This window comes from Magnolia sinica, chromosome 6, assembly GCF_029962835.1.
Source record: "Magnolia sinica isolate HGM2019 chromosome 6, MsV1, whole genome shotgun sequence".
Taxonomy (NCBI): Eukaryota; Viridiplantae; Streptophyta; class Magnoliopsida; order Magnoliales; family Magnoliaceae; genus Magnolia; species Magnolia sinica.
In genome coordinates this window covers 14,738,679-14,810,767 of record NC_080578.1, presented here as the reverse complement: position 1 = coordinate 14,810,767, position 72,089 = coordinate 14,738,679, and the positions used below count along the sequence as shown (strand labels likewise).

Genomic DNA, 72,089 nt, shown 5'->3' with positions numbered 1-72,089 from the left:
TCTCAGCACCTTGAGCCACGAGTGAGAGGGTGGATTGGCTACTCCCCCTGCCACCAACCAATGGCTAGTGATCAATGCTCTGTGGACCCCACCATGATGTATTTATTTTATCCATGTCATTCATCTATATTTCTATATCATTTTATGGTATTAAACCAAAAATGAGGTATATCCCAATCTCAAGTGGATGACATTACAGGAAACAGTGTTGAATGAACATTGTACAGATCGGATCGAATCGGATCCTGGATCGGATCGGTCCGGATTGGCCACTGATCCGAACTTAACTCGATGTACGGTTGGATCTGAGTGGGCCTACTCAATCCGACCTGATCTTGGCCTTTGGTTCGGATCGGATCAGGTTGGATCCGTCGGATCGGGTCGGATTTTACCTGACTCTAGTTTTGGATTTACCTCATTTTTTATTTCTTTTTCTAAAATGAGCTTGTAAAACGAATAGACAAGGTGGATTTCCCGCAAACATCATGATGAGCCCCACTTAGCATCACAAGCACGAAGTTTATGCAAAAGGCTTTATCGAGAAATCCGCGTGGATTACGTGTAATGCTGCGGTAGTGGAAGCAGATTGCAAGGTGTACCACACACCACCAAACTAACGTCACCAATTTGTGTGAGGCCCACCATGACATATGTGTTATATCAAGATTGTCAATCCATTATGCGAGATCATTTAGTGGAGGAGACAAAAAAAAAAAAGAGGGAGATCCAAATCTCAAGTGGACCACACCACAAGAAAATAGTGGTGACTAAAGGCTCACCATTAAAAACTTCATACAACCCATTGTAATGTTTATTTACCATCCAACCTGTTGAGGAGGTCACACCGAGCTGAATGAAGGGAAAACACAAATATCAGCTTGATAATCCTACCTGTTGATTAGGTCACATAGACCAGATGAAGGGAAAACACAAATATCAACTTGATCTTAGCTTTCCATAGGGCCAAAAAGCTTTCAATGTAGGCGCCCAATTCCCACTTAGGGTGTGTTTGTTAACGCTGAATTTTTGCACTTAACGCAGAATGCTCTCCGTGAATTTTCATTAAACAAAATTTTTTGCTTCCAAAATTACCCCTTTTCAAATTATTACGTCAACTGAAACTTCTTTATGCCCCTCCATGATTTATATGTTTGATCCACACCGTCCATCAACTTTTCAGATCATTTAAGGTGTGAGCCAATAAAAGTAGGTCCAAGGATTAATTGGACCACAAGGTGGGGATTAAACGTCCACCGTTAAAAACTTCTTAGGAGCTGGAGAAGTTTCGGATCAAGCTAATATTTGTGTTTTCACTTCATCCATGTCTACATGACCTAATGACTAGGTTAGATGGTATAAAAAAAAAACATCACAGTGGCCCTTAAAAAGGTTTCGACGGTGGATGTCATTATCACTGCAGCATTCTTTGGTGTGGTTCACTGAAGCTGTGGACCTGCTTCATCTTTTGAATCATATATTAAAATAATGTGAGAAAAATGATAAACGGCTTAGATAAAACACTTACATCACAGTGGGCATGATAATCCGTACGGGCGGGGGTAGGACGCAATCCGCGTTCAAAGCGGATGGGCTGGGACGGATTGGGAAGCGAATTTGCTGGTGTATTTAAGTCAGCAAGTTTTGTGGGTCCCATTATAATGTATTTGTTATATCCAAACCGTCCATCTATTTTGTGAGCTCATCGTAAGGCTTGAGCCAAAAAATAAGACAGATATAAAGATAAACTGGTCTACACTGCAAAAACCAGTGGGGGATTGAACGTATACCATTGAAACCCTTTTGGGGGCACAGAAGTTTCCAATCAATATGAAACTTGTTTTTCCTCTTCATCCAGATATTTTTTACCTTATGAATAGATTAGATGGAAAATAAACATTATGGTGCGCCCTGCGAATTTCTTAATGGTGAAAATCCTTAGACTTCAAATTTAACAAACGGGGCCTATATTCTTGTTTTCCCTTCATCCATGTCCTTATGATATAATGAACAGGTTGGATGACAAATAAACATCACTGTGGGGCCTAGAAAGGTTTCAACGGCGGAAATCACTATCCCCACTATTTCCTGTGGTATGATCCACTTGATCTTTGGATACGCTTCAATTTTGGACTCAACCCCTTAATTTAGATAGAAAAACAGATGGACAGTATAGATAGACCACATACATTCAAGGTGGGCCCAATTGAATTTACTCAGTACGATAAGCAATCCAATTTCGTGTACCACACACTACCTATATAACTGGTGTTGGTACGTGTGTCATGCGAAGACGAGCGCTAACGCTCATTAAGCTCCGAGTTGTACGATGAAAATGTTCAGAGATGAATATCGAATCAGATAATGATATGCCTAAAGTGGAAGGAGTATGAGTATTTGGAAACTTTGAACAAACTATTATGTCCAATATGCGAGAAGAAATTACCGCCACACTTATACATGCAAATCATTAATTTTTTATCTGTTTTTATGAATAATGATATTTTAATTTTCTATTAAGTACTTTATAGTTTATTTGAATTAAATAGAATAATTTTATTTTCATTTAATAAAAAATAATTTCTTTATAATATAAAACATTTCCAAACAAAAGATAGGGGCAAATGTGTCAAATTAACATATCTCAGACATTTCAGATGTTTGTTAACAAACAGATTGTTTCAAATTCAGTACTTAATTTTCAGACTTCGGACATAATTACCAAACAAAATTTTTTACTTCAGATTTCAGATTCAGGCTTCAGATTTCAAATTCAAGCTTTAGACTTCAGATTTAACAAGCGGGGCCTTAGCGTGACCCACTTAAGCCTCACAGCCGCCTGTTTTTTGTTTTACGCCCTTAAAAGTATGAAAAAAAAAAAAATTGGATGGACGGTGTGGATAAAACATATAGGTCAGAATAACCCTCACAGATCCCATGACAAGATCATCCATCTCCAGCTATGTGCGGCACTGACTTCGGTAGATCCTAGATCCGTTCGCGAGTTAAAGGTGCTGCGGATTTGGATCTACTTCATTTTTGGGATCATATCCCAAATTGAGTTTTCAAAACAAATGGAAGGCATGGATATAAGGCATATACATCATGGCGGCCCCACACTCATAGTACCACCCACATATCTAAACAGGAAACAGAAGCAAATGTGTGAAATTAATAAATTTCAGTCATTTAAGATGTTTGTTAACAATCAAATTATTTAAATTTATATACTTCAAGACTTCTTTTAAACAACGTTTGGGATTTCAGATTCAACTGCGTTTGATGAACTGAATTTTTTTTAAAAAAGTCTGAAATTAATTTAAGTAATGGATCCATTGTGTAGTGAATTTTAGTACCAATAATCGTTTGAATGCCTGCTCGGTAAATTATTTGAAAAAATTCTTCAACACTGAAATTTAGTTCTGAATTCAAAATTTTCTATTTAGTAAAAATGTTTGAAATTTTGTAATTTTACCAAATTGTCCCTAAATTGAGCCCATACCCTCACATGTTCTAAAAAAGTGGATGGACGGAGTGGATTTCTCACAAACATTGCGATGGGCCCCGCCTAGTTGGCATCCTTCCAAAACTAGAGTGGATTAGGCATTACCTAGGTAACGTCAAACCATGGGGCCCACCTTAATGTATGTGTTGTATATACACACTGTCCATCCATTTTTCTGGATCATTTCACGGTATGGTCACAAAAATGAAGATCCTGATCTCAAGCAAGCCATACCTTAGGAATTGAAATCCCACCATTAAAAACTTGTTGGGGCAACAAAAGTTTTGGATTAAGCTAATATTTGTTTACCCCCTTCATCTAGGTCTATGTGACTTCAGAATTGGATCCGCTTCATTTTTTGGCTCACATCCTAAGACGATATGAAAAAAAAAAAAAAAAAAAAATGAATGAATGGTGTGAATGTAGTATACACACATCAAGGTGGGCACCATGTAAGGGCCCCACCATTTTGGGTGAGCCTGTGCCACACATAATCTGCTCCCCACAATCCTCCACGGATTTCGTACCAAAAGCCTTTCACAGGAAGTTCCCATGTAGGAATGCTAGGTACAGCCCACAATGATGTTTGTGAGAAATTCACTGTGTTCATCCCTTTTGAATTCATTTTAGGACATTTGACCAAAAATGAGGAGGGAACAGTGGGGATTCAATGACCATCATTGAAACATTTGTATGGCCACAAAAGTTTTTAACGATTTCACTTTTTCCCTGTAGGGATTTCCTTATAAACGGTTTGGATAGCATATAATGCGCAGGAACTTCCTATGAAAGCAGTTTGGCAGGACATAAGTCCACAAACTAGTAGCCACTGTTGACCTGGTAAAGTTCAATCAACCCCACCATCAACATCATTACTTAGAATGAATAAAGTCATCATTTAAATATTTAAAATAAAAATAAAAATAAAAATAAAAATAAACTAACGCACTCCATGCATTAAGGACTTTTTAAATGTGTCACCCAAAATAGTATGTTAAGTAGTTGAAATCTAATTTTCAAATTTCAGAGGCTAAGGGGTAAACAAACAGCTCCTCAAACCGAGTTTAACCCAAGTTTGGTTTAACTTGTTTGTGTAATACCATCCGCTCAAGCTCTACACAAGCCAAGCTTCAAGCCTATCCCTATTATTTTATCCCTATTATTATTTGAGCTTGATTTGGTCCAAATTTTATGAGCTTGAGCTTGTTTGGTCTAAATATCTAAAGACGAACTGAGCCAAACTAAGCCAAGCTAACTACAAGCATACAATCCATGAGCCAAATCTAGCCGAGCTAAATCAAGTCGGCTTAAAGCTCGAGCCTACATAACACTATGAGCATAGAATCTAGGTTTGAGCTGAGCTGAGCAGGTATTCCCATGGTTTGAATTTAGTTTGTTCTTTTAAACTGGCTTATTCCAAGGCTTAGTTTGATTTGAACTTCTGATCGAACCAATCCAAGCAGAGCCTTTTCAAATCAATCGGAACCACTTTGGAGCTGGGTTGGTTGGTTTGTGTCCAGCTCTAGACATCATGAATATCTCAAAATCAGTTTGATTGAATAATCCTAACCTCCAATCCATGATCCCTTATTCGTTGAAATCGGGCCATTGTATTTTTTTTCTTCATTTTTAACCATATAAATGTCCATCAACATAGTCATCTGAGCCTTCTCTAATAAATGTAGGGCTATCAGCAGGCCAGGCCTGGAGTTGGCCTCGGCCCAGATTTTGAACTGTTTCAGGCCAGGCTGTCGGGCCGGGCCTATTCAAAATTTGGCAGGGCAAAGCGCAGCCCATTGACAGCCCTGAATATTCCATCAAAAGCACAATTTTTAGGTCTCCAGACTGGAAATTATAGTTTGGACAGTTCAATTTGAATTACACGGTTCCACACATCTAATTTCTAAATATTTACCAAGTGCATCATTGGGTTGAAAAGGCACCTGCCCCATCACTACTTATACCTAAGAAATTCAATAACACAAATGCAGCAATCAAACCACAGCTTACGCTCACCTCTTCTTCTATCAAGAGTCCCCACAAATTAGAAGAGGAGATTAAGTTATGATGGAAAACCAAAATTTCCAAAATGAAATTAGTTCACCAATCCGTTAAATACATGTTGCGGAGCAAATGATTTGATGCCCGGCTCTTCACGTGCTCATCTGAGCTGGACAATCCCTGCACTGACCAGCTTCTGGATCTTGTGCATCACCTGAGGATTCTTGAGGTGATCCTGAGCAGCCTTGGGATTCTCCTGGAAGTCGATCAATACCTGCACAGGACAAATGTTCCCAGCCATTCAGTCAAAATGTATGGACCGAGCAAGAACCCAACCCAAACCCCATATGACCAAAATTACTGATAAGCTGTGATGATAATGGCACACAGAGCTATAAGTACAGTAGAATAGGAACCACAAGGCCACACCCATCTACAGAAAACCGAAACGGATGTCGTGACGAAAATTACTGATAAGCTGTGATGATAATGGCACATAGAGTTACAAGTACAGTAGAATAGGAACCACAAGGCCACACCCATCTACAGAAAACCGAAATGTATGTCATGTGAGTGGCCATTTGCAACCCACATACAACCAAAAACAGCTTGACATAATGCAGGTACCCTGTTGTACAGGAGCAATTCACGGCACCCTTAATTGCTTTCATACCTGTCTCTTGATGACTATACTAATCATCAATATCGCTAAAATCATACCTGTCTCATGATGGGGTCGGACAGAATATTCTGAATTTCTGGATCATGCATTGCCTTTGCCTGCAAAGTAACTCACGTTTGGAACCTTCCCTGATAAAAGTACTACAGAGATGAGGATATTGACAGAAAAGAAAGCAACTGACCTGTCTCTCTTTCAAATCCTCTGGACTAATATCCCCACGGTTGGTCTTATTGATCTGCTCAACGCATCTGAATATATGTTTGGGAGATAGAATCAGGATCTGGCTACCACTATCATATATGCAGAAGACAGCTGGTTGCTAGGAGCAGGTATGCATACCTTCGTACACCGTCCAACAACTCCTGGTTGTTGGGATCATGTTTTAGCCCCTCCTGGTAAGTCTCAAGCGCTTTGTCATATTCCTTCATGAAGAACTGAACTGCTCCTTTCCTTGTGTATCCCTTGGAAAATGCTGGATCGAGTTCAATACATTTCTCTGCATCCTTCAAACCCTCAGGCAATGCACCCAGTTTCGTGTAGCAAGCTGCCCTGTTACTATATACCTGCAAAAGAAACCAATGGCCAGGTTTAACGGTAATAGTAAAAGAATGAAAGGGAGACATGCTAGCTAAGCAGTTGCTTCAAAACACATCAAGGGCCCTTTTTGGATACCACCAAATAAGTTAGTTTTTCTACTCAGTAGATAAGTAACTTATTTGAGATAAGTTAGTTTGGTTTATGACCAATTATGAGTAGCTTTTTTATTTAAAGTTACTTGATCACTTCAATTTAGTAAGTAGAAATCAAGATAAACTACTTAAGGCATATGTAGCCTATCTTAAGTAACTTAAGATCCAAATGCCCTCTAAATGATGCTTTGCACAGCTATGATGGACACGATAGCAGATTACATACTGACACTGCAAGTTGCAACGTAGCTACTGGACAGTGCTCTGTGGAACCCACCATGATGTGAGTGTTTTATCCACGCCGTCCATCTATTTTGGATCATTATTTTAAAGCATAAGCCTGAAAAACGAGGCAAATAGAAATCTCAAGTGGACCACACAGCAGGAAAACAGTGATGATTGAACGCCCACTATTAAAAACTTCCTAGGACCCACGGTAATGTTTATTTGCCACCCAACCAATTGATTAGGTCACACAGACCTGGATGAAGGGAAAACACAAATATCAGCTTGATCCAAAACTTTTGTGACCCCCAAGTTTTTAATCGTGGCCATTCAATCACCAATGTTTCCTGTGGTGTGGTCCACGGGAGATTTGGATCTTCCTCATTTTTTGAATCATGCCCTAAGCTGAGCTGGGAAAATGGATGGACGGCGTGGATAAAATACATACATCATGATGGGGCCCACAGCACCATGATTCATGGTTCAATTCACTATGCAAACAACAAAATGAGATATGACAGGAAAAGGCAAAATGGCTCATCATCAAGATGGCCTTATCCCAGCCATTTCGAGCCTGCATTATGGACACTGGTCCCTCCAGTCTCTGAACATGAATTCTCACGATTGCCTAGCTGTTTGGCCATCCTGTGAAAATCAACTCCAATTGCCAAGTTTTTTCAGATATATATTGGTTACTTTGTAATGATACTAGTATGGGATTCTTTTGTCAACCTACTTGAAACAATGGAGTTCATTCTTCCGTGCGACCATGTTCTATTCATCATAGCACAGAAATATCTATCGGAAAAAAAAAAAAAAAAAACATAGGAGCAGAAATAGGAACGTTACCCTTGGATCCTGTGGGTTCCTTCTCAGGGCTTCTGTATAATGTCTCACTGCTTCTGGATATTTTTGCTGCTTGAAGAACTCATTGCCTGCACATAATCAGTAAATTATAGAATTATAGATCCAGATGCCCTGTCATCGTGAAATTTTTTCACTGAAACATTTTTTTTGCAAAAAAAAAAAAAAAAAGAAAGAAAGAAAAAAAGAAGAAGAAGAAGAAGAAGAAGAAGAAAAAAAGAAAAGAAAAAAGAAGAAGAAGAAAACTAATAACTGCATGCCAACAAAGACGATTGAAGCATCCAGGTCCCAATCTCCAATCTCAACAATCTGCCGCCAACAATCAGATTGGTGGGCCCCAGAGGCAGTCACAGCTCAGATTAGTGTGCCCCACAGGTGTCTGGTCAAACTGTGCATCCCACAAGCGTGCATCATTCATGTGTCCAGCTCACAAATACGCACTGTTAATCTTTAACACATGTTGATTGGATATTTAACGAGTTCGTCACTGGTTTTAGTTACTTTCTTATTTATTTCAACTTAAAGTTCTTTTTTCAATATCAAACTTGTTTAACAAGCCATAATTGCACTCTTTCTTCTTTTTTCTTTCTTTCCTTAATTTAAACATGGACGTCCATTTAATACCTGTAACTCCTTAATCTTTGAACTTCTCAAGGCACTCCTTGTTGCAAAAAAAAAAAAAGCGCCAAATAGGTCTAAAGATTTAAAAAGAAAAGGAAAAAATTATTATTACCATTTTCGGCAGCCAGGAACCAATTTTAGATCCTAACATTTCTCTTAATGGACTAATGCTAAAGTGACAATGAGTTGCAATTTTTTGGACATCCACTCCATTCTTGACAGATAAAAGTTCCTGTATTTGAAGTTTAATAAACAAATAAAAAAAAATTTATTACCATTTTGAGCAGCCAAGAACCGATTTTAGGTCCTAACATTTCTCGTAATGGGCTAATGCTAAAAGTTTCGGTGATATTGGCCAACATAAACAACACCTTGTGCACGCATCAGGAGCAAATACAAGAGTGTTACACCAGAGATCCGTAAGGATATCATAGTATATGGACAAGCATGCTCGAAAAAGACATGACACAGCAGCTATTCAAGAAGAATTTATGGAGAGAAAAGCTTATAAGGGTATCGATGTAGTAGATTTGGATGAATTTACACCACCTACATCCACAGGGCAATCTAAACCGGCCACCAAAAGAGCCCGTGGGCATGGGCCTATGGAATTTATGAAGAGAAAAGCTTATGAGGGTATCGATGTAGTAGCTTTGGATGAATCTACACCACCTACATCCACAAGACAATCTAGACCGGCCACCAAAAGAACCCGTGGGCATGGACCTATGGATAGGTGGTGTAGATCACATCTAGAAGATGTAATTGACCGAAGGTGTAAGGGCAAAGCACCTGCCCAAACCACTTTAGAAAACTGATATAAGAAGAATAATAGAAAAACTACGATTTAGTACATTACAAAGTGTTTGTATCAAGTTGGTGTAGCTTTTAACACAATGAAAGTGAAGAGTTTCAATGTAATATTTGAAGCTATAGGTCAATTTGGACTTTAGCTTGAAACCCTCTTCCTATAATGAAGTGAGGGAGAGTTGCCTAATAAAGAGGTGCAGTTTACTAGAAACTTTATCTCTAAATACAAAGAAAGTTGGAAAATTTATAGTTACTCGTTAATGGCTGATGGATGGACCGATAGATCCGGTCAAACATTGATAAACTTTTATGTAAATTATTCAACTGGGACAATGTTTTTAAAGTCCGTGAATGTATTGGCCCATTCCCAAACGGTCGATTATTTATTCAAATTGTTACATGGTGTAATTAAAGAGGTAGGAGAGGAATATGTTTTCCAAGTTATCATGGACAACACAACTAATTATACAATTGTTGGTCGCCATCTTATAGAGAAGAGGCAATGTTTATTTTGGACACCATGTGCGTCACATTGTGTTGATTTAATATTAGAAGATGTATGTAGGTTGTATCTTACAGTAATTGTTAGGGCTAGTAGATCACGTCCGAGTGACTAACCAATGATTTTTAACCATTGATTTACATGGACAATGTTTGGACGGTGCTGATCATCGTATTAAAGTATTTATAGTGATGCAATTGATAATCTAATTATTTTGGGATATCATTAGTGGGCCATGTGTCCAATAGATTAATAGTCTAATGACACATGTTACACATGCAACTCTTGGAAGGATTTTAGATGTAATCCAAGCTTTCACCATGGATTTCAAACCCCCTCTTTGAGGGGATTTGAAACCCCCAGTTACTTTACGATGCCAAACAACCAGGAGATTTGAAATCCCCCCAAATCCATGGTGCCAAACGACCCCTTAGACCAATACAATTGACCAGCATCTTATAAAAAATAAGCGCTACTTGTCAAAGTAGCTCGTGACAGCAGGCATGGTAGAATGCAGGAACACGACAGTCTTGGCTAACATTTAGTTGCAAAATACCACCGAAATGCTTCAGAACTAGAGGAGAGAATAGTACCTTTCTCACGCTCCTCATCTGCTATTTGTGGATCAAAATATTCCTGCTGCTCTAGATCTTTCTTTGCTTTCTGTGCATCATTGAGCTTTTTCAATGTGTCGGGATTGCGGTGCTCAGTTAGTGCTTTCTGGAAAGCCTCAATAGCAGGCTCATAGTCCTTGGAGCATTTTGCAAGCTTCACCAATGCAGTTCCCTTCCTAGTCAAGGCCTTTGCAATCATCTTAAAATCTGAACGAAGCTCTCTCCCCCTATCAACAGCTTTGTCACAATCCTTGATACAGTCCTCGTACTGGACACAAAAGAGTACATATACATATCTAGTCTCAAAATGAATGGTAATGAAAATAGAAAAATGGCCAGTGCCTATATGAAGATACCCCTGCTTAGTGTCATATCTCAGAAAGCTACAAGGAAAACGATAAAACTTCAGCATTAATTTCATATTACAATTAACCTTGTTCACTACAATACAGATAATTGATTATACTGTACGTTCACACATATCCACTAAAAGACTAGAAAACATGCCGTCAATAATACCCCATAATCATCTGATAAGTCCACAACAGTAAACCTTCCACATGGTTTATATGAAGATACTACTGCTCAGTGTCATATCTCAGAAAGCTACAAGGAAAATGATAAAACTTCAGCATGAATTTCATATTACAATTAACCTTGTTCACTGCAATACAGATGATTGAATATATTGCATGTTCACACATATCAACTAAAAGACTAGAAAACATGCCATCAATAATACCCCATAATCATCTGATAAGTCCACAACAGTAAACCGTCCACATGGATTATTGTTGCAACAGGGTTAATGGTCAAGTTTGTAATGAAGATCAAGAACCAATGTCACCATCTGAGGTAGCAAGCATGATCTTAAGGATAACTTCTACAAGCGCATGATCAGGGTCTCCATTCGACTTGCAGAATCCCATTGATTATTTTGAATCAAAACATAACTTGAACTTTTAACCCAACAATTCTTACTGAAATACAGCTCCTCTTACAGATGACTCTTTTGAAAGGCATTGTAATTCTAATGCAGCCTGATATGCGAAGTGTATCAAAGACCATGAAAGACAAAACCGTGGGAAAGAAGAAAAGGGAAGAGAATGCTTAATTAACAACACATGCAAGGATTGACCAAGCAACACATTTCACAAACAAATAAGTTCTCACTAAAAAAGGAAAAACTAAAAAATAACTCCAGAATGTCAACAATAAGCATTTGCAAATCCAAAGAGACCTTTAAACAGACTTCTACATAAAGAAAATCCTAATGCTATATGAATGACTAACATGTCCTCGGAAAAAAAAAAACCCTAACAGTTCTACATGAGTTACTTTTGACATTCCCCTAATTTTAAAGCACTGAAAATAAACGACAATCTTTACTCGTTCCATTATGTGGACATCATGTGGACACCATACATGGGCAGATGGGAGCAACACATGAGAAAGCTGATCCACATGTGGGCCCATCGATTTGTTTGCATCAAGTCCACTGCTAATGATGTTTTTTTCCCCTCAACGACAGGTATGATTGCCTCCAATGCAGTGATATTTTCTTGCTTTTCATTTTCAGCCTACATCAGGATACAACTTTCCTTTGAAAAAGCTCTGTAAGACAAATTCTAATTTTGTGTCGTCCATGAAAGAGAAGACCATAAAAAGGCTTAGGCTGCATTGGCAGTACACCAAACCAAATTTCCTGCAGAAAGATTATGAGAATGCCACTAATTGAAGTGCACAGAAAATCAATTCTATTTCTACATGAGTGACTACCCCCTTTCCCATCAAACTAACTCAAGTTTGCTAGTTTAATGTGGAGAAGAAATGAACAAGCTGTCAGTTTCAGTCAGAAACCAATTACTACCAACTACAGCTTCAGGACGCTGATTCATGGACTTTGGCATGTATGCTTTGCAATGATCAGTCAGGGTTCATGCACAGACCAAAAACCAAAAATCCTCCAACATCGTTATTTACATGAATGCCAAGCTTCCATTAAAATGAGATGAGATTTTACAAGGCTTCACAAACATCCACCAAACACTCTTAAACCTCACGCTGGATGACAAAGAAGTTTGAAGTATCACAAACAGTTCGGACTACGCAAACAAACATGATGCACTCTCATATAAGTTACCCAGTTTCAATGCTAATGCAGTTTCATCAACTGGGTCTGTGTTGAAACCATTCTGGCATGGTCAGTTTTATAAATTGTCCGAATTTTATAATGAAAATCAACAGTGTTTTAATGATCAGACAAATCCTTTGCTCTACATAAATATGTCCAGATTGTGCCTCAGTCTACATCTATCTCATTCAGAGGGGACATCCAAATAGACCTGAATTTGATTTATCAATGAAAACTAGATTCCTGACAGTGATTATATACATGCGTAATTCCAATTAGTTTATAAAAAAAATAGATATATCAACATCTCCAACTTCTAATATTCATCATCTTCATAGCCATTTCATTACTATACCCATGATCATGATTAGTTGATTACTATGCTACTATTCAAGGGTTCTTTATTCTAACATTTGTGCATGCATTTCTAGAAAATGAAGATATTCATGCATCACATACCTTATATAATTAAAAAGAAAAAATAAGAAGAAAAAGAATACAAAGAATGCATGCCTTCACATATCATCAGATATTTGATTTCTAAATGTAGCCAATTTGAAAGGGGAAAAAAGTGTACCTTTCCCATTTCCATGTAAACAGCCGCCCGGTTCGTTATGAAAGAGATATCTTCATCATCCAGCTCAATTGCCTTTGTATAATGCTGAATCGCAGTCTCAAAATCCTTCTTCTTATACGCCGCATTCCCTGCCTCCTTCTCTCTCTGTGCCTCCGCCTTCCTTTCCCTAACCTCCTTCTCCTCGTCTGGAATATCCATTGGCTCTGGCTCTGGCTCCGGCTCCTTCCTCGTCTTCTGCTCTGGCTCTGCCTGCCTCTTCAACTCCGAGTCCATCCCCGGCACATCTCTCTCCATTTCCTCCGGCGTCGTCGTCCTCAGTTTCACATTAAGCAAAACCCCAAGCACCTGCATCATCCGCGGGTCCGAGAAGTACTTATTAATGTTGTTCGGATTCCGCTGCACGTCCTGCAACATCTTCAAGAAATCCGGCTGCTGGAGATACCCCCGCGTCGCGGGGTCTGCAGTCAGCTTCGCCCACACATCCGGCCCTTGGAATATGTTCTCGAACGGCGAAGACGCCTGAGGACCGCCGCGGGATCGGGCGGCAGCCGCCTGCGCGTCGGCGAGGCCGGATTTCAGGGCGTCGTTGCTGGGATCAAGCTCAAGGCCTTTCTTGTAAGTGGTGATCGCGTCTTCGAAGTTGCCGAGGCCGAGGTGGGCCGCACCGAGGCGGCTGTAGCCTTTGGACCAGTCGGGCTTGAGATCGACGGTCTTCTTCGCATCGGCGAGGGCGTCGGAGTAGCGTTGAAGGGAGGCGTATGCAGCGGAGCGGTTGGAGTAGAGGACGTGGTTGGTGGGGGCCAGATCAATAGCTTCGGAGAAGAATCGGATGGCTTCCTCGAACCGGCCGGCAGAAAAGGCTGCGTTTCCTTTGGCTTTAGCTTCTTCGGCCATGAAAAGAGATTGATTGTTTGTTCTATCCAACGCGGCGGAGAGGGAGAAAGAGAGGCTTATCTGCTATCTGTCCTACGAGAGTAGAATACGAGCTTCTGCTTGAAGAAGTTTTCTGTTTCGGATGTTTCTGGTGAGAGGATTGGAGAAGTATGGAATGCGATGCGACGGTCTATTTTAAAAAGGGTTTGCCAGAGAGTTCTAGCTGCAGCATCGTAAGGCCGATGCGGTTCTCGAAGTTTCCGGAGTTGAGGATTGGAGGATTTGGCACGTACGAGACTTAGCGACTCGCACGTTTCGTGGGGGGTGAGAGAGATGAGATGCGGGAGCGCCTTTTAGCAAGCGGCTGTTTGTTTTGCTAATGTGCACCAGTTCTCAGCAAATAGGGCTCCAGGTTCGGACCAGCCTGCTCTCGCTCCGGGCGCTATAGTGTTTGAGCGGGCTGGTCTGAACCTTCAAACATACACGAGTCAAGCTTGGCACAGCTTGACATGGCCCAGTCCTCAAGCCTGACTGGCCAGCTTAGCTTAGCTTGGTCAACAACTCAGGCCAATTCAAACAAAGATCAAGCCTTCACAGCATTTTTTCAAACACATAAAGTGCACCTTGAATTTCTCACGAAATGTTAAACAACAGTATTAATTGTAACATAAAAATCAAGATATAAGGGTATTTGTTTCATATACATACCTTCCTCACCACCTGACACTTTGTTAAGTCATTTCATCAAACACTTGCTCAGCAACATCGATATCAAAGTAACCAAGTTATTGAACCTAGTTCGATTCAAGTTGGGGTTCAATCCGAGTTGAGTCGAGCTCGAGCAAGCTCGAACTCGGCTCAAAATTTTTTCAAGCTCAAAAATCAGCTCAGCTTGAACTCAGTTTCAAACCAATCTAAATTGAGCTTTTTCAACTCAAGTAGAGCGAGCTAACTTGGTTCATGTACAGCCCTACATGCATAAAGCCCAAGCCCAAGCCCAAGCCCAAGCCCAAGCCCAAGCCTTAAAAAATAAAAGTTTGGGTTGATCAAATCTAATTCAGAAGGCTAATCTTTCTAATTCATCCCTTGATCGGGCCCTACTTGTCAGGCCCAAGCCCAGTACAAACATTGGGTAGGGCAGGTGGGCTGTTGGCTATTGCAACCCCTATCGGCCAATGTACCAGATGAAGGAGGTGATGTACTAGGAGAAAATCCGCCTACTTTTCATGTGCCACCCTGAATGGACTACTGGGGAGAAAATCCGAACAGGACTACCTTAAAATTTCCATCTATGGTCTATGGATGGACGGTTTAAAAAGAGCAGCAGCATTGGACCACATTCAACTGAAAAATGTTGTTCTCTAGAATACATCCAGACATTGGTACAAGACACAACTACGTCTGGCCTGCAAAGAATGAAGTTTGCCTACAGGAATGCAGTTTGCCAGAATACATCATGACGTTGGTATACAACTATTAACCATTGGATTTGCAGTATCTTCCAGTGATCCAAACCGTTTATACCATGATCTCATTTTTTATATAATTTGCCTTCTTTTTCTTTTTCTTTTTTGAATTTGGACGTCATCATGACCTCAAAAAAACAGAACACTTCTCCGTAAGAATTATTTTGAGTATCCCACCCATAATTAGGCCCTTCATATGGAGGGCTTTGGTTATTTAAAAGAAAGATTCAAATCCAATGGCCGATATCTCACGACATTCCATCAGGTGTCGTACAATCTCCACACGCCTCCCTCCTGTCTTGGGACCGTTTGGATGCACTTCCTTGAATCCTAGATTTCCAAAAAGAGAGGTTTCAAGCTTACTTTCTCAGTCAACTAGTTAAAGACACAGGTCACAGAGCAAGTTGGGGAGTCCTGCCCCCAATCCGTATGGGTTTTATCTACACTGTCCATCCATTTTTCCAAATCATTTTAGGACATGTACCCAAAAAAACGAGGCGGATCCAAGGCTCAAGTGTGATTGAATTCCCACCATCCAAGTCTATATGACCTTAATGTGCAGATTGGATGGCAAGGTGGCCCCTAGGAAGGTTTCAACGCTGAGTTTCACTATCACCACTGCTTCCTCTGGTGAGGTCCACTTGATCATTGGACCTACCTAATTTTTAGACTCATACTCTAAAATGATTTTAAAAAATGGATGGACGGCACCTATAAAACCTATAGATCACAGTGGGCCCCTACAGAGTCCCTGCCTGGATATTTAAGACACATCCAAATATAATTAAGAAGATATTAATGACAAAAACAAAGCAAAAATACTCTAATATAATTAAAAAGAGTGCACCTAGTTCAATAAATGAGTGAATACATTATAGTGATGATATCAACAAATTCAGTGAAAGTGCAGATCCATGTCTCTTTACGAAGACTAGAATCGTTTCTGTATGTGACCAGCAGAAGCAGGATGCAATCAGCTCCCTCAAATTTGAGCCTATCTTGCCAAGTAAGTGTCTGTAAAGTACATCTAAACACATGAGATCAACTGCTGTCGTTTGGATCAAAAGGGACTTTTAAGCCTCAGACGGCCTTCAAGAGGATGCATCCAAACGACCCCCAAGTCCAAACGGGAGTACATGTTCTTGGCGTACAGAACACTTGGGAGCTGTGCTCCCACCTACTACACTCGTAATCCAGACCACTTAATCAGTGGCCTAAATCTGTCTATGGCCCATGTGACAAAATTCTCTTATCCATGATCTGGGTGCCCGCGGACAGACGGTCAGAAGTCTACAGCCCAAATTCAACTGCAAATAAATTTACTGAACAAATTGATTACCCGCTCATGACTGTCTGCATATCTAGGCATTTTTTTCCCAAGGAAGAACAGAACGGTAGCCGTTATATTTGAAAATATGGGTTTTTCGTGTATTTATCATGCGGAATTCTAACCATGGATAATGCATATGCTTATCATGTGAATCCAGAAAAATAGGATACTTGGCACAACTGTGCAATAATCCAAACCGCTTATCTAGCTGTCCCCAATGCATACGGGCCAAAATCCAAAAAGATAAAAGATAAAAGAAATGAATGGATGGGCATCGCTATATATTCAAAGGTGGACCTTGCCTTATTGAATTCAAAGCATCACCAATACTTCTTTACCATCCATTTGCAGGTCACCGATTGAACGATTAACATTGCCCAGTGAAAAATAAAAATAAAAAAATCTCCAGTGGCCCATTCAATACAGGCCCCGGCCCACGAGATGAATGGTACAAATAATGGACTTATTGTTCCATGTGCCTCATTTTCATGAAAGGACATTATAAGAGGAAATACAATTAACAGTTTAGTATGGTAAAGGGGCGTTGAAGTAGCACCACCGGTGATTTAGAGTATACTTCGAAAACCTAGAATCTCACTCAATCAACCCCTAAAGGACTCACTCAACATTTGATAATCAAATTTAAATACTGGGAATATACATAAATATTTATAGTATAGGTATAATATATAAAATGGCACAAAAAATTCATATTTGATCACCTGGTTTAATACAATGATCATCATAGGAGATGTCTGGTGTTCAAATCACTAACACCACCCTTCATATTTTATTCGAGTTACTTGGCTGAGTTAGTGTGAGTCAACAACGAGTCTCTCTAAAATTTCAGTCAAACTCAGAATCGATTTTCTCATAGTTGACTCAGCTAGGTTTCAAGTTGAGTCAGCAAGTTTTAGAACTATGACATGCAGTGCATCTAAAAGCACCCGAAGTTCCCTTTGTGATGTAATTTTGTTCCACCCATACTAACACAAAAATAAGTCAACTCAAATTAGCCGATCTCCAGCTTTCCTGGGTAAAAGTGAGCTACCTCACTTGACCAGTGGGTCGATGGATTGAGGTTGGCTAAAAATAAAAAAGTCACCTCAAATTCAAGTAAAAACTAAATCATATCAAAATATGATGTTAGGTTCCACCACCGAATCACATATTTCGAACCATGATTAAGATTACAGATAACAAGCCAGGCACAAGACTGAAGAAGAGTACAAGGGGTCCATCATGAAATTACTTATCAATACACAATTGCAAAATCAGCAAGGTTTACGCTATGAAACTAAAAGGCGGCGATCATCAATGTCTAAAATATCATCGATGTAGAAATAGGCCAACCAATGCATATTGGTGGGTCAATCAAGCAAATATCAAAATGGTAGGACCGCTAGATTCTATTAAAACATTATTAACGGATGTTAAGGCCCATTTGGGTCTGCCAAAGGATAAGCAGACCGAATCTATGTTGTTAGCTTTGGTGGTGGTGGTCATGGGTTTAACCAAGGGTATACATTCGGTGAAGTGGGTAGCCGTGCTGTCAGAACCTCAACCCCGGTCTCCGTAACCTACACAACAACATTAGCTTGTGTGTAAGACAATGCAAATGTTGGTGGCGAATGAAACGAAACAGCAACAAACAAATAATATGATCAAAACCTATTGCCATGCTGAATCACTCTTTTCTCACGAGAACAACTTGAACTATCCAAAAAATGTAAATTCAAATAAAATGATTAAGCATGCCCCGTTAAGTATAATATGCTGGCCTTGTGACATTGTAGTACAAATCTATGCAGAAAAGCAAAAGAGAAACCCCAAAATTCTCAATATTACAGCATTCATAAAAGGCAAAAGCATGTTCTTTTTTCTTTCTTTTCTTTTTTCTTTTTCTCAACAAAGTCAATTTACTCACAGAGCAAAAAGGATTATGACGAGGTCACTCCTGAAGGAGCAGCTCAAATTACAGCCCTTCGACTGACAACTGAAAGTTCCCACCCACCACTATTAACTGGAAATGATTTTGTGTTTGAAGATTTTTTATAACTAAAAAAATGACAATCGAAATCTCACAATGACTTCCTGACTCCTGAGTGAGAGAGACATGAAGCTGCCAACCCAGGAGCTATTGCTCGTACCCTCAACCACTGAAAATGGGTTGGGTGATCCAACAATAGCTCCCTTTGGAGAAAGAGACTCGATATAATCTAAAAACATATTGACTAAATTTGCTCGAATTTGGAAAATGATAAAGACTTGCTATAATCTAAAAACATTTCGACCAAAATTGCTCGAATTTGGAAAATGATAAAGGTTAATTTGTGATAAATGCCTGAAAATGTATCACTGAATCATGCACCCTAATCAGAATACACTAGTCCAATCCAGCAATTAAAAAATTATCTTTATTGAGTCCAATAAATAAAGAGACGTGCTTTTACAAGATGCACCAAACTAGCAGGTCAAATAAATAAATAGAAGCCCAAAATGAAGGCTCACCAGAAGAGTGTGCTCAAACTGAGCACTGCGCTTGCCATCAGCAGTAACAGCTGTCCATCCATCAGGCCATGAGCGATCTCGCCAAACACCTGCAAAAGACGTTCCTTTTAGTATGCAATTGCACTGCTATGAATGTGAAACTCTGAGACGCTTGGCAGTTGGTAAACTCCCAAAGGATTACCTGCATTGATCATTGGTTCAATAGTAAAGGTCTGCCCTGCTTTCATAACACCAACTGCTTTATTTCCTGCCAGTGGTTAAGGTAACAGCAACCCATGCAAATAGCACAATATCACAAGTGAAGAAGAGCTCAAGGAATTCTGCTACCCATATGAAACACAATGGCCACTCGCCAGAAGGATTTTGACTCCTTTCCTCACAAAAAACCAAGGAACATGTCTGTGCCAGATTGGGTTGTTCACTGCTGTGTTTGTGAAATTGCCTGAAAACCAGGCCAGTCTGTTCATTGGGTGGGACGCATGTAGAAAAATGGAAAGTTAAGAGTTGACGAATGGTACGGATTTGACTCACACGTGTCACCCACTGATGAGGCCATCCTGTTCTTTAGGCAATCAGACATGCACAGTGGGGCCCACCTGATGAACAACTTGGATCTTGAATTGGCGCACATGGCGAGACTAAATTGAAATCCTACTCCTAGGGCTAGCAATGGGCAGAAAATCAATCTGTTGAATAGGCCTGGCCAGACTAGTTCAAAATCCAGGCCCGAACTAAACCCAGGCCTGCCCGTTGCTAGCCTTACCTACTCGTCAGAGTAGCCACATGCCCACAGCAGGGGCTGGTTACTGAAATATGCGATACAGTGCTTGATTTCCTGAATTATTCCTACTAATTGTTCGATAACATGTCCATTGAAAACAACTTTCCATATCAGAAAACTTTTAAAAAAATTTGGTAAGGATACTTCCATAATGGGGAATATTTGGAGCACAGTGAAATAGCTCTCCGATACCGTGGCCGCAGTATGATTTGACCTGCTTTTACCAAAACCCAGATCATGATGCATTAAAAAATTTAGATCACTTGCATAACAAAGATACCTGTTTATGGATTACAAGAAGCAGGTTAGAGGTATCACAATTACCACAGAGAGCCCTGACATTGATGCATGCCGATTTATAACTTCCCCTACTTCACGAAATCGAACTCCAGGTTTAACTGAACTTGAGAAAATCAAAATACAAAAATCAATTTGGTTGGTCACCATATAATTAACAGTTTCCACTACAGAACAAGCAATTTGGCAGAGATCTTGTCCAAATTTCGAGAGCCATCATGACCAAATTAATCTTACCCCAAATCAAGTAACCATAAGTTACATGAACAATTCATGGTTTTAGAATCTAATGGACTTGCATTATAAATAAACTAAAAAAAAAAAAACTACCTATGGATATAGCTTTCGCCAAGCACTCATATGTGCATTGGACCAAATGTTTAGATGCTTCGTCAACGTTTCCCACAAAATATGTTTCATTAAGGTCACCTGGAAATTTGATCAATATAAAAGTCAATTGCAAACTTTCTAATTATAAAGTATAAACCAATAAACTGCTAGATTGAAATGTTGTGATGTTTCTCACCATGGACACCTTTATAGTAGACAGTCACATCTACATTAACAATGTCACCATCCTCTAATTTCCTGTAACAACCCCACACAGTTAGTGACTGCCATTGGATGAACCAGCTTTCAGAATTTCAATATATGCCCAAAAAATTTGGCCAAGTTACAGGATCAGCTTAAATTACCCACACACAAAAAATAAAATGTTCTTCAGAAAGGAGATGAGCCAATCCAATCATCAGGTGGGCAAAACATGTACTTTCAAGGCTTTTGGGCAGTTGTTTTCCATGGTGTGGCCCACCTGATCTATGGATTGGCCTGACTTTTGCAGCGCATGATCTTCATGGTGGCACAAACCGGTTGGATACATTGGATGTCATCAAGACATGAGCTGGGCTACGCAATAGCTTGAGACCACAACTAATAGTGGTGGTCTCGAGACCATGACAGCATTCCCCTATATACAATAAACACGTGTGCATGGGTGCATGTGTGTTTGTAGTGTAAGAAATCTCTTTGGTATGAACGTACCTACCCACGTACGTAGGAACATGCACATAAAGATGCACGCACACAAACACATGCAGACAGATGCACGCATGCGATACACACGCAAACATGCATGCATCTGCATGTACATGTCCGCATGCAGGCACACACACATGCACATGCATGCATGTGCGCACACACCCACACGCCACCCACCCGCATAACATAACATTGACTAGAAACATGAAAGTGACTGATGTAATGAACATCAAATGAGCTGATTCTAGTTGGGTCTGGCTCCATGGCTCAGTGGTAGACACTCTGTTTCAACACTGAGATCATGGGATCGAGTGCCCATGTGCTGTGGGTTTGGGTGTGTGGGTGTGTGGGTGTGTGTATGTGTGTGTGTGTGTGTGAGAGAGAGAGAGAGAGAGAGAGTTGTTTGGTTTCCATGGAAACAATCTTAAGAAGTCCCTGTAGGCCTCTTGTGTATATATTATATTTGTACGTATGCATTCCAGTTAAAAGAGAAAATAAACTTCCTTGCCCATACAGTTCATTTACATCAAGGGTGAAACAAAAAGATCCATTACAGTGGATTTTTCCTTCGTGGGTATTGCAGTTTGGGCATTTCTCACATAAGGCTAATATGAGGAAACATTTTACAATAAATACGCTAGTTTTAGCATAATCCCAGTAACATGTGGCCTAAACAGTCTGAATAGCAGAGCCTGGTCCACATTTAAAAAACATTGGTCAGTCCATGCAAGGCAAGGGTTAACCATGAACAGGGAAATCCCTATAGCAGTTGTATTGTATTATAAAAATAATAGAAAATAGTCATGTGTGTGTGTGTGCCTTGTGAATGTATATCTGTGCATATACCAAAGGCATCTGGATACTAACACCTAAGTTGTTTCGAGGTTTTCTAACCGAAAATTTACTTGGTCTTTGATAAATGCTGCACTGTAAGCTGGTTTTATTGCTTCACTAATTATTGTTGATAGGCATTATAGTAGCCCTTGATACCCACTCAGTGCTGCCAGGAAATGGAATGGATATTGTAACTAGTGAGGCAGAAGATTCTGTTCTTTCTTTATGAGATGGAAACCTGAAAATGGTAATTAACAACTGACTCAAAACAATACGTGCCTGGCATCAGGAATTCCGTGGCAGATAACCTCATTAACCGATCTGTAGACCCAAGGAAAAAGAAGAAAATACTTATTTCAGCAATAAAACCACATTTTCTTTCTTTAGTATGGAAGCCAAGTTAAATAATAAATATTGAAGAAGTACCTACGTGCAGCAAGACTTTGGGAAGAAATAATAATTTAGTGGAGATGGATACCCTCCTGCACAGTGATAAGGAGATCCAATAACTTAGTAAGTAATGGGCCACAGGTTAATAATAGTCAGCATTGGAAGTATCCATCTTCAACAATAACCATAATTATAGAACCCAGAAAATGTCTGTGAGCTTTCAAAGCATTCCGATGAGAGAGAGAGATGATGATGATGGTGGTGATGATGACGATGACGACGACGATGATGATGATGATGAAGAACAGACTAAGGTTCCCTGCAAATATGATATGCTAAGAGATTCTTTTGTTTTAATAGGAGCAGGATCTCTCTCTTTCTTTGTTTCTTTTTAACAGATGAAGGAGCTGGGCATGCAACAAAATCAAGCCAATGGAACTACATGATGAGAGAGAGAGAGAGGTGTTTTCAAGTTCAAATTATAAAGTCAAGTTGCAAATAAATGTCATGAGCTTGGCAGGTTGAGGCATGTATTCACGTTGTAATCTATGGTGTCTCAGCTTCTGAGAAAGAAATGCATACATGTCGCTCTCTCCCTCAAAAAATGCATACAAACTCAAGCAAACCAAAAGCCACAGTGGTTTTTACTAGAGGTTCACTCGTCAATAATGGAGAAAAATAGATTGCATTCAATCACTCAAAATAGCACATTGAATAAGAGTTTTGAGAAAACCAACAAGAGTGCTAAAAACCATTGTCTTCAGAAGTAATCATCACTACTACATGACAAAGACAACTCACCAGCTGCAATTGTGGCCTCATGGACAACATCATCAATTTCATCAGTTGTCACTCCAGGTTGAATTACACGAGCAGCTGCATCCAGAACCTCCCTAGCAATCTAAATACAATTTTAGTGAGAAAAATAAGTTATCCAACTGAAAAATAAATACAGGAGAAGGTCTTCCAGATAGTCAATAGATTGAAGGCCAATGCATGAACACAGGCAACAACCTTTGCCAAACACAAAAATAGGTCAGATGTTCACCTAAAAAAGAGGAAAAGAAGTACCAGCTTGACTGGGACTCATCAAGTACCAACCGCTAAGTGAAAAGAAGAAGATTCCAGAGATACTAGGTGAGGGCCCGCTTCAGCAAATCACCATGGGGATGATGCCCATGCGGCCCTTAAACTCTTGGGATCTCTCATGGCAATAACGGCAACAGGAATGAGCAAGGACAAGCTTTGTGAGAAGTTGAGGGTAGTTAATGTGCCTCTATTTATAGGCTCCGGGTACCTATTGATCAACCTTGCAGTGGTCCTAGTTTCCAACTGAACCTGCTTTGCACCCCTCCTAATGAACTACTACTTAAGCCTTTGCGTCCCTACTAATGAATCACTAGTAAAGATCGATGCCTTTCTAAGTTGGCATCGTTGCTCGATAATGGATGTTGTGTCGTTCTACGGTCAAATTTGGTGAGGCATCCAAAGCTCGTGGGTGAACGGAAAACATGCCCTCCCGGTTTATCAATTGTGGCCCATCAACCCTTTTGGACCAAGCTGTTTCCCTTTGTAACTATATAAATTATCCATTAGGGTGAATGGCAGCCATATAACGCAATTTGAGAATGAAAATCTTGACGGAACCTGAAGTCTTGCCTGCGATGAGAAGAGCTAAGAAAGGATGTAGAACCTAGGAAAACAGAATTTGGATTGGGATTTCAAAATCTAAACATCCCAAACACTCAAAAATGAAGAAATACTCTAAAATTTCTCTTGCAAAGTCAGAAACTACTTTACAATGTTCAAATAGGTATTAATAGATATCCTAAAACAAGCTCCAAACTAACTTCTAAGTAATCATGTGATTAATGTGCTAACCACAACTAATAGAAACAACTACTAACAAACCTAACTTGTAATAAACCATGGAAATTACCACAATATCCTCCAAACCCAAGCTTACAAAATTGCTCAAAAAAGTATTCTTTACATCATCAACACCCTTAATGGTCCACTTGACCCCAATTGGTCTTTTCTTCTTTTTTTTTTTATTCCAATGGCTAAGACAAAACCATGGATAATGCACCTGTATCACCATGCTGGTCTGGTCCTTGGGCGTTGTTGCATTCAAACGTGTCCAGCCTCGTTAAAGTTGACGACCTTCAATGTTACTTAATGGGTATCATACCCATACAGCCTAGTACTTACAATCGTGGTTGAATGACAAAGTACACCATAAAAAAGAATCAAAGGGCGTACTAGGAAGAGGAGATATTAGATTGCGCCAATGTTCAAATTCTTCAACTATCAAGTCAACCACTTCGACATGATGGAATTCTTTACAAAATAAAGCTCAAGAAATCAATCAATGGCCGCCAGAAAATGTCATAAAACAAAATGTAGGTTGGGCAACACTTGTAACATTTCTAAGAAGAATTTTAGGCAGTAGACAGATAAAGAAGCCATACTGACTTTAACAAGAGTTAATCCGTTCTCAGTATAGATCGGAGGAGCTGCTTCAATTCCTTTTAGCATATACTACAATTAGAGACTTAGAAGGTGTGCTCACCTACCGAGAGGATAACGCCTTTGATATTTTTTTTCTTTCTTTTTTCTTTTTCTTTTTCTTTTTCCTTTTTTCTTTTTTGGGCGAATGGTTTAGATTAAACAAAAGTCGGAAATTGCAGAATAGGTTGGAAAGCTGATCCCAAATAACTAGGAAGCTGAAAGACCTATAAAGGTCTATCATCTTCTACTTGTAGGCAAGAATATTGTGGACATTTGGTAATCCAAATACCATTTGCCCTATCATTCTCATTTAGGCTTCATTTTGATAGATTCATTCATTTGCTGAGTTTCACAAAAATGGCAACTAATTTTCCCCATGTCTTACAATTAAAAGTTCTTTACATGGCAAGGAAATATTCATGAAGATCATCATTTGAAACTCACAAACACATTATTATCATCATCAACTATTTGGGGTCAACTTATTTCTCATGGTTGCTTGGTGTAAGTTTGATGATTGGCTGCCCACCTGACATCGTCAACCCCCTTTGACAGGGCTGGGGACTGGCTGATGCAATTGCTACCAGACAGATGCAATTGAGTACATGCTCACACACTTCTCATGGTTGCTTGGCACAAGTCCTACGACTCGCTGCCAACTGAAATCAACCCTCCTTCGATAGAGCTTGGGACTGGCTAGTGCAACTGCTACTAGACAGAAGTATGAATGGAGTTTGCTACCAGGTGAAGGATGTTCTCACGTGTGCACACACCAAAAAACATCTCAATATTATGGGTCAGGTTCTGATCAGGTCTTGGTGTATCATTGATTCATTATTCAGGCTGGTTGGGGCTCAGGTCTTATCGGGTCAGGTCCTACCGGGTCCAGCTACCATCTTTTAGGTCATAGATCCAGATCCAGATCCAGTCAGGTTCACATACCCACCGGTCTCACGACCCTCCCTTCTGGTCAGGTATGGATTGGATTCTGGTCTGGGTTTTGTATTCGTTCTATAGAACAGGTCATGTTTGGGAAGGGATTGGGTTCAGTGCCATAGAACACATTATAATATTACAGTAACTGGATATCCAATCACATCCAACATGATTAAAATAAGCCAGGTACCTGACAGTATGTGAGACCTAACCTGACCCAGTTTTCAAACAGGTCTATTATCATCGACCTGAACTTGAGCAGAGACTTCAATGGGTTAGGAAACCCAGAACCGTTTAAATCAGGTTAGGTCCAACAGACACCTGCAGGTCCGGGTACCGGTTGACAGCCCTAATAACAATGCCAGAAAACATAATGCAGCTGCTGAACTATTCAAAATGTCTTTTGCTGATTAAAGCTAATGAGATGTAAACCATAATTCATCCATATCATTACTATTTATTTTTTTTTCATTTCAAAAATAAATAAAGCAACCAAGAGAGTTTTCATGGATATATTATATACACCGAGCACCCCACATCTTTCAATTCAAAACAGCTGAAGCACTTCAAACAGACAATCATAGAAAGAAGTGACAGCAGAAGCAGCTATAAAATATAAATACTACGTGACAAACAGACAAAGGGATCTGATAAAGGCTACTACGAGTTCTTTAAGGTTTGAATATAGTTGAATAGCACTTCAGCTATGCTACTATGAATCATGAGATCCATCAAAGCATGTAGCTAATCCACTCCAATTGTAAGAACAATTTCGATATTTAGCAACACCACATAAAATAGTAAGCAAGCATAGTAGACATTACAGAAATCTCATTTGGCTACAAAAGTACTACGTAAAAAGCCATATTTGCTTAACCGCGAGTTAGGAAAAAGTTCCTGAAAATTCAAACTAAAAAGAGCACTCACCCGACAAGTTTCTCTCATTCTCTCAATTTGCTCTGCCGTTTTAATCTGTAAGATAACCATTGCAACAGAAAAGAGAATATCTCCTATCCCGTTAATTTCTGAATACATTTTGGAAAGACACATGGTTTGAATAAAACTTAAAGCTTACCTCCACGACATTCTGTAGGTCGCTAGTTGGCTCAATCTTTGGCGTTCCCTGCATTTTTTTCAGAAATAGTGTGACCAAATTGAACATGAATGACTATTCCTTAGCACTATCTATAAATAGGTTAATATGTATGTGTTACTTTGTGTGTCAACTTACAGTACTATTGACAATCTGATATATTTAATCACATGCATACATAACAAATGGACAGGCATGCCGGGATCAGATGCAATCATTCAATAACATTCATTTATTTTGGAGGACACAGGGAAAGGAATGTATGTGTATGGAAGCCAGTATCATGATCATCATCCACTTGAACTTCCACAACGTCTTCTAAAACATCAAAAACAGAAGCTAAGCTTCAACACTCTAAACAAGACTCACATCAATGGCCCAATCAGGTTTTTCAACGCTTGCAGGTACCACACGCCGGCTTGATATAGGATATGGCCTTAACGTTCTGTAAATGAAAGATACGTGTTATTAAGCCAATAATTAACATAAAATTAAAGAAACGTATTTTTGAGCTCCAGATAATCACAATTCACAAGAAACAAACAAAGGAATGGTTCGGGCAAAGCAGTGGTTTTCTGAAACAAGGATATTTGGTGTTCACTTCATATTTTCACAATCAGAGACCATATTTATATGAGACGCCATAAAGCGAACATATTTTGCTCGAGTCTTTTGCATTGCAACAGCAATTGTGATGATAGCACACTCTAAGTGTTGGTATACTTTCAGAGAGAGAGAGAGGGAGAGGGAGGGAGAGAGAGAGAGAGAGAGAGAGAGACTTATGTGAGGGTATGTTTGGGTGTTTCTGCTTTCAGCAATTGAATGTGCTCTACCAATGCACGAATGAGATACAAACAGGCAGCACTCGCAATTTGCAATGCAGAAGTCGGAAAATGGACATCCTTATGCGTCTTCTTTTTCAATGCTGCCCAGTTGCAGGGGCAGAATTGATGTGTTCTGAAGAAAGTATCAAACCAATCACATTTTGGGCTACATCCAAATGGTCCGGAAATGCTTAATACAACTTAGGAATTTTACCAAAACTTACCTACTTAAAATGGAATTTACATTCCGGTACCTTTTTCAAAAAAGTTTTCAACAAGCTACCTAATTAATTTAAATATTTATCATTAGGGTACCTTCCGTTAGATTTCTTAGTGCCGATTCAGGTTGGCTGATGCGGGCAAAGGGGTTAGCAGCTCGGGTGGGCCCCACTGATGTTTATGTGTAATCAACCACGACCACCACAAAAGTCATCCCATGTTAGGCCCAAGGCAAAAATCAGCCCCATCAATGATTCAAGTGGACACACGATGGGAAATAAAGGGATTTCATATAATCATCATGGTAAGCCCAGTAAAAATCAAGGTGGACATTTCTCTCCCAACTGGTTCCTTTGGTGTGGCCCACCTGAATCACAGGTAAGCCTGATTTTATGGCCTTGGACCTGACGTGGGATTACACATCTAATGATCGGAGTGGAGTTCACATATGCGTCACGGTGGACCCCATAAAAAATCGAAGGCGGTTGTCCCTCTCCCAACTATTCCAAAAAAAGCAGAAATTTCCACTGATATATTAAAGAGGGGAATTTTATGGGACACACACCCTTGATTTTTGACATAACCCACCATGATGTGAATGTGAGATCCACTCCAACCATTAGATATGTAATCCCACATTAGGCCCAGGGCCAAAAAATTAGGCTGACCTGTGATTCTAGTGTGTCACACCAAGGGAAGCAGTTGGGGAAGAGACGTCTACTCTCTGTTTTTACAGGCCCCACTGTGATGATCGCACTCCAACCGTTAGATGCCACACCAAAATTTAGGCTTGGGGCCCAAAAATCAGGTCCATCCGTAATTCAAGTGGACCACACCAAGGGAAACGGTGTCGAGAGTAAGTGTTGTCTTGTACATTGTTTCCAATCGTGCGGTCCACCTGAATCACAGAGCTGAGTTTTGGTACCTGGGGCTAACAAGGGGTGACACGCCTAGTCCTAAGGGTGGATTTCACATAATCATCATGGTGGGGCCCACCTAAGCCACCGACCTCTTTGCTCGCACAGCTAACCCGAGCCACCGTTAAGAAATCTTACGAAAGTAAACCTAATGATAATTACTTAATTTTTTTGAAAAATGTATTGAAATGTAAATTCTATATCAAGTAGGTAGATTTTTGAAAAATTCCCTACTATTTATCCTATAACCTATTGCGTTCTACTAAATTTATGATTGCCAATCTAGTGTCAAAGTAACTCGCATGGCAGATGCCAAAATCAGGTTGCTGCGCATTTACTGATAAAGATGTGCAAAACACTAGCTGAAGAATAGGTATTCATCTCAAATGCAATATGTATACAAGTTTTGCATAGATAACCTTCAACAAAATGAACAAAGAATCCTAAAGATCACTAGCTGAAAAAGGTTATTCCTATTAGAGAATCGTAGAGATCACTAGTTGAAAGAAGTACCGGAATAAATTCTATATCAAGTAGGTAGTTTTTTGTAAAATTCCCTACTATTTATCCTATAATCTATTGCACTCTGCTAAAATTATGATTGCCAATCTAGTTTTCAAAGCAGCTCACATGGCACGAGCCAAAATCAGATTGTTGCACATCACTCACAAAGATGTGCAAAACGCTAGCTGAAGAAAAGGTATTCATCTCAGATGCAACATGTATAAAAAAAATTTTAAAAGATTTTGTATAAAAGTTTTGCATCCATGCCATTCAACAAAATGAACAAAGAGAATGCTATAAATCATTAGGTGGGTAATGACTGTACTCCAAATGTTGGTAAAAGGTGTTAAGAGTATATTAGGATAATCTTCCTAGATTAGGATTGAGATCTCTCCAAATCTCTATAGATTTTCCATTTCTTCCATATATTCCTATTATTCTCAGTAAAATAAACAAGTTATAGTTTTCACAATGTAGTCTCTTGTGGTTTAACAAAAAGTATATCATTAAACTAAAATCTAAAATCATAAGTTTGTGACTAACATAAAAATTAGAAATAATTCCATAATGGCAAGCTCACATAAAGACAAAGCATGATAAATACCCTGTCCAATCAAAATGAGGAAGTTTGCTTGTTCGAGTCTGGCCTTTCTTTAAGCAATAAAGCCAACCGTTGCTAAGTGCAGCTGAAATTTGTTCATCTGGAGTACTTGCTGCAAGTCTCGACAATTTCAACTTCAAGTGCACTGATTTATGAGAGCTCCATGATTCCTTGAAACAGTCCTGAGTGCTGCCATACAACAGTACTTCATAAATATAGGAAATAACCAGAAAATCATAAAGCACAAGTTCAAACTAACTTTGCCCAAATGAGTTGGTATGGTTGGAAAAGTAAAAGGTAAGGTATTCCATATCGGTAACGGTAGCCATAACAATCACCACCATTACCAATACGGGCATCCATCGTAATGGTAGGATATGGGAGCGTAACGACTGTTACAACCCCCGTGATGGTTGAAGAAAAAAAAATGTCTGAAAAAATCTGAAAAAAAAAATCTAGAAAATCTAGAATAATGTAAATATTTTAAATATGTAGTCATTTTTTATTTTAAACATGTTTATGGTAGCATAACAGTCCACTCTTTGATGAGGGTGTTATATTGGGCTGTCTAGTGAATTTATCAACACGGTTATGTGTCTCTAGTATTTACACATCACAATCAAGCATGAGAATTAGAAATCGAAAAAAAAAAAATGCATATATACCACTTTTTCAATTTTTTGAAAAAAGACCCTCACAACTTTTATTTGCCCAAATCGCTTCAATATGCTATTTTAATTGTAAAAACTATACTACGGGTGATCAAAATATGTTGTAAAATGATCTAGGAAAGTTTTTAGAATGAGAAAAGTGAAAAAATGAGGGAAAATTGGATTTACGTAGAAAAAAGAAGTGGTCATTTTTCGACCGTTACAGGGAAACAGTCGTTATGCTCCGTAATGGCCATTACGGCCCCTGTAACGGCTGATATGATCCAAAAAATCAACTGTCCCATTTCACCCCTATATCGCATAACAGTCACAGCCATTACCTATACACATCAGCCTTTACGACCATATCATAACAAATACAGAACACCTTAGTAGAAAGTGAGGAACAAGAGAGGCCCAGAAAATGTAACTAGTCAAGTTTAGCATGCATAGGTTCAGAATCCAATCACACATAACTTGTTCATCAGGCTTACCCGCATCACCAACATTGTGATGAATACATAGCATTGTTCCACAATAACCACCAAAACCTATGTTACAGAATACAAAACGCCACATGGGAAAACAAATCTTGAACAAATATGCAATCAAAAGCACCATGAACATTACAAATATATATATATATATATAATCAAGTTGCAGTTGTGGGGCCCTCTGCCCCACCCAAAGTCTTCCTAACACTTACAAAACCACTTTGAATAGGGATAAAAACAGCCATCACTATTCCAAGTCTCATAGCATAACTCTCAGAAATTATTTTACATACTATATCAACTAAACTGATGGGCAACAATTCACTGCGTCTAACCACATTTTTTTAAAACAAAAATAATTGCCAAAGAAACATAAACAAAAAAAAAAAAAAAAAGGAGACCACTATACTACAGGTTTCCCATTAGAGCTGCAACCTGGGTTTGGGTCAACCCCTACCCGAGTTGGGTTTGGGCTGGGTTAGGTTCTCAAGGTCCATAGGTTGGATTCGGGTTGGAAAATGCCAACCTGACTTGAATTTGGGTTGAGCAAATTCGGGTCGGGTTTGGTCTGGTTAGGAATAATCACATGTATTTGATCAGGTTGGGTTGGGTTGGGTCAGGTCGGGCTGGATCGGGATGCAGGTTGAGTCCTCTTGAGGTTGGTTGAGCTCCCTCATCTTACCCAACCCACCTGTGTTGCACTCCTATCTGCCATGAGATGGATCATTGAACACAAAACCCGTCTTTCACATGTGGGCCATATTATCCATGTTGGACGCAAACAAGCATAGGAAATTTGTATTGTTATGTAAGAGATCTTGATGCATGTACGTAACAAAGCCATCCACAGCCCATCCATTACCTCTATTATAGCTAATATCCTGTTGACAGTTCCATTGTAATGTAATTACGGAGTAGATTCTTTCTCATTAATGGTGATTACTGAACATAATATAATACAAAAAATGCTTCGCAATGCAGAAGATTATCACAAACCAGAAAGCAGCACTTTCTCGAGGTAGCCTTAACTCTACACACTTGGGGCATCTGCATGCAAGAAAATTACATAATTAAAATGGGGAGTTCAAAGCATAAGCATTAAAAAACTAACCGTTCTCTATACAATTTGTAGAGTACATGAATCTCCATTCAGCATCAAGCATTAAAAAAAATGCCCTTCACGTATGCAGTAAGAGTTCGCAAACAAGTGAGAGAAGCCTAACAAGAATAATGTCAAAGTCAATGCCACCATGTTATCAACTTCTATTATGGGTCGTTTGGCCGCAAAGATTCAATATAAATTGGAATTCAAATCACAATTACAATGGAATCCATGTGAATTGAAATCCTCAGCTGTGTTCGGCACCATGCAGATGGATTCCATGTGAATCAAAATTTTGCATTTGGCATGCTCCCTACATGAATGAGACGAATTCTCACACGTGGCCCACAGTGATGTTTATGTGAAATCCACCCTGGTCCATGATTCAGGTGGACCATACGATTGGAAATAGTATACGAGGCATCCCTCACCCAACTATTTCCCTTTGTATGGCCCATCTGAATCATGGACTAGTGATTGGGGTGGATTTCACTTAAACATCATGGTGGAGCCCACTAATTCTTGAAGTCAAATTCAGGCCATTTCATGCAAAAGTCATTAACATGAACACATGCACGCGTAAGAATTCCTCACGTGTGGCCCACCATGATGTTTATGTAAAATCCACCCCAATTACAAAGTGTGTCACGCCATTTTAGCCATAAGGCCCAAAATTCAGCTTGTTCCATAATTCAGGTGGACCATACGATTGGAAACGGTATCTGGGGCATCCCTCTCCCAATTGTTTACAGTCGTATGGCCCACCTAAATCACAAAAAGGGCTGATTTTTACGCCCCATGACTAGAATGGGGTGACATACCTGGTGATCGGGGTGGATTTCACTTAAACATCATGGTGGGGCCCACTAATTCTTGAAGTCTGTTTCAAGCCATTTTCGTGCAAAAATCACTAACATTAACACTTGCACGCCTAAAAAATTCTCACACGTGGTCCACCATAATGTTTATGTAAAATCCACCCCGATCACACTCCATTTTAGCCATAGGACCCAAAAACCAGCCCAGTCCATGATTCAGGTGGGCCATATGAAGGAAAACAGTAATTCTCGCTCTCCAACCTGTTTCCTTTCTTGCAGCCCACCCAAATCAAGGATGGGCCTATTTTTTGTCCCGAGGCCTAAATTTTAGCTTCACGCCTAACAGTTGAAGTGGATTTCATATAATAATCACGGTGGCCCTGAAAAACAAAATAGGCTCGGTGTCCCTCTCTTGTGTCATTTCCCTTCATATGGCGCGCCAACTCACGAATTGGGCTGATTTTTGGGCACTGTGACTAAAAGGGGTGACGCACCTGGTGAACGGGGTGGATTTCACTTAAACATCATAGTAGGGCCCACCAATTCTTGAAGCCAAATTTATTTAATTTTCATCTTGACGTCATCGGTGGTAATGGTTGATAATGGGGCTTGAAATCACACTTCGATCCAAGGATTTCAAAACGCATGAATTGGTGGTAAATAGAATCCATTTACCACCATCGTATACCATCCTAAACGCCTCTACTTTTTGCTTTTACGACCGATTAGGTGAGTAACACCATTTCCATGCTATCAAACAACCCCTCAACCATTTGCTGGTTCACTGCCCATTTATTTCCAAAATCTGGGCAGATTTCTGTGCGCAGTTCAGCCTCTCTTGGTCTATTACTGGATCGGCGGAAAGTCTGCTCCCAGCGTGGCACCGGGTTAGTTTGGAAAAAAAGAGAAAGCGTATATGGAGAATGTCCATCCTTGCAATCTGGTGGTCCATCTGGATTGAAAGAAACGAGAGATGTTTTGAGAACTCCTCAAACTCTGCGGAATCAATATCAGATCGGCTAAATGTTTAATCATAGAATGGCCGGTTAATGTTCCTTTGTTGAAGGATTACAATTTCTGTTTTCTTTTAGTGTAGTGGCGTCTGCCCTCTCAGCAGGTGTCCACTGCTTTTCCTGTACTAGTGTTTTCTCCCTCCTTTAATAATATTTAGTCACCTTTCTCCAAAAAAAAAAAAAAAAAAAACCCTCAACCAATAAAAACAAGTAAATGAAAGAAACATCTTTCACATTATTGTACGAATAAATAATGAATATTAAGCCATAAAAATGAATCCATGACCATTTCACATGTGAGCAAAATCAAAAGCATGACATGTACACTCAATCAGGTGCATGCAAAGAAATCAATGAAACTAGAAACATGCTGAAAATCATTCACTGGGAAGCTTTTCATTTACTAATGCCGCCAATTAGGTACGAACCATGGCATTAAAAAACGGTTACATAATGGCCATGACGACAATGGTAGTAACTATTATGCGATACAGGGTTGTAATGCCCGTTCTTTAGAGAGAGAGAGAGAGAGAGAGAGAGAGAGAGAGAGAGAGAGAGCCATAACGGCTGTATAATAGTCATAACGGCCATTAAGGGATTGTAGCGGTCTGTTACGAGGCAGATACAGCTTTTTCCTCTCTTTTTTACCATTATAAGGCTGTTACAGCCTGTATTGTAATAGCCATTAAGGCCACAGTTACAGTGTTACTGTTATTGAATACCTCGGCAAAAACAAAATGTACTCATATGGATGTAGAAGAACATACTGGAGATTAGCAGGCTTGCCACAACGAGCACAAGACAAAGTTGATTCCACCGGCGCATTTGAACCTCCATCCATTGAACCGACTAATTTTATTTGACTGCACCTAAAACAAAAATGTGGAAACAGCATTTAGACAAAGAATGGCAGGGATAAGGAGACGTAAAGTTCTTAGATGGACATGCACTGTGAATTTAGGAAAATTGCACGATAAAGATCATTGTAAATTGATTCAAAGATAATATAGAAGTTGGTAAATCTCTTGACTGCCACCATTAACAGTTTCCAATCTATATTGAATTAGATGGAGTGGATGTGTATTCAACATGCTACACAGAAGCACTCATCTCTTCCATCGATCAGTTTGTAATCAACTTGATTTCACTAAGAGTGGCTATCAATAACTTTTATCTTACTCTGGGATATACAAAGAAGTGGTGTATCCAAACATACTCCCATGAGTTGTTTTAGACTCTGTTGAAAATACCAAGATGCTAGGAAAGCATTGCACAACTGGATAAGTGGCTCAAAACAAATATAGAGGGTATTTTTGAATTGCACGCAGTATCAATTACAATGGAAATTTTCATTTCCAACTTCATGATCTTCCTATTCCTCGCTCTCGCTAGAATTAATTCAGAATCTAAGAAGATATAAAAAATATAAAAAGGCGTCAAGCCAATAATCTTGGTTGGGTAATCAAGAAACTAATATGAAATGCCCTAAGGCCTGTTTGGCAGATGCCTAAAAATGAGTTCATCTCATTCTAGTTAATCATAATCATGTATTAGAAGATAATATTTCTTTTTGGTAAGGACTAAAAACAATCGTGATAACCAAGAATCATGATCTCTGTTACATGATTACAGTTAACACAAATGAGATGAACTCATTTTTAGGCATTTACCAAACAGGCCCTTAATTAATTGTTACGCCCTGTTTGGAAGACGCCTAAAAATGAGTTCAAATCATTTTAATTAACAGTAATGATGTATTAGGGGCCGTTTGGATGCCTGTAACTTGTTTAAAATGTAAGAAAGTTACAGGTGACTTTCTTACAGTTTGTGTTTGGGGAAGAAATGTTACAGGTAACAAAGTCTCAACCTGTAACTTTCTATCAGGTAAGATTGCAAGAAATGTAACAGAGGAATTAGGTGTTTTCCAAGTCACAGGTTACTTTGTTACAGGCAACCGCTATCCATTTCGAATTTGGGAGAGGGTGGTGGAAACGCAGCTGCATTGAAAGTCCACCTACCTGCTCTGACCCAACGTCTCGTTCTCCCTCTCTCAGCGTCCCCTTCCCTCTCTCTCTCTCTCTCTCTCTCTCTCTCTCTCTCTCTCAGCGTCTCCTTCCCTCTCTCTGCTCTGGCAAGGGAAGCCCTAACCCTTATCGTTTTTCTTCTGTATTTTTGTCTTTCCTCGTTTTTTTCTTTTGCGTCCAAGTGCGGAACGGGGCTGTTTGGCAGGGCGGTTTCGGATGCCTAACTGTGGGGCCCACACTGATGTACTTTCCTTACATCCAAACTGTCCATCCGTATTCAAAGCTCATTTTAGGATGCGAACAAAAAAATGAAGTTGATCGAAATCTCAAGTGGGCCACACCACAAGAAACAATCTTAACTAAATTCCTACTATTAAAAACATCACGGATCCACTGAAATATTTATTTTCCATCTAACGGAATCGGTTTGCTTAGTGAGCAACTCACTACGCTAGTATACTATACGAAGTCCACCAAAATTTATGTATTTTATCCCCTCCACCCATCCATTTTCTCATATAATTCCAAGGCTTGAGCACAAAAATAAAGCATATATAATTTTCAAATGGACCGCACTACAGGGAACAGTTGACTTGAACTTCTACCATTGAAAATTTCTTAGGCCAATAAGTTTTGGATCAAGCTTATATTTTTGTTTTCTGTTCATCCATGCCTATTCATCCATGTCTGTATAATCTTATAAACAGGTTGGATGACAAATAAACATTACTACGGGGCCTAGAAAGGTTTCATAGGTGGAAATCATTATCCTAGCTATCCTATGGTATAATCCACTTCATCTTTGTATATGCGTCAATATTGGGCTTAACCTCTTAAATTAGATAGAAAAACGGATGGACGATGCCGATAGACCACATACGTTAAAGGTGGGCTTAATTAAGTTTACTTAGTACGATAAGAGCATATTGACTAACTCAGTATGCAATCCGATTTCTCATCCAACCTATTAACAAGGAAATCAAATCTCTTATCATACTGAGTAAACTCAGTTAGGCCCATAGTGAATGTATATGATTTATCCATGCTATCCATCCATTTTTCCAGCTTTTTTTAGGGGTTGAGACCAAAATTGAAGCAAATCCAGAGCTCAAATGGAGCATACCACGTGAAACAGTGGGAATAATGATGTGCATCATTGAAACCTTACTAGGCCCCACAGTGATGTTTATTTATCATCCAACATGTTCATAAGATCATACAAACATGGATGAAGGGAAAAATCAAATATAAGCTTGATCCAAAACTTTTATGGCCCCCAAGAATTTTTCAACGGTAGAAGTTCAATTCACATTATTTCTTGTGGTGTGGTTCATTTGATATTTGGATATTCTTCATTTTTGAGATCAAGACTTAAAATTATATGGTAAAATGGATGGACAGATTGGATACAATACATAAATCATGGTGAGCCTTAAAGAGTTTACTCAGCACGTAAGAAGTTTTTAATGGTCAATTACCATTGTTTCCTATACTATGATCCATATGAGATTCAAATCTTCTTATTTTTTGTATCATGTTTTAAAATGATCTTTTAACATGGATGAACAATGTGGATGTAAGAAAAATACATCACAATGGGCTCTATAATTTAGGATCTCACACACCTTAATGGATCCACTCAAGTTTGACTAGCGAAGTTAGCCAATAACTATATCACTACTAGTGGGTGCTTTGTGGGCCTCACCATGTCGCATGTGTTTTATCCATATTATTCATCAATTTTTTCATATCATTTTAGGGCTTGATCCCAAAATGAGCAAACATAGGCAGATCTCAATCTCAGGTGTTCATGATTAAAAACCTCCTAATGCTGACTATAATGTTTATTTGATGTCTTACCTCATGATTATGACATAAAGACCAGAATGAAGGAAAAAACGAATATTAATTTGATTTTAAACTTGAGTCAGAGGTCGTCAACCCGTGTCCACCCTTTAGGTAGGCTTCCACCTTTCGGTAGGCTTGGGCATATTCCGCACCTAGTAATGCTTTACCAGAATCAACATTTCTTCCAGGAAAAACCCTTAGAATTGACCATGCATTACACAAAAGCAATGAATGAGGGATGATGTATGAATGTATCATTTTCATGACTACTATATATAGTTGTCTTGATAAATAAATTTAATGTACAATTATAATTTTATGCAATTTGGTACAGCTTAATATATAATTTACTGCATTATAAAATATTGCAACAAAACATTCAAATCAGTACATCAACTTACTTAATCTGTTTCAACTAATCTTCTACTATTGATGGGTAAGATGCACCATTGAATACTGGTCGTCATAACTTTGTAAACCTCTCAAGTAAATCTACCTCACGAGGTTGATCAAACTTTAGTGGATATGTGTTCCGGTGATGTTGGGATGTCTGGTTCAAGGTGACTAACATGTCCCATTGAATGGCGAACTAATCCTGTTGTTGTTTTAACATTTCCATCATATGCGCTACCAACCCAAAGGCAGCGTCCCATGGCTAAATATTTGGTCCTATAATGTTAACTTGAATAGTGGTTGTGAATAATGGGAGTTGCGTGCTATGTCCAGCATCTGCCATGTTAACTGGAGGTGATGGTGGTGGATGAGCTTGCCCTACTTCATTAACTTCATTATCATCTTGCTCGTCAAGAGTTGTTTCATATTTTTCAAGAATATCAGGATTTGGTAAAAATTTATCTGAGAGAAGTACACTTGCAAAGGTTATTAAATCACGAATACTACGCGTCTTCTCAAAGGCCACAACTCCTATAAGATGAACTAACATACATAGTTATATGTGTGTGCGTCTCAGTATATATATATAGAGTCATGCTCCCCTACGCACCTACGCACGTGCGCACCTTTGCACACGTGCCATGGGTGTCTAATCTGAACGGTCCATGTGATGCGGAATCCCATAAAACCCCATGTGACAAAATTTCAATTCTATTGGGCATAACATAGAGAATGCAAATCAGGGAGGAAAATTTTCATTTTATGGCCCATCGAAGTTTTAGATCAGTAAAACTTGGGCGTGAGGTTAGTCTCAATGACGTTCAGATTTTGGATCACATCACGTATGATGGGTTCACAAAAAAGTTCGTATGTACGTGTGTGTATAGATATATATATATAATATATATATATATATATATATATATATATATATATATATGTATATATATATATATGTGTGTGTGTGTGTATCTACGAAAACGCTCACCTGCGAACCAGTTAGTACGTACTACATGTGAACTTTTTTGAGAACCCATCATACGTGATGTGGATCCAAAATCTGAACCGTTCATGTGAAGCAGCACCTTGAGAAACCCCTTGGGACCAAGTTTTACTTTGATCTAAAACTTTGATGGGCCATGAAAAATGAAAACAGTTTCCTCCCTTGATTTGCATTTTTCTTTGCTATGGCCCACCAGAATTTTAGATCAGGGTGAAAATTTGTTACAGGGGGTTGCATGGGATTCCGCATCACATGGACCGTTCAGATTAGAAAATCATGACACGTGTGCAAAGGTGCGCACATGCGTAGGTGCGCAGGGGAGCATGGCTCTATGTATCTATGTATACGTATATGTTTGTATATGTGTATGCATATGTATATGTGTGTATATGTGTATGCGAGTGTATGCAATGTATATGTATACATACATATATACATATAATATATACATGTATACATATATAAGAAATGCTCACACACATGCTAGTTGGACCATTCGAATTGGTCTAACTAACTGTGCATTAAATGTAAAAAATTACTATTTTCATCAACATGGAATACACCACATGTGAAGACACGTGACATTGATCAGTCTTACATAAGCATGATGGGAATGATGTGTCATAAATCCAACTTGTTCATCAAATAGGGCCCACTAATGAAATTTTATATACTAAAAATTAATAAATGATCATCATCACTAGAGCCACACATATAAGTTGAATCTAGACTATTGGAATAGATTTCTAATAGCTCACTTTTTCTTGCAGATGATATCATACTATTTACCATAAAAAAGTAATATTTTATCATTCACATGCTTATAAGAGATCCTACCTAATCAACGGACTAGATTTTCAAGATATGTGGCGCATCATCCGAGTATATCATATGTATACATTTTCTTTAGTCATCCCATTTTCTTTGTAAATATTTCTCCTCTTCCTTTCTCTCTCTTCATTTAATGTTTTTTTCTTGTTTAATGCTCTATATGAAAACCAATCAAGTTAGTCCTTTACCTAGAGAGGGCTATGTAGGACCCACCATGATCTTTAGATTTTATCTAAGTCAATCATCCATTTTATTATATTATTTTAAGGCATGAACCCGGACGAGGCAAATCTAAGGCATAAGTGAATCACCATGATGTATGGGCCTTATTCTCTTTTTTATTTATCCTCTAAAATCAAGCCGATGTTTGCGTTTCCTTTCATCCAGGTTTGTGAGACCTAATCAACAGGTTGGATGGAAAATAAACATTGTAGTAGGCCTTATAAAGTTTTTAATGGTGAGCTATCAATCAATATTATTTCTTATGGTGTGGTCCACTTGGAGTCTAGATCTGATTCATTTTTAGGATAATGTCCGACTATGATATGGAAAACTAGATGGACCGCATGGACAAAACAATGCATTATAATGGGCCACAGAGCACCTCTAGTGTGATATTAATTGACGCTACCGAATCTATGTCCCATTTTTGTAAGTTTCACGTCTAATGGTTTGGACTATATATCAAGGTTCAACCACTAGTAACTTCCAACCTTTCATGTTTATATGACATCTAAACCCTCTAATAGGTTTACCATCATAAGAATCACATTTTTTCATAACTCCTTAATATCCGGTTGTACGGTCATCGGTTACCAACGTATACTTATTGTTTTATATGGTGTGGACCACTTGATAGGTAAATACTAACAATCATTATAATGAATGATCCTCATGTTGGGGCTAAACTGTTAAAAGGGTTGGATTTTACACGCACTTAATACTTTAAAATTTATCACACACTTAACAATGGATTATAGCCCAACTGATTAAATTAAATGAATATTTCTCGTGGAAATGTATCACTTTTACAGTAATATAGGGATGAACTTACGGATTGCGGATGTACACTTAACCTTGATTTTTTATGGGATATATATTGATATGTATGTGTGATCTACTCTGATCATTACATGTATAATCCCATGACGGTCCATGAGCTAAAAAAGAAAGCCGATCTATGACTTAAGTGAACTATACCAAGGGAAATGATTTGGACAGTTACCTCCACCCTTATTTTTATAGGGCCCACCGTGATAATTATGTGAAATCCACTCCAACCATTAGATAACACATAAAATTTTAGTCCTGACTCCGAAAAATCTGGCCCATATATGATTCAACTAGGCTATACCAAGAAAAACCGTTTGAAGGGTGAGCTTTCATTGTACACTATTTCCAAGAGTGTGGTCCACCTAACTTACGGATGAGGATTATTTCCGGTATCTAGGTCTAACATGGTGTGACTCACCTAATGGTTAGAGTGGATTTCTCATTAATGCTATGGTGGGCCTACCCAGGCTAACAATTGGTTAGCTCTTTAAAATAACTTTCTTATCGTCATTATTTATTAGCATTAATTAGCACTCAAATTGGCAAGCATTACTTGTCATGTAATATACTATTGAGGAATGTAACATGAGCTTAGCCACGTGTGTGTGTGTGTGTGTGTGTGTGTGTGTGTAGGGAAAAGGTACTATGCGCTCGACCTCACGAGTCCGTCCCATGAGGTCGAGTTGTGTGGGCCCCACTATGATGCGTTTCGAACATCTACCCCATCAGTCAAATGCACCATTCCATCGTGGGCCCAGGTCTCAAAAATTAATTCAATCTGTGACTTGTGTGGGCCACACCACATACAGAAGTGGGGAAAGGCCGTGCACCATTAAAACATTCATAATCATTTTTTGGGCCGACCGAGATGTGGTTTGCAAATCCAGCCCATCCATTATGTGTGTCCCACTTGTAAGAGGGTTCAGACCAAGTTTCAACAACATTCAAAACTCAGGTGGGCCCCATCAAGTGCTTTTATATGTTTTAACGGTGTCTTCACATGATTTTAGATGGTATGGCCCACCTGAGTTCCGTATACGGCTGATTTTTGGGATATCCCATAATTTAGAGGGGACCCATCAAATGCACGGTGTTGATGGTCGACACACATCATGGTGGGGCCCACACAGCTCGACCTCACGGGAGCTTACCGTGAGGTCGAGCACATAGTACCTTTTCCCATATATATATATATATATATATATATATATATATATACACACACACACACACACACACACACACACACACACACACACACACACACATGCCAACTATAATATTTGGATCCAAATGGTCCATATTGTGGGTGGACGGCAGATTGGGAGGCACCCCATAACTCTTCTACTGATCCAACTTTGACGTGGGCTATCCATCATGTGGGTCCTACCTTAGATGTAGTTTGTCCATCATGTAGGGCCACCTTTAATGTGGACCATCCATCATATAGAACCCAACTTCAGAGTGGGGTTGTCCATCAAGTGAGGCTTGCATTGGATGTGGACCATTTATTATTAGGGGCCAATATTATGATGTGAATTATCCTCGCGTGGGACTCACTATTAATGTTATTGTACATCATGCGGGGTCCACCTTTGTATTCATTACCCATCGCGAGGAGCCCATCTTTGACTGAGGATGTCTGATGTGAATTGTCCTCATGTGGGATCCACCATTAATGCTATTGTACATCATACATTGCCCACTTTTAATATCCATTACCCATTACGTAGAGCCTAACCTTGACGTGGACCTCTTATATGAATTGTCCTCATTTAGGACCCACCATCAATGTTATTATCCATCATGTAGGGCTCACCTTTAATATCCACCACCCATCATGTGGAGCCCATCTTTGACGTGGACATATGAATTGCCCTCATGTGGGACCACCATCAATATTATTGTCCATCATGTGAGGTGCATGCTTAATATCCACTGCTCATCATGTGGAGCCAATCTTTGATGTGAATTGTTCATCGTGTAGGGCCCACCTTCGATGTGGGTCATCCATCATGTGGGGCTCACCTTAGATCTGGGCTATTCATCATCAACACATTTGTTGTGGATTGTCCATTATGTCGGAGCCTACCTTTATATGGGTCATCCATCATGTGGAACCCACCATCCAAAAAAGTGTCCATCATGTGGGACCCACCTTCACCTTTAATGTCTACTGCTCATCATGTGGAGCCATCTTTGATGTAGACTATTGATTGTGTGGGCTCACCTTCAATGTGGGTCATCCATCATGCGGAGCCAACCTGCTTTGGATGTGGACCATTCATCAATATAGCTGACCTTTGATGTAGACCATCCATTATGTGGACATGGATTGTGTCCTACCTTGCTATCTCCAGCCACAAGCAGACACATTTGTACCGGCGGTGATGTATCTATTTATCCAAGTCGTATATCTCTTTTCTTAGATCAGTTTATGATATGAGCCCAAAAATGAAGCTGATCCAATGCTCAAGTGAACCACACCACAATGACTCTTGCATTTAATGCAGCCGTTCACCATTCGGTGTCATCAAATGTATATACATTACTTTCTTCTGTAAACATTGCACTCCTCCATTTGATGTCTTTTTTAGGTAAATCAAATATATTTAAAGCACTGAAAAATTCTCCAAATCAGAGTGGTTCATCTGATATTTGAGATTTTGTACTCCAATGGCCTCCGAATTTGTGGTCTTATCACTTAAACCGTCAACTGCCATTGCGGTCATTGCCGCCAGCTTCCCATCCGCTGGCCTTGTTACTGCCCTATCGCAGCCCCCAATCCAGTAGCCCTAGCTCCCAGCAATGCACCACCCAAATCCAATAGTCCTGGATCCCGGCAATGCACATCAAATAAGCCAAAAAGCATTTATTTAAAGATCGCATTGAAAAATCATGTGATTTCATGTGGATTCTAATTATCATTTAGTGGTAAGTCAAAGTCATCTCTCTCATTTCACTTTTCCAAATAAGGGCTATAAAAATTTAGTTTGGAGAGACCATTACTAGATTATTGAATTCCAGTGGGTTCTAACTACATGCTGCCAAGTACAACCCGCGATTCAGTTCACATGGATTCCATGATAAGTGACCATGCATCTCTGCCCTATCATGCAACTGACGGTGGATGAATTTCTTTTGCATATGGATCCTCTGTTTGCGTCAAGCAGCAAAATTGTGGTTGTTGCAATTTAATTAAACTATGTGATTGTGTAACGCATTGAATAATGCATTGCTGACTGAGATGGACCAATACAGCAAATGAAGAAAAAAAGCTGGAAAGTCGCTGTTTTGGCAAACAGAGGATCCGGACTCATTTCTTTTATGAGTCCAGATTCTCTGTATCCCAAAACCATGACTTTCCTGCTTTTTTCCTCCTTTGCTTTATAGTGGTTGGTCCGTCTCAGTCAGAGATGCAAATTCAATGTATTCTACAATCACACGGTCCAATCACATTCCAATAACCACAATTTTTCTGCTTGATGCAGAGGATCCATATTCTTCTTTTATACCCAAAATAAAAAAGTAGTAGCAACGAATCATGGGCTGTAAGTTAGGCAGGCAGGTCTATCAGAAATCCAGGTGGAACCTCGCAACGCGCTGGCTGATGTGGTTTTTGAGATGGTGTCAGTAGCTAGTATTGATAGGCAGAAGAACCGGGAGTTGACTGGTACTGTGCCCACCGAGACTTTTACGGTACCAACTGTTGCCTTATAGGCTCATCTGAATGTAGTTCGATGTGTTTGATCTGAGGTTGGCATGCGGGGTTCTAGGTATTTCTCTGAAGCCGAAATGGTATGCATGGAGAAAGTACTGAAATCATCCTTTTACCTTATTCTGTGGGAACAGAAGTCGGGGACAGTTGGAGGTGAGGCTATTCAATTTTCATAATCGGTAATGTTGAAATTTTGAAAGATGAGTAATTTTGAACTCTTTAATTTCTTTGAAATCCCAGGTAAGGCCATTGAATCCAAGGTGAGAGGATGAAAAGTGCATATTGGCAGCCAAAAACTCTCTCAAATTGAAAATAAAATAAAATATTATTACTATTTTCGTTTTAAAAGATCATCAAATTGAAAAGAGATAAACAAGAACAAGAAAAAGAAAATTACACACATTCCCACTCCCATATGCGCTTTTGGCTTTTTGTTTTTCTCATTTCAAAACGGAGTAATATCACTCTCATCCCACTCCCATATGGTGCAACCATAACACTGCAAAAAAAGATTAAAAAGATAAAAAAAGAAAAAAAGGAAGATCAGATAATGGGTGTTCAATGATCCTCCTTGTTTCACTCCTCATGCTCCGACAGTATATCTGTAGTCATTGAAGCTTACACGACCTTCTCAACGGTCTCCCTCATTGCATAAAATGGCAACTCTTTGAGCTACCTACATGATTGCAATAACTGCAATTTGAGGGAAACTTAGATCATAAAGAATACCATGAAGCATCACTAAGTTTTGTCATTTCCTCTTCGTTAAGCCGGAAGTTTGCAAATTCGATTGTTTTTTCATCCAAATGCTACTAAAGTCTAAAGCATCATCATTGGTTTCCTTCATGAAGTAGGACTCCTCTGCTCATTTAGGAATTTACTACTAATGTTCATACTTTCAGGTTGAGATTGGCAGAGTTAATTGTCATTCTGCAATAGAGTTTGGCTGCTAACACATTACTGTACAGAACATATTATTCTACATCACTCTGAAAAATTTACCGGCGGTATTTGTTCATCCCAGAAACAGAAATTTCTTAGCTAAGCTCACTTACCAACGATCTCGATAATTCTAACAGGTAGGCTCCATTACGAACCGGCAGAGTCCACTTATGACGGTCCAGATAGTTCTTACTGGTGGGCTCTGTTATGGGCGATGCCCCAAAAGAACACTAAGGATCTTAAATATATGATTGGCCAGCACAAGAATGGATGCCTATGAGTAAGATTTTCTAGATGGTACAATTTTGGGACATGACCCATCAACACAGGAAAGTTCTGATCATCAAAGAAAATCAGGAAGATTTTGAACCACTGCTGGTAAAGCTACCAACTTCACTGCCATGGAGTACAAATATCTGCTGAAATTATATTACTCCAAATGATTTTACTCTGTTGATTTGAATATAATATTTCATCTTTTAGATGGTTTTGCATTAATTGTAGTAAAAGAGGTGGAAGATCTCACAATTCCATGACTACACCAAAGCTTTTTTTCATAGCTAAATGCATCACACTAGCATAGAGATATATGTATTAGCTTGGATAGTAAGTAGAAACATATACTGGAGGAAGTATCCCAGGTGACATGACAAAGAGCATCGTATGCAAATTCTGCCTCACTGGTCACTGTCCAATCAAGATCAGAAGGTGATAGTACGTTGGGCACACCTGATTAATGTATTTTGGGGCGCCCAACAAATCATCACTACACAATCTAGATAGTATGGTGATGAGATTTATGCACGACGATGTTTCGCTTGTACTGTTTCACATGAGATTTTCCTCCAATCCCCATATACCATGACATTACCATCTAAAGTCCAGGTCCAAATGGCACGCCAGTTGCTGGTATCCATGACTCTCCTTGTATAAACCTACTAACCGTGAATGGCGCTGTGTCTTGGGGATCCTTCAGCACATGAAACCCGTGCCACTTCACTCTTCTACTGGTAGAAGCCCCTGTTCCAGTATTCATGTACTCGCCAAAGTATAGAGTATCCAGCCCGAAGTTACCACTCCATTGAGCCCACCCCTTTGGGTTGATCAGCCCATCGAGGTCGGACTTCATAAACACCGTCCTTGAGAATTTCTGCCATGGCCTACCAAGATAGGTTTCAAATGAGCCCTTCACTCCTTGAAAGTCTGGTGCAGGTCTGATGCGTGATTCATGGACTGATATCCCAGTGTTCTCATTGGGGTCACTCCTTCCTTGAGCTGTTATCATGTTGGCCTGGTGTCCCATGGGCCGCCTCACATATATGTCACAGTTCTGTAGGACTGCTGCAGCATTTCCAAAGATGAAGTCGATCGTGCCATACACATGGCAATCGCGGTAAAATTGCCTTTGGGAGTGTAGCAGAAGAGTGTCTTGGTAACCTTTGAAGCTACATCTATAGAAGACGGAGAGATCCGAGCCTACCCTCAATGCCACAGCCTGTTGTTTTTCAGGGCCAGCCGTGTTCTCGAATGTCATGTCCCTAGCCCAAAAGCCATCCCCTGATACACCTGTTTCAAAAATTGTTAATGTGAGCTACGGAACTTCCTGAGTCACCTCAAAGACTTCCTGAGTTGATCTAGAAATTCAGCCCTTTCCAGGATGAATTGGGTTTTTTCTCCTTAATTTGTATAACAAGCTAAACATTGTGGGAGGATTATTCATTTCAATTAACAAAAAGGTTTCAGTACTCACCAAATGTGGCTGATCTGAAGGTGGTGGAACCGTCTGGTACATTTTGGCTACCTGTAACAATCGTTCTATCAATGCCGTCGCCGACAAACATCACATTCTTCATGTCCCTATCAATTTCCACATTCTCCACATAGACTCCTGATTTCACATAAATCACCACCCTGTATGGTCGCCTGTGCCCCCTCTGGGCAAGTGCCGCCACCGCTTCATTAATGGTCTTGTAATTACCCGAACCGTCTTTAGCCACCACAAAATCAGCCTTCCTAGAAGATGCATTCCATGACCCTAGAAGTCCCAGGTTTTCAACTTGTTTCCAATGCTGTCTATCTAGAGAACCATTCAAGATTTTGTTTAATAATAAGATGAAAAACCGTTGGGCCGGAGTATGTGGGAATGTGATGTGAAAAGGAAAACATAAATTCCGCTCGAAAGATCTGTAAAAAAAATGATCATTATCTTTTCCTTTCCATTTTCAAGGTAATAAGGAGAATGTTGAGTATGTGTAAAGATGCAACTTCTATCACAAGTCACAACATGCACATTGTAGAATCTTCAAATAGTTTTTGCAAATCTAAAATTCAAATTTATTCTTTCTATAGATAGGGAAGAGGATCAACACCTCTCTCACTGAGCTACAAAGGGGCTGTTTGGATTGGTTGTACTTCCATTACCACAACCAATCTTTGTCTAGGTGAAATTCTGCATTCACAGTTGCTAGACATTGGAAAACCCAGGTATCAAATAGCCAATGGTCATTTATAGTCTTTTTGATAAGCTTGAAAGAAAGAAAAATAAATCACTTCTCCATGATGGACGCTTCACTATGTCTGGTCAACAAATAAAATAATTGATTTCATGCAACAATTATGACCCCTTTTGGCAGTTAAATTTTATTAGACAAGGTACGAGGTGATGATTGTCTCACAAATCTAAAATTTTTACTTGGTACTTAAATAAGACTCCTGAAAATGGAACCATGTGAATCCATATTTCAATAGTACTCATACAAATCATTATTAGATAATTATTATATTTTCTTTTCTTGTTTTGAGGTAATTTGTTCGAATAAACCCTTATGTATTGCAATGTACTACATTGCGACTTTACCATTTAAATTTGGGTTTATCTTCTAATGATCGAAACCATTTATATGATGAGTCTCACTTTCTATGGTGGGAAGACAACCAACAAAAGCTCTTAATTGGATTATTTCAATTCTTTGATAATTTGGCTCTTTTGCTTTCAACATGAATGACACTATAAACTTTGTATAATTAAAGGATTGAAATATTTAATCCAAGAGCTTTTGGTGCATCCCCCATTTAAGGGAGCTCTACAAAATAAACAATTTAGATCATTGAAAAACAAAAAAAAAAAAAACCAAATCCAATAACTAAAGTTCTAACATATCTTATTGCAATACCCTAAGGGCGTGTTTGGACGGGCTTCAATTCTTTGATAATTTGGCTCTTTTGCTTTCAACATGAATGACACTATAAACTTTGCATAATTAAAGGATTGAAATATTTAATCCAAGGGCTTTTGATGCATCCCCCATTTAAGGGAGCTCTACCAAATAAACAATTTAGATCATTGAAAAAAAAAAAAAAAAAACCAAATCCAATAACTAAAGTTCTAACATATCTTATGACATATCTTATTGCAATACCCTAAGATGTATTCGAGCAAGCTTCTTTTTTCTTTATCTTTTCCCATGAATCGAACAGGGCCTTGTCGAATTAGAATGCCAAGAAAGAACTAGGATTGACCTCCACTGATGATTCACCCTTTGAGAGGAGTGGGCAATTAAATGTGGAAAATAGGTGATGGTTGGCATCATCCAACAAAGGTATTTTTTTAGTGAGGTGTGTTGGGAACTTGGGATATGTGGAGCCTGATCATTAAAGGTGTATTATTCATTCAACCAACACTATCTCAATTTGGAGGGCAATTTTATAATTTCACACGGAGTTTTATGTAAATATTAGTTCATTTAATGTAATATATATTCCATTGTGAGAGAGAATTGTTATTGTATTGAGAGTTGCTTCTTTATTTTTTAACTTTGAGCATAGTGGATCGATGTGAATCAGTGGACGTACCAAAAAGGAACTATGTAAAACTAGGTTGTGTTTTGTATTGTGAATCTTCATTTTTTGCCTTTGAACATAGTGGATCAGTGTGAATATGTAAACGTAGCAAAAGGGAACTATGTAAATCTATGTTATGGTTTGTATCTTTTCTTATTTTTTCTTTTCTTACCTTTTCTTTTGATCGATATTGTTGTGTGGGGTTGAGAAGAGATCCCTTCTCCCAACAAGGTAGAGAATCAGAGGTGGGACATACATATGGAGGGTCTAGTCACATTGTGTGTGGATTGTAACATAACAATGATTGAACAATCTTCTCCATCCCTTGTTTTACATGATGTGGATTTGATTTATTGGATGTTTTGTCAACATCATATTCTACGGTGGCTCTTAAAGAGTGGATTTGATAGAATGAACAGTCCAGCTCCATGTGTAGGACAACCACATATCCAAATGAAACTACCTGTATTATAGTTATAGTGCATGAATGTCGCTCTATTGTAATATTTTAAGGGAAATTTATCAAAATAAATTTATTTAAACTCTTTTGTCTAAAAACTACTTAAATATTAAATTTTTATTAAAACACCTACATCTCACCTGAAAACTTCGCAAAAGGATATGTGCTCCCCGATTTCTTCTCAGTTAACTTTCACGTGTAACCACAAATGTACCCCTTGCTAGGAGCTATTTCCATTTATGAAAATGGGAAAAATACTGTATCCTCTACAACACCCACCCATGCTATCTATGTAATCCACTTCCATCAGGTTCTATCATCGATTCAAGGACACCGAGGAAAACTCGGTGAGATTCACAACTTGGGCCACACTGCAAGAAATAATAAGGATGCAATGGCCAACCATATTTTGGGTTGAGGCCACCATGGTTTGTATATATATTTCATCAAACCTATTAATAAGGGGTAACTCACCAGGACAAAGTAGAATACAAAAATCAGCTTGATCCAAAAATCAGGTGGGCCACACCATGTGAACTTTCTACAAGAGCAGTTTTACATTGTTCGTATTAGGGTGGTCTATTGGAGTCTTTATCAGCATGATCTTTTGCATGCCCGAAAGAGCATGCGTGTTTCACGCACATGTTTTAGATTATTCCTCTCCCTATATATAAATAAAAAAATCACTCACCTCTTTAGAAGTTTACCAACTTCACAAGAGTGAAGAGCTAGCCATACACTTCAACAGCCTGCACATATGCTAATATGACACACTTTTACAAGATCCAGCTTTCATAAGATTGGAATAATGCTACAAATAAATCAGACAATTCCACTCATCAAGTGGGCCACAACACAATAATCAAATTAAATTGTTACAAAATTTCTTCTAAACATTCTATTATTTTCATTTGTGGTCCACCTCAGGTCTGAAATAGCATGACACACTACCTAACAATGCAGTTCACCTAATGGAAAGCTTAGATCTCACACAAATGTCATCTTGTGACACAAGCGTTCACATGTAAATGTGCTTCGGTTCGCGTGTGGGGAATTATAGAGAAAAAGACGTTTTTGGATATTTTACATGTGGCATGGGAGTACTAAAGTTAAACTGTCCAATTTATGGTACCAGCTGTAGATTTATCTTGAATTGAAAACTAAGCTTCTTTGATTATTTGACTAATGGATCGGTGGACATTTATTAGATGATTAAAATTGAAAACTATCGAACCATCCCATTTCCACAAACAGGTGTATCACCTTGGGATGGTTAACACAACTTAGGTTAGGATTGTTCAACCAATCTGTTCTTGGGATGACTTGTGGAGAATGGGCTAGGTCTATTTTATTTGAGTTAATGTATGACACGTGTAGCACATTCTCGTTGCACCTTGGCATGGAAACGATGCGCTGGTCACAAGACATAAAAAGCGTGGAGTGTCAAAGAGTGAAATTCCTGATGCATCCTTTAGGCACTTGGGGCATGGATCATTGATCCAGGCCGTTGGTATTGATCAGAGCCTGACGGTTGATATATGATTTAATTTACCAAAGAAATTTCAGATTGGATGATTCCACCCGTACGATCGATGACTGTTATTTTGAACTTCTATTGTTTTTGTTTTCGCCAACCGTTCAATTACGGGCCGTTGATCCAAGAGAGGCAAGCATCACTGTGGGCCCCACATGTACAAACTAACAGATCAGGTTGCATGTAAGATTATGATGAAACTTACAGCTCTTCTTGGTGGGCCATGCATACAAAGCCAAAGCGTCCGTAAGCAAGACAGTGAGATTTTCCATAACCTGCGGCGCAGAGCAATTCCTCTCGCGTAGGCCATCCAAGCATGTCCTGTGGCTCGTGAGACTAGCGCTTAGCCACGTGCGAGCATCCTCGTGCTCGTGCAGCCCTTGCAAATATCGAAGCCTGTGCTCGCTATCTTCGTAAAGCTGTACACAATCACCCAAAGCAATCCCATCATAAGCCACATGTCGGTCCCGGTCCGACTCATCTAGCCCAAGAGAAGCCCAAGCCCGAGCACGAGCGACTCCGTCGCGTACCACACGAACCGCCTTCTGCTGCATTTGCGCGAGTGTATGCAGCTGAGGTAGTCCGCCATCGCTCGAGGGCGTGGGAGTGAGGCAAGCATCCACGTGAGCGGCGCGTGCGCATGCACTTGTAACCATCGGCTCTTCCAGCTTCAGGCATAAGGCATGGGTAATCATGGCGAAGAGGAGAAAGAAGTGCATTACTCGGGCAGACATTTTTCTTGTTAGTAGTAAATACGAGAAAATTCCAGGCGTTTTATTTGGTAGGTGGAAGGGTTTAGAACACCCGGCTCGAGGTCCATGCCAGGTGGCAATGGTGTAGGTGTGATGTTTCCCTTACTCCCCACGCGTGCATGGCTCAGCCCATCTACAGTAGCAGTAGCACATGTACATACATGGAACACGTGTTTGAGATCTGAACTTACTGATCGGTGGGCCACGCTGATTAGCATGCCACGGTGTCCGCCGCAGTTTAGAAAACAAAAAGATGTCAGAAGACCAGAAACAGTATGGTTTGGGAAGCTTGGACTTCGAATAAGAGAGCGGTTTGGTACGTGTGCTTGGGGTAGCGCGGAGCTACTCATGCCTGTGGGCTTTAATAAAAGTCTACGTTAGTGCTGATGTGTTTAACTTCATTGGTATGCGCTGAGTCAGACTAGGGCTGCAACCCAAACCCGAGTGAGGTTGGGTTGGGTTGTTAGGGTCGTTGCGTTGGGTTAAGGTTGGAAAACTCTAATCCGATCATAGATTAGGTCGTTGGAGCAAATTCAGGTTGGATTGAATTTGGCTGGAAAAAGTAGCATATTTTCGAGTTGTTGGGTCAGTTTGGTCACACTGGGGAAAATTAGAATTGAGTATGTATATAGAAGAATTCAAGATGGGTTTAGGTTAAAGAATTTGGGTAGGAATTTAGGTTGGCTTTGGTTGCTGGTTGGGTACTCTTAAGGTTAGAATGGGCTCATCTTAACCCTCAACTTGACACAACCCACCTAAGTTGCAGCTCTAACCCAAACAACAATTGGCTGCAAATTTAACTTTATTAGCCTTAGTTTTGTATAAATGCTAAGAGTATAATGGCTTAAGCCACTATAGGATATTATTTCAACATTTTAGTCAACTTGGCGAATTAGAGATGATGATAAAAAGCTACGAACGATATGGTGGAGATTGTTGTTGATGTCTTAAATATGTAAATAACAGGTTTTGTCAATACCATCGACAAACCACTCGATGTCATCAATATATGTTTGATGCTATCGAATTTTTTTGAAAAATCCTTATTTTATTGCTAGAATGTTTTGGTATTTTACTCGACGACATTAAAGGTGTTCGATGCCATCGAAATCCTACCGAAAGTGTTGTTGAGCTCGCGCCTGGAATTGCGTAATTGCAGGATTTGTTTTTTTTTATTCTGATTGTGATACTACGTTATGCTATATATAACGGGTGTAATTGAGATTCAGGTAGCAAGAGAGGTGTTCTCAGTTTTCTAAATTTGTTCCTAAGGATTTCAAGGGCATAGCTTGGCTTGTGAGGGCATAGTGGTCTATCGATGCCATCAATAGACCACTCAATACCATCGAGTAGATGTGGATGCCATCGATAGATGTTTGACACCATTAGAAAAATTTTAAGAATCCATATTTTATTGGAAAGTTTTAGTGTTTTACTCAATGACATTGAAGGTTTCAATGCCATTAAAGTCCTATCGAAGGTGCCATCGAGCTCGCACACAGAATTGCATAAGTGCGGGATTTGTTTCCTATTCCAATTGTAATACTATGTTATGATATATATATATAGAGTCATGCTCCACTGCGCACCTACGCACGTGCGCACCTTTGTACACGTGCCATGGGTGTCTAATCTGAACGGTCCATGTGATGCGGAATCCCACAAAACCCCATGTGGAAAATTTTCACCCTGATCTAATACTCTGGTGGGCCATAGCAAAGAGAAATGCAATTCAAGGGAGGAAACTGTTTTCATTTTTCATGGCCCACCAAAGTTTCATATCAAAGTAAAACTTGGGCCCGGGGGGTTTCAGGAGGTGCTGATTCACATGAACGGTTCAGATTTTGGATCCACATCACGTATGATGGGTTCTCAAAAAAGTTCGTACGTAGTACGTACGAACTGGTTCGCAGGTGAGCGTTTCCGTGTGTGTGTGTATATATATATATATATATATATATATATATATATATATATATATATATATATATATATATAGTGGGTGTAATTGGGATTTGGGTAACAAGAGAGGTGTTCTCGGTTTTCTAAATTTGTTCTTAAGGATTTCAATGGCATAGCTTGGCTTGTGAGGAAGATTCGAGGCTTGTTCAAATCTGTAATCTCTATCTCTTGTAATTTTTTTACTTTCATAATGCATTGCTATCGATTTGTGCCATGGTTTTTTCCCACGAGGGTTTTTCTATGTAAAATTTAATTTATTTGTGTTTGAACTTAATTGTGTGATTAAAGTATTTTGTTTGATTCATTTCTGTGTGCTTTCGCAGTTCCTCAACATGTATAACAGTATGATTCGACTTTTTATAGATCTGACGCACAACATCCTTCTCTGAATTTGGGCAATGAGTGGATTGATGTCGAGCATTTTACGAAGCCCCTTGTGTAGCATGAGAATTGTCAAAGTGAGTCTATTGATGTCCTACTTGCATGAATCCACATCCCTGTAAGGTGAAGGAGCCTTGATTGTGTTTCCTTTGAGTTGAACCTCTGTTGTTGCCCTAGTGATTGTTCTTTTTTGTACCACTTTTGTTGACTCCTTGACTTTTGGAATGCTGACCAAAGAATGCCATATTATGATCAAGACTATGTTGATTGTGAAGGTTCTTCATTGTCTCGCGGCTAAGAAGAAGTTGCACTAAATCAGAATATGTAGGAGTCAGTGGTTTTAACATAGTAGTTATAAAAGACTCATAACTAGAACCGAGTCCCTTAAGAAGATCAAAGACTTTCGTTGCTCATCAATAGGTTTGCCTATTGTAGATAAACCGTAAAAAATATGCTTAAATGACTGAACATAATCAGTCATGGTCAAGGTGCCTTTGTGATAGAGCTACAATTGTTGAAGTAGAAAAAAATTCTCTTTCTTACAAACCCTGAGTAAAATGATTGAGAAGAGTTGTCCAAACATCGATAGTAGTGTCAAGTCCAACCATTAAGCCAATGACCTCTTCCAATAATGTTTTAGTGATCTAACGCACGTAAAAGTTGGTCAAAACGTTACGGTTGTGGGAAAAAAATGGCTTGACCACTCACGGAATCAATTTGGACTCACAAGCATGTGCTTTTGGGCTGAAGAGTTCTTGGATAATCTTCGATAAATCATTTTGGCGAAGGGTAGACACTCTGTAACCCTGAGCCTGGTACTTGACACCATGCACTTCTGAGCTCCGACTAAGCTTATCTGTCTGAGCTTCGATTAAGCTTAAATGTCCGAGCTTCGACTAAGCTTATCTATTTGAGCTTCGACTAAACTTCTATTCAAGGTTCGACCAAGCTTATTTGTTTAAGCTTCGACTGGGCTTATCTGCTCGATTAGTCGAGGGTTTAACTCAGCTCAGCCTCATCTTGATCGATCGAAGGATCCAGTCTAGGCTGGTGTAGACACCCCACCCAGGCTAGTAACTTGACAAAGCATGGATGATCCTTAGGGTTAAACTTAAACCCTACACCCTACCTGAAACCTCAACTATTTCCAAGCCTAAGCCAAACCTTAGTTGAACCCAAGCCATTATTTAAGTCAAGCTATTACCTAAGTCGAGCCATACTCAAGCCACAGTCTAATCCGATCCATACCCGAGCCGTTTCCAAGCCAAAGCCTCAAACCCAAGTCTTTAGCCGCTCTCCAAGCAAGGAGGAGCTAGCTGGCAGAGTTTCGGAGAAGGACAAGCAGAGACGGTAATCCAATTACCGCTTCCTCTCAACAGATGTGCCCGGATCCAGCTGGGTGAATTTCAAAGAGGAACAGTCGGAGGCGGGCAATAATTAGATTACCGCCTTCTCTCGACAAATGTGCCCGGGGCTATGACCGTTTCTCTCCTTGAAAGTCAACTCTGTATGGACCTCTTTACCCCTAAAGTGCTTACTATTTACCATATTACTAAGCCCATCAACCTATAAAAAAGTGCTAAGTGGCATCTCTTTTCTCTCTACCAATCCAAAATTACCACATCATCATTTACCTTTCATAAACCTTTGAATTACATAAAAGTCATCCCAAGGGGCTATAAATACCCCCTCTCCTCTCTTTATTCTATAACAACAACAACCACAAAAAAAACCAAGAGCGAGACAGAAAAAGTGAGTGAGAGTGAGAGGGTGTGCTTGATTTCTCAAGCTCTCATATTTTTAGCCCTCCTCTAGCTCCCTCAAGCCATCTCTCAGCCTCCTAGTCTTACTTAGCTAGGCCAATCATTCCCAACCATGGTGCACCCAAACATCCAAGCCATTTCAAGTGCAAGCCAAAGATCATGCAATTATTACTAGCATTCATATTCTATCAATCACATCATTACTTCTCTTCTCAACCCCCCTGCTTCTTTAGGTTGTCATTGAATGTATGCTTAGTGACTTACCAGAACTTTGGATCTTGTTACATCAGAAACTTATGGTAGTCTAGTTCTCTTACACATCATTCTAGCATTATCATATCTCTTATTAAATCCCATTTCTAGACATTCTCTAGACGTATGCTCTTTGGCTTGCCGAAATTCCGGTCCCTACCACATTAGAAAGTTGAGTTTGACTAATCTCATTTTAATACTTTACATCTTATCATTTTTATCCCTTAAGATCAGCTTACCATACGAAGTAGAGACCGTACATGATGTAGAGCAGGTCGCGGACAGTTTCATGACCAAGATAGATAAGAAAAGGCTCGGTCAACGACAAAAGTGATCCGGACTGTCGGACCTTAGATCGGGCGTATCTCACAATTCAGAATGAGTTATCGGGCGTACAATATATGATTTTGGGTAGACCGAGCTACTTTAGCCAACCAACCCACTATGCCGGGTTGCGCAAGCCGGATTTGTGAAATACCCCCCAATCGACGGTCGTTTCCCTAGTTTAATTCCGTATTTACTATAAATAGTAAGTTTTAGTTTGATTATAACTCTTCATTCATCGGGCTTTAGGAGTTGCGCCCAACGTGAAAAGAGCTTAGAATAATTAGGAGAACAGTTTGGTGAAGCCAAATAGGATACTTACTATTTTTGGCCGAAAACCTTGCGCACTAGTAGACATCGCGATCGTCTATAAATAGTAAGTTGCGAATTCTAAGAGTTTTAGTTGTAATTTGCTTCTGATTTCTCTTCTATTGCTTGGTATCCCTATTTAAAAGGTTGTGAACTCATTTATTTGATTCATTAATTAATTTCAAATTTTATAGAATTTATTTTCTATTTTACTTACTTTCTTTCTCATGGATTCACTCTAGAGAAATTCCGTGAATTTGAAATAGTTATCCTCTTGAGGAAGATGGTGCTCAACCTCATCATGTTCATCCCCGCGTCAGTACACCTGTACGAGTAGAGAGGGTGCCTAACACCTTCTCTCTTTATAACTGAGGCCCCTTACTCAGAATTCTAGGTCACAGATCAGGAGTCAACCTTAAGCAAGAGAGTCTCCAAATTCTCTAACTTAAACAGATTCTGCAGGTTCTAGTCGACTGTGTGATTTTGAGTTAATTGGTTAGTGATGACTCCAAGTATACTACATCAATCCTAATAGCCCATACAACCCCAAAACAAATATAAATTAGCGTGGGCGTCGATTTCCAACGTTCACAGTCAGCCTTGACAATCCGTTGTAAATTCTAGGGTCAACTACGTCAACCCTTATCACTTGTATAAATCTCGCGTGACGGTTGAGAAAATTATGCAAAGTTCATGCCTAAGATTAAGAACCAACTCTCGTCTGCCTGTACTATAAATCAGAGGTCCATCTACATGAAAAGGTACATAGAATCTCTCACCCAAAAACTCTACTACCAGAACCAGATTCCTGGCTTGACTTTGGCATCGGGGGGTTCTCTGCTCTAGCCAGGGTCTCCTTTGTCCTCTCCTTGCGCAGGTGTCTAAAGGTCCAACAGCTTAGCGAGGGTGAACCAGTTTCTTGCATCAACAGTCACCAAGCCTGGTATTGAGGATTGTCGATATTTTTTGTCCCACTTGCAATTTCTGCTAATGGTATTGAGATCAAACATTCTAGAGAAAAGAGATCTACATCAACAAAGCCTACCATGTCCTGACTCTCGATAAGCCCCATGACTTATTTCTTCAACAGAAGAAAATTGTATGAGGTGAGTTTAATGGAAACAAAGTTACCAATGTTGAGAGACGACGGATATGGGTAAAAAATATTGGAAGATGAAGACGCCATTAATGGATGATTACTTGTTGTAGCCTCTGATATCATAAACACGTTTGAGATTTGGTTGAAGGTCCCCAACTCAAAGTTAAGTAACGAGAGCCCTCTGCATTTATTTTTAAAATAGTATTTAGTTGTAACAAACTAACAATGAGATGAGTTTGTTTCCCTAATCGACAGAAGTATTCCAAAAGATTCAAAATTTGAATTTAGGTTGTTATGACTAAGTCTTTTCTAGATATACTAAAGGTGACTTTGACTTATCCATGTGGCTACTGAGGGAAGTATCTTCTAAATGATCTAGGGCATCAAAAGTAGTGCGAGCTTTAATCATTCGTTGGTTATTACATTATTTTTCTTACTTTCCAAGTGAAAGAATCTTTATTCTTAGATTGGGTGTGTATTGGTATGGCGCATACCCTTAATATGTCTTGTGTTGTCACTTGGTTTTAGATAGGTATGGTAAGAACTTAGAATGGTATGTTTGAATGAGTTAGAATTATCATTAGCCAATAAAAAACTATAATTTACAATCGGCTAGACTAGACTCATATAATAATCTTGGATTGAAAAATCCAAAATTCTTTAACTAAGGGAACTCCTGTATATAGTTTACGGCCGAAGATTCTAGGTAAGAACTTTGATGATGGAGAAGGAAGGGGTTAAACACCATTCTCCGCCCGCACTTATGTGTGATCTCTAGTTTACGAGAGTAAATTTTAATTTTTTTATTTAGAGATTTTAATTTTTTTAAGGGAATTTTGAAGTTATGGACTACCTTATTTAATTAACTGATTGTAGACAATATTAGATAATAACTAGTAAACCACAACTCAACTCAACTCACCATTAATAATATCATAGTATCTCAACATATGAAAGACTTTCAGGGAGATATTAGTTGTAAGAAAAAAAGAAAAGAAGGAACACGTATATAACATACTAATAAATAAATGGAAGTAAAACACAAAACCAAATGACACTTTGTTTTTGATAATTAGGATTCGAAGATTCGGCAAACTATAGCACATACACTTAAGGGTCACTTGGATGATAAGTACGGGGTGTATAAGAAAGGAAATAAAAATAAATTTTTAATTGTCACAATGCACGTGGAGATGTGAGAGGACAAGAAGAAAGTTACGACACTCTTTCTAAGATGAGATGGTTATGAATCTCAAGTTTCAACCTTACTCCGATTGTCTTAAATCGTCCAGATGGCTTGAATGCTTGTAGAGACTAAGTTGAAAGGCTCGGATGAGATGACTTGCTTGGATGGACACTCCCTATTTTTTAAATTTCTTTATTACCTCTTATACTCATTTTTCTACACTCACTCTCACTCTCCTTTGGTAGAGAAATTAATTATTTGAAATGAGAGGGTGATGGCATATTTATAACTATGGAAGTGGATTGCGTCCTACCCCCTCTTAGATGGACTCGGTCCAAGCAAGGGCTTTGTAGCACACATCATGATGCATGGGTTTTATCCACGCCATCCATCCATTTTTCAATATCATTTTAGCATATGAGCCCGAAATACGTTAGATACAGGGCTCAAGTGGACCACATAGTGGGGATTGAACGCCCACCATTAAAACCTTCTTAGGAGCCATAGAAGTTTTGATCTAGTTGATGTTTGTGTATTCCCTTCATCCAGCTCTATTTTACCTTATGAATAGGTTGGATGGAAAATAAACATCACATAGACCCTAAGAAGGTTTAAACGGTAGGTGTCCTTACCACCAATGCCTCTTATGGTGTTGGCTGCTCGGTTTGTTTTCAATTATGCGGGCGTGCCAAAATCGACATAGTGACTTGATCTAAACTGATTAATTTCGACTCCAAGCGTTAAAATAAGCAGATACATCTGATATGTATATATATGACCAAATTTTGAGCAGATTAGTCACTTACTTAGCCATTGGTAGAATTTGATAAGTTCAAGTGATAATCAGAGGGTAGGGTTCTTCCTTCGAAGATGGATTGTTTTGTGCCTTACATAAGAAATGACTTTCAAAATATCAGCGCAAATCAAACAAAAGAAAAAACTCACAATCGATCACTAGGATCAACTACAAGAATGCATTTCTTGAAAGAATTTGTTGATATTGGATAAAGAACAAATCCAACATATATGCGTATACTTGAATTACAAGTAAAGATTATAGTTAAGAATTACCGCTACTTGATTATTGCTACTCTTAGGATAAGCTGAGATAAATAAATTGATAGATTTGTTTAGTTTGTTTGGTGTGAGATTCATTGCTCTATTAATTTCCTCTACTATTTATAAAGTTCTATTACTGCTTGTTCTTCTATATCATTCTTTCATTATTGCAATAGCTATGGTAGTTGAAAAGTCTTTATAGATCCTTATCTTATCTAGATCATTCTTTTGTAACAGTTCCTCTCATGCTTGCCAAGCTTTGTTGCTCTCGGTCATCACTCATACTTCGACCACATATCGGCCATATCTCTTTTGTTGATTGCTCGCCCGCGTTCTACTCGATCGCTCTCTGCATCTTTTCATTTTGACCGCTCGATGGAGCTTCTCGGTCATATTCTATTTCCTGGCTTCTCTTGGTTACTCGGTCTACTTTTAGACTTGTTTAGACATACGGGATGCCTCTTGTAACAACCCAATTTTTTTTTTTTTTTTGTGGGAACTAACCCCGCCGTCCATTTGCGTGTGGCCCACCTGAGTTTCAGATTAACCTCATTTTTTTTGCCTTATATATTCTCTTGGCCAAGCCGGGATAATGGACGGAGTGGATTTAAATTATTGTTAGTGGGACCCACTATATCTTAAAAAATTAAAAGAAAATAAAAATGAAAGTTATATCTTCCGCACGGCTAAACCACTTTCTCCACTTTCCTTCCGTTTTGTACGGTAATGGCCGCCGAACCCTCCCACGAAATGAAACTGCCCACATCTCCCACTCTTCCGCCTCTTTCCTCATATCCATTAAAAAGAAAGGAAAGATATAAATGAAGTTTCAATCGTATCATAAAGGGAGAGTAAACCGGGTAGATCAAGAGAGAGGGGGAAAGAGAAAGCTCTGTAGATCAAGAGAGAGGGAGATTAGAGCGGAGGCGGATCGTCAAACTTTAAGGTAGGTGATCTTCTCTTGAGATTTAATATTTTCAGTTAATTATTATGTTTATTTTTTTTGGAATATTATTATCAGTTGATTTTTATGTAGGAAATCCTACTTATTCATGAATTTATATTTTATTTTTATTTTTATTATATATATATTCCTGATATTTAATGTTGAAATAATAATTATATATATATATATTTATATATATAATAAAATAAATTTACCGAATAAAATAAACCAATTATCTAAGTTTATTTTTTGATTTATAAATTCTATATAAAAATAAATTTGCAAAATAAATTTATATTTGATTTATATTTGTGTTATCATATGCCTCATTTGCAAATTTCAGAGTGTGTGCATGTCAATCGTCGTACTCCACCAGAGTATCAAATAATTTCTCATGAAAAGTCAGGAGATGTACCATGAGAAACTACTTTAATGGAGAATGTTTCAAGTCCATCAAGCTGGACCACAAGTTACGGTCCACCTAGCAATAGATTTATGACATATTAAGTTCATTCAAAATCCAACCCTTTCAATTCATTTAAAACAACATGAAGAACATTTATATGAAAAATCAATCCTATATACTAGTCAGGATATCTACTAAAAATAGAAAATAACTTATAACTGTTGATAAATAGTATTATCCATTTAATGAGTGAATGTAAGTGTTTTCTTGTAAGTGATCCTAATAGTATAATAAACCTATTGAATGGGTTAGATTTTACTTGTAAATTAAAGGTTAGAAGTTATTTACTTGATGGACCGTAATGTTTCCAACCAGTTGAACTGGAGATCTTCTTATTATAATGGGACTTTGCTAGTGCGGGATAGGCGAGTATGACTACAATCTTACTCGTCTCCATATGCGGAACATAGTACACAACTGTAAGTCTGAGAAATCTACCATGAAATCCACATCTTCAACGTGCCCAGATAAATATAATAAATAAATAAATAAATAAAAGAGCACGGTCTGTCCATTTTCTTAGGCACCATGAATGAATGAAAGCTAACAACGTTCCTTATTCAACTTGCAAGTATGGTCCACCTATTTAGTTTAACTGCTAAATTTTCAAGTAATGGGAACATAGAAAACATGACCTCTCAGATGAATGGAATAGATATCACACACGTGTCTTATGTGGCACATGACCCATGAGTAGGATTCAAATCCTACTCGCGCGAGTAGCTTTCCCATTTTCCATGAAAAATTGAATGGTGGGGCATTGGAGTTGCTGCATGTATTCTAGAAATCAACCAACGGCTTTGGATTTGTGCAAGTGGTCATGACCCCTCCGGCTCTGTAGTGTATACATTCATCATATACCTGCATTTTTAATTATTACTTTGGGATACACCATTTACTCGGTTTGTTGTATGGATTTATTTCCACAATCTGCCTCTTTATTAAATAACAATATCATGATAGTTTATTGCCATTTTTAATATGGTGGTGACTCCTCAACTGTCCACCATGAAATGTTGGTATGGTAATCAGACCGTCCAAATTGCCGAACCAACTTTTGATGGTGAGCCACAAAATAAAATAAATAAATAAAAATATTTGAGCTGAGAATGCGAAAGTAACCATGAATTTTAGTAGGCCCAGCCACTCAATGTGAGATTTATTACTCAAGGGTGGAGCTTGTATAGAACTTGATATTTTAACAAATTTATGTACCTCATATAGAACTTGCATATAGTGTAGAAATTGAATTTATTAAATTATTAATCATTTATTTTTGTTGATATTAGAATTGTTCATGTTATTCATGCTTATCTATTGATTAGTTAAATTGTAAAAAAAAAAATGTATATATGGTTGTATTAGCAAGTAGGGCGATCGTGTCCCTTGGGTGAGAGACCCTAAAGTCAGCAAGTAGGGCAATCGTGTCCCTTGGGTGAAAGACCCTAGAACCCATTGGATCCTTTGGAGTCTCCTTTGTGTACGGCGTATGAGTACAATTGTGTGCGTGGACATACGTCAGGAGTACAACTGGAGCAGTAGTCTGACCAGCTAACGTATAAATGGGTCCCTCACCATGAGGTACCAGTGCATGGGCGTTAATGCAACGTGACCATCCACTTGGATACGGTGTTGTAAGAAATAATACAAATGTTAGGAGTATTCATGGAAATATCACATGTATTGCATTTTATAATTCTGTTATTAAATTCCATTATCTGTTTTCGATTCCTTCTTTTAAAAATTGATATTATCTGAACATGTTAAATTTTGGGTAAGAAACGACCCTACTAGGCTGTTATGCTCATCCTACTAAAACAAATGCACAGGTGCAGAGCTGGAATATTACGAGCAGGCGGGTCTCTACTATTAGCTTTATTTTTATTTTATTTATTTTTATTTTTTATCAGGTTTAGTTTTAATTCAAATCATTTTGTTATTAGGTTTAGTTTATGTTCAAATTTCGATGTAGAAAGGGTTGAATTAAATAAACATTTCAATTGTATTTCCTTCTAGATGATGTTGAGTGTTGATTGAATTTAATTAAATCAATTGGATTGTAATTAATGTATTATATTTAACTCACATCTTGAGATTCGGGTCCCGAAGACCTTATTCGGGTACTCGAATTTCGGGGCGTGACACCTCTCAATGACTTCGTTTGCTTTTAAATACCTCTTAATTACTATATGTCTTATCATATCGTGAGATATAATTATGTAAAAAGCATTCCAAATATCTTCAATGCCATGTCTTTCCTTAATACTTGGACTTTTCAATTAGGTTCCCAAAAACAATGAAATAGGGTACAACAAAAGTGGTTCATTTTAGAATTGGATCTGGCTAATTTTGGGATCATACAGTAAAATGATCAGTAAAATGAATGGGCGGTGTTAATAAAACCCATCCATCACTGTGGCCTGCCAGGACTGAGTCCGTCCAGCGGTCCGGACGCCATCCGCTTACCATCTCACCTGCATCCTTAAAGACCAGTGATGTCAGCAACCTAACGGACTATTAAAAGAATCTGCCGCAAAATAACAAAGCAGAGTTACGTACTTACATTTGCTAGGCGTGGCTTTAGTGTATTCCCGGATCCACCGAGATGGGTAAATTCCTGGCCGTGGGGCCTATCTTTATATATTTTACATACATCCACGCCGTCCATCAGTTTTATCAGCTCATTTTAGGATATGCAACAAAAAGTGAATCAAATCCAAATCTTATGCAGACCACACTAGGAAACAATGGTGATTAATACTCACCATTTAAAACTTTTCGAGCCGCAAGAATGTTTATTTGCAATCCAACATGTTGATGAGGTCAAAAGGAACTCGATGAAGGGACTACACAAATATCAGCTCGATCCAAAACTTTTGTGGCCTATAAGAAAATTTTAATGATCAATCACCATTGTTTCCTGTGATGTGATCCAAAAGATACTTGGATATGCTTCATTTTTTAGATCATAACTTAAAATGATCTTTCAAAACTGATAGAGGGAGGGGATGCAATTTAAATATATTAAGTGGGCCCCACAGTCAGGGATCCGACCCCCAGATCCACCGAACAGGTTCCCCCACTTGCCTATGTTGCGACTCAGAAAATTGTGAATATGTTGCGGCTGAGAAGATTATCAATGTATCGCTTCACGGTCCATATGTAAATTTGATAATATAATCAGATCCGTCCATCCTTTGTGTATTAGTCTCCTACTTTCTCTTTAATACCATGTAAGAACAAATTTGACTTGTAATTTGAAAATTTAACATATGAGCCATCTAAAAGTCCCTTCCACGGTCAACATTCATCTCTTTATATCGACGACCAAGATCATCTTTTCAGATCATTTTTCTTGGAGTCATCCATCTATTCCATCCTACATAAGATGGACGGTTTAAATTACAGGTATACATTACATGTGGGCCCTAACGGGCGACGAATATTGATGAATGAAACTAAGTTGCCACAAGAGCTAAACGCTATACCAAAGCGTGACCTCGGAACGCCGAAAGAAGGAAATGGGATTGCGTAGTGAGTTACTAACCTTTTATCGTAGTGAGTAAATTCCGTTAGGCCCACCTTGAATTTTCTTTTGTTTATCCACGCCGTACATCCGTTTTTTCTAGTTCATTTTACTGGTTGAAACTAAAATTGAAGTATATCCAAAGCTCTGCTGGCCCACACCACAGGAAACCGTGGGAATAATGATTTGCACCGTTGAACCTTCTTAGGCCTACAGTGATGTTTATTTGTCATCCAACCTGTTCATAAGATAACATGGGTGAAGGGAAAACATAAATATCCACTTTATAGAAAACTTGTGTTTCTCTCAAGAAAATTTCAATGGTAGACATTCAGTTCACACTATTTCTTTTGGTGCGGCCCACACTAGAGATTTGGATGTGCTTTATTTTTTTGATGTAGACCTAAAACTACGTAATAAAATGGATGGACGGAGGGGATAAAATAAATAAATCAATGTGGGTCCCACATAGTTTGCTTAGTACGCAATCCACTTCCGTAAAAAAGACGAATCTATAAAAATCTGGGACCCGCAACGTCATCGGTGCTTGTTATTCAAAAAATCACTTTACACGTGTCAGTCCGAGCTTTTCCTCCTTTGCATGGCAAACGCCACAGTTCACCGACTACCCCCGAGATTAATCCCGCCCGTTCCTCTCTTCCTACGCATCTCCCTCCTTCTGCTTTCCCCTTTCCCTTGCTTTCTCCACACACCACCCAATGTCTAATTCCTCGGCGATTCCTCGCTTCGTCTTATTCTTTTTCTCGACGCTGCTGTTGCTTCTCGAACCTGCTAGCTGCCGGGCTCGACCATGGGATCCAGCGATCCGTATGCCGACGGATAAGCAAGAATCGGAGGAAGACGGCGATGAAATCAGCACTAGGTGGGCTGTTCTTGTAGCTGGTTCTGCTGGATACGGAAACTACCGGCACCAGGTAAGTGCGTCCAACAAACCATGCGTACTGCAAGAAATGAAAGGTGGCAATGGGCCGGCGGCCCGACCCTTTTTTGGACCGGGATTGAAGCTATTAGCTTGACCCTGCATGCACGGTCCGATGAATTTAGGGGCCGGGTTCAAGAGTCATTTTGACCTGACCCAGCCCAGCCCGACCTGATTTCGTAGGTACATGTGCTATTTCCGACAAGTAGACTTTCAATGAGCTGGGCTGAAGACTAGAAAAATCGATTTATTATTATTATTATTATTATTTATAAAAACGCCTGGCCTGCAGGCCCGGCCCAAACAGCCGAAGCCCACCCAGGGCGTTGTATTGATAGTCCGATACAAATGTGCCATTCTAATCCTTGGTTAGGCATCACATGCATCTTGAATGTAGACCGTTGGTTTAGTTCCTCCAAAATGTATGTCCGTACCTGACGCAGTTTGGTTACTGACGCTGCCAGTCGCCAGGTGGCTATTGGTAGGTGCTCTGTGGGCCCCGCCACGATGTATGTGTTTTATCCACGCCGTGCATCGATTTTTACATACCTTTTTAGGGGTTGATCCAAAAAAATTGAGGCAGATCTAAATCTCAGGTGGACCACACCACAGAAAAACAGTAGTGACTGCATGTCCACCATTAAAAACCTCGTAGGGCCTAAGGTATTTTTTTTGACATCCAACCTGTTGATTAGGTCATACAGACTTGGATGAAGGGGAAAAACAAATATCAGCTTGATCCAAAACTTTCGTGGCCCCGAGAAGTTTTTAATGGTGGGCGTCTGATCAACACTGTTTCCTCTGATGTGGTCCATTTGAGATTTGTATCTACCTCTTTTTTGGAATCATGCTGTAAAATGATCTAGAAAAATGGATGGACAGAGTGGATGAAACACATACATCATGGTGGGGCCCACAGAGCACCGACCGGTAGGCAAACTGTCGTCCTCCAACCTTCCTCCAACCTTGGGCATGTGTGGCCCCACTTGATCAATATATTTTTGGAAACACTCAAGTGGGAAATACTGATTTTATCTACTTTTTGGCTGGGTGGGTCTGCCCGGGCCCAACCCCTATTTTCAGGCTTGGGCTTGGGCCTAGTTATGACTTGGGCCGTAAGTGTGAGGCCTTTTCGGCCCAAACCAGCCCACTTCCACCCCTAAAGAAATGGATCCAATGATCCAGACCGTTGATGGGATGGGCCTTACCATGGATGGCCCGTACACATGGACGTGGATTGCCTGAGAAACCCAAGCTAGGTAGGGCCTACCATGATGTTTGTAATAAATCCACCTTGTCCATCCGTTTTACCAGATCATGTTAGGACATGAGCCCAAAAATGAGGCAGATCTAAGACTTAAGTAGGCCACATGATAGGAAAAAGTGGGTAGGGAAATGCCTAATGGTGAAACCTCCATAGGGTCCACCATGATGTTAATATGCCATCCAAACCGTTCATAAGGTCATTCCTACTGGGATGAACTGAAACCACAAAAATATTAGCCTAATCCAAAACTTAAGTGGCCCCACGAATGTTTCAAAGTTGGACGCTCAATCCTCACTGTCCTTTTCATTCGGCCCACTTGAGTTTTGGATCTTCCTCATTTTTGGGCTATTTCCTAACATGATCAGGCAAAACGGATGGCCGGGGTGGATTTCTTACAAACATCATGGTGGACCCCGCCGAGCTTATGAGCGCAGGAAGTTCCTGCCAAAGGGTTTCGCAGGCAATCCGTGCCCCATGCACGCAAAGGTAACCCAGATTGAAGGATCCTAGCTACAGATTGTGGGCTGCTGCATTTTCTTTCTTAACCATCTATTTCTTGGCCACCAATTTCAGGCTGAGAACTCCTTGAATCTAGAGAAGCTTTGGTGCATGGGCCCATCATGTCAATGGTTTGAATGACTGAACCATGGGCCCTACTTGTAGAGCTGAATGCCTTAACTGTACTGCACAAACATTCAACCTGATATAAAGCTATATTCTTTTACAGGCAGATGTATGCCATGCATATCAGTTACTTAAAAAAGGGGGACTTAAGGATGAAAACATAGTGGTTTTCATGCATGACGATATTGCTACAAGTGAATTCAATCCAAGGCCTGGTGTTATTATTAACCATCCACAAGGCGAAGATGTGTACGCCGGTGTCCCTAAGGTTAGAAAATTTACTAAATTGTTTCTATTTATTTCTTTCGTGATTTCCTTTCAATCTATCTGGGCTACAAATGGGTGTTCAGAGAATGATTTTTTTTTTTTACTGTGGTTTTATTTATTTTATTTTATTTTTTCAATTTGATTGTATCACAAGATTTTGTAGTTGGATTATCAAACTATGGACTTGTTGTGGCAGGACTACACGAAAGAGCAGGTCAATACGAAGAACTTGTATGCGGTTCTCCTTGGCAATAAGAGTGCTGTTGAAGGTGGAAGTGGAAAGGTTGTCAATAGCAAAGCCAACGACCGGATCTTCATATACTACTCTGATCATGGGGGCCCAGGAGTGCTTGGTTAGTTCTATTGATATATGGTTTTTGTTTAATGCTATTGTATGGATTTGTATGCTACCATGTTATGTTGGAGTTTTTGTCATGTGCATCTTAAGATAGTTTTAGCTTGATAAGCAAAAGTTAAAATAATGAAAAGAACTTTCTTGAATAGGGTGCTCCCATGTTAGAGTCATGGTTTTAACTTCGCTTGCAAAGAAAGAAAGCTATACACTGATCTATAAAGAACATTTTGCCTCTGCCTCCCTTTTGTATTTGTCCATCGATCTTGGCCGGTTCATGATGAGGCTCAGATGGCTGCAATGTCAGATGATCCAGACCGCCCATTAAGTGAGCTGTATTTCAATGAATGGCTACAAAAATACAACATGAGACAAGCCTACCGATGCAGGACAATTAACCACTTGCTCTAAGAGCTCGAAATATAGAGTATAGTGGATTAATCCATTTATCTCATAGCCCAAGCCCCAAATCCATGGGTTAGGTCCTCAGCCGAACCCTCCTCATGGGCCCCAAATCCATGGGTTCCGCCCCCTCGTGGGCCCTAAATCCATGGGTTCCGCAGGCATCCCACTTCGAGTGTGCCCCTGCATCCCACAGGCCACCTCACTCGGGCCCAGTGTGAAAATGCCCCCGCATTACCTACCTGCCTGAATTTCCAATCTCCAACGTGCTCATGTTGATGATATTTTCTTTTTAAACACCTGTTTGAACTTTGAACGCCCCAACAATTAGATGGATAGGTTTGTCCTACCAATATGATGTAGGCATAATCCCTGATCTGCTACAGGCCTGATCAGATGGATTGTCTTGACCATCCTTTTGTATGTGAAACATGAATGGCCCAAGTAATGGACCTCAAATTCAATCGACTAGATGTGTTTTCTATACATTCCACAATACGTGTGGGAGCTGTACACATCCACACTCAGGAACATGTGTTACATTGTAATACGTCTGTGATTTGAGCTTTCCATCAGGTGAGATACATTGTTTAGATCTTCTGGCATAAAAATCAGGCAATCCTACACCTAAGGTTGGCCACGACATATCAAAACAAATGAATGGCTAGAGGAAAAACAAGTTCAATCATCAATTTATTTTGTATGTTGTGACCCACCTGAGGAGTGAAATTGTCTGATTTTTTAGGAAGAAGGTATAAGCATTATTTCTAATCTTATGGAAAGCTATCTCACACCTATGTTTCGTATTTCCATATGAGCCCTTGTGTAGAATTAGCAAACCTCCATAATATATATTGTGAGTATTAATGTTCTCTGTTTGATTTCAGGAATGCCCAACATGCCTTTCCTCTATGCTGTGGAATTCATTGATGTTTTGAAGAAGAAACATGCATTGGGTGGCTACAAGGAGATGGTGAGCATGCTTCTTTCCTTAGAAGTTGTTTCTTGGGATGGGTTTAATGTAGCTACAAGGGTGTTGAATGCATGTAGGTTATCTATGTGGAAGCATGTGAAAGTGGGAGTATTTTCCAAGGCTTGATGCCGGAAGACCTCAACATCTATGTCACAACAGCATCAAATGCAGAAGAGAGTAGTTGGGGAACTTACTGTCCTGGAATGGATCCGCCTCCGCCTCCAGAGTACATAACTTGCTTAGGAGACTTGTATAGCATTGCATGGATGGAGGACAGGTTCGATTTGTTTCTTCTTTGCCCATGTTTCTATCTCCTAACAGTAGTACAAGTAGCCACAATGACAATAAGAGCAAGAACACTACCACCAGCAACAACTAGGGTGCTGTTCAAAAATTGGGTGAGGCAATCAAACCTGACATGAACCCGACCCTTCTGCCCCACCACATGATCGTCTAGAAGATTCGTTGATGGGCCATATGGCAAAAATCTCAATTGTTGGAGATCTAACCTTCCATGCAATGTAAGTTATAGATACAAAGGACCGTGAAGCAATTCTTACTCACTTCCCTATGGATGGGATGAGATCGGATCTGTGAGCTATTTCCCGTAATCTTTTGTTCTGCTTTTCTTCTCTCCAGTTCAATGTAGGGCATTGATTTGTCTAGAAAAATTTCTTCTCCAGCACATTGTGGCGAGGGACATCCAAACATGTCCTAAAACCTTTTGGTGAAAACTTATGTGTTGATGTCTGTTTCTAATGCTGTAGTTGGATTTGGTTTTATTACACTTATTAGATATTTCCTGCCCTTTCTTTCCGTTTGCAGTGAGGCTCACAATCTGAAGCAGGAAACAGTACTAGAACAGTATGTGGCGGTAAGATATGCATGGTTTAAGCATTTTTCCTCTGTTATCATTTCTAAATAGTTCAATAGAGATGAAACAGCCACCTCTTTCACGCTGATATCAAAGTACGATCATTCATTAGTATATTGTATGTGCATTTAGAGGAGCGATTTTCATTTTGGGCAGGTAAAAGATCGGACATCCAACTACAACACTTACAATGCTGGATCGCACGTGATGGAATACGGGAGCAAAGACATTAAAGCCGAGAAGCTGTATTTATATCAAGGTTTCATCCCAGCCAATGCAAACATAACTCAGAATAC

The 72,089-nt window shown here is 39.3% G+C and overlaps 4 protein-coding genes across 6 annotated transcripts in view; 1 reads left to right on the top strand and 3 right to left on the bottom strand.

Annotated features, from left to right (window-relative positions):
• Nucleotides 1-5,488: 5,488 nt before the first annotated feature.
• Nucleotides 5,489-14,324, bottom strand: LOC131248350 (hsp70-Hsp90 organizing protein 3-like). Its single transcript, XM_058248608.1, has 7 exons — nucleotides 13,222-14,324; nucleotides 10,490-10,778; nucleotides 7,949-8,034; nucleotides 6,525-6,748; nucleotides 6,367-6,433; nucleotides 6,224-6,283; nucleotides 5,489-5,777 (listed from the first exon to the last, which is right to left on the bottom strand). Exons 1-7 carry the CDS (start codon nucleotides 14,113-14,115, stop codon nucleotides 5,664-5,666), a joined length of 1,734 nt encoding a protein of 577 aa, XP_058104591.1. The 5' UTR covers nucleotides 14,116-14,324; the 3' UTR covers nucleotides 5,489-5,663.
• A 3,677-nt stretch (nucleotides 14,325-18,001) lies between these two features.
• Nucleotides 18,002-36,601, bottom strand: LOC131248349 (methionine aminopeptidase 1A-like). 2 transcript variants are annotated; one of them, XM_058248606.1, is made up of 17 exons: nucleotides 36,442-36,601; nucleotides 35,191-35,292; nucleotides 32,487-32,537; nucleotides 30,350-30,535; nucleotides 27,651-27,726; nucleotides 27,264-27,311; nucleotides 27,116-27,160; nucleotides 23,543-23,642; nucleotides 22,782-22,833; nucleotides 22,631-22,672; nucleotides 21,006-21,067; nucleotides 20,810-20,908; nucleotides 20,507-20,580; nucleotides 20,327-20,396; nucleotides 19,583-19,648; nucleotides 19,402-19,490; nucleotides 18,002-18,470 (listed from the first exon to the last, which is right to left on the bottom strand). In XM_058248606.1, the coding sequence occupies exons 2-17, from the start codon at nucleotides 35,262-35,264 to the stop codon at nucleotides 18,393-18,395; spliced, it is 1,212 nt and encodes a 403-aa protein (XP_058104589.1). In that variant the 5' UTR covers nucleotides 35,265-35,292; nucleotides 36,442-36,601; the 3' UTR covers nucleotides 18,002-18,392. The 2 variants fall into 2 exon arrangements, with proteins under 2 accessions (XP_058104589.1, XP_058104590.1); XM_058248607.1 differs by lacking the exons at nucleotides 27,116-27,160; nucleotides 27,264-27,311.
• A 10,087-nt stretch (nucleotides 36,602-46,688) lies between these two features.
• On the bottom strand, nucleotides 46,689-52,894 carry LOC131248347 (probable pectinesterase/pectinesterase inhibitor 36). Of its 2 annotated transcripts, none has more exons than XM_058248604.1 (3): nucleotides 52,275-52,894; nucleotides 47,986-48,312; nucleotides 46,689-47,801 (listed from the first exon to the last, which is right to left on the bottom strand). In XM_058248604.1, exons 1-3 carry the CDS (start codon nucleotides 52,801-52,803, stop codon nucleotides 47,110-47,112), a joined length of 1,548 nt encoding a protein of 515 aa, XP_058104587.1. In that variant the 5' UTR covers nucleotides 52,804-52,894; the 3' UTR covers nucleotides 46,689-47,109. The 2 variants fall into 2 exon arrangements, with proteins under 2 accessions (XP_058104587.1, XP_058104588.1); XM_058248605.1 differs by having other exon boundaries at nucleotides 47,986-48,419; nucleotides 52,275-52,534.
• Nucleotides 52,895-66,755: 13,861 nt separating this feature from the next.
• The window catches only part of LOC131248346 (vacuolar-processing enzyme), a 7,734-nt gene continuing 2,400 nt past the window's right edge, over nucleotides 66,756-72,089 (top strand). Inside the window, exons 1-7 of the mRNA XM_058248603.1 lie at nucleotides 66,756-67,029; nucleotides 69,029-69,193; nucleotides 69,389-69,545; nucleotides 70,834-70,919; nucleotides 70,997-71,196; nucleotides 71,745-71,793; nucleotides 71,950-72,089. The exon at nucleotides 71,950-72,089 is cut by the window's right edge and continues 70 nt beyond it. Of these exons, the coding sequence (XP_058104586.1) occupies nucleotides 66,814-67,029; nucleotides 69,029-69,193; nucleotides 69,389-69,545; nucleotides 70,834-70,919; nucleotides 70,997-71,196; nucleotides 71,745-71,793; nucleotides 71,950-72,089 (1,013 nt within the window). The 5' untranslated portion in view covers nucleotides 66,756-66,813. The remainder of the gene's footprint in view (nucleotides 67,030-69,028; nucleotides 69,194-69,388; nucleotides 69,546-70,833; nucleotides 70,920-70,996; nucleotides 71,197-71,744; nucleotides 71,794-71,949) is intronic.

Coding starts and splice junctions, on each gene's coding strand:
- LOC131248350 (XM_058248608.1), bottom strand. CDS start 14,115: ATGGCCGAAGAAGCTAAAGCCAAAGGAAACGCAGCCTTTTCTGCCGGC. Junction 6,749..7,948: donor GGAACCCACAGGATCCAAGG/GTAACGTTCCTA, acceptor TTTCTTTTGCAG/GTATATAGTAACAGGGCAGC. Junction 6,434..6,524: donor TTGTTGGACGGTGTACGAAG/GTATGCATACCT, acceptor ACATATATTCAG/ATGCGTTGAGCAGATCAATA.
- LOC131248349 (XM_058248606.1), bottom strand. CDS start 35,264: ATGGATGGAGGTTCAAATGCGCCGGTGGAATCAACTTTGTCTTGTGCT. Junction 22,834..23,542: donor TGAGGCCACAATTGCAGCTG/GTGAGTTGTCTT, acceptor ATCACTGTGCAG/GAGGGTATCCATCTCCACTA. Junction 22,673..22,781: donor TTCCCAAAGTCTTGCTGCAC/GTAGGTACTTCT, acceptor TTGGGTCTACAG/ATCGGTTAATGAGGTTATCT.
- LOC131248347 (XM_058248604.1), bottom strand. CDS start 52,803: ATGTCTGCCCGAGTAATGCACTTCTTTCTCCTCTTCGCCATGATTACC. Junction 48,313..52,274: donor ATGGCCCACCAAGAAGAGCT/GTAAGTTTCATC, acceptor ATGGTTCTCTAG/ATAGACAGCATTGGAAACAA. Junction 47,802..47,985: donor CTTCAGATCAGCCACATTTG/GTGAGTACTGAA, acceptor TTTTTGAAACAG/GTGTATCAGGGGATGGCTTT.